The sequence below is a fragment of the Semicossyphus pulcher genome, unplaced genomic scaffold (genome assembly GCF_022749685.1).
Source record: "Semicossyphus pulcher isolate SPU_LCO1_2020_fin unplaced genomic scaffold, fSemPul1.0.p SCAF_13, whole genome shotgun sequence".
Lineage (NCBI taxonomy): Eukaryota > Metazoa > Chordata > Actinopteri > Labriformes > Labridae > Semicossyphus > Semicossyphus pulcher.
This window is the reverse complement of record NW_027211637.1, coordinates 26,167,779-26,220,420: the sequence shown is the minus strand read 5'-3', so window position 1 is coordinate 26,220,420 and position 52,642 is coordinate 26,167,779. Positions and strand designations below refer to the sequence as shown.

Sequence of the window (52,642 nt, the reverse complement as noted above, 5' to 3'; positions counted from 1 at the left end):
TTAAGAATAACTACTACATATAGAAATAATAAATCTTTTCGCTGATGGTCTGGTTTGCTTTTGTAGGTCATATAGACTGTTTTATAACCAGCGGAAAAACTCCTCAGAGGGGCTTTAAATACTAGCCTAAGTACAGAGTGCTTCACACTTTTCCTCCACACGATGGCGCCATTTTCCCCAAGGAGGAGAAAACAGACCGCCACGCCTGTAGGCGGACCAGCACAGTCGTAGCCTGTATCGTCAGACCAGACATAGGATACAGACAACAACAGTGACAGATCAAGACCGCATTTCTGTTTGCAACCAGCTATGGGTGTAGTCTGAAAAGTGGATACAGTAGCGCACCGCAATATACCTCGAAGTTTTATCCTCATGAAGGAGCTCCGTCCTGGCTGAGTTTGGGAGATGGGAGTACTCAACATTGCAGACCAGGTACGCTGAAAGAAAGCGCTCCGTGTTCGTGCTGTGGCGCAGTCTATTTGCTGGGAGAGACTTGCTCTTGTGCGCAACATACTACGTCTTATTATCAGAACGACTCGTTTTTATTTTTGGTTTATTGTTGGTGCATATTTATTTTAGCGGATACCGGAGTGATAATGAGACAGTTGCTTGTGTTTAGCGGTGCTCGGCTTCGCACATTAACACTTACGTTGTTGCTGCTCTTATGTAGGCCCTGCTCTGGGTCGGGGCCAGCTCTGGAGCAGAATTAGCTAGCAAGAGCCGTTTGGCTAGCTGACGTATGTGGTGAGACAAGGGCCTGCAGGCCTCAGCCAGGGATCTGTGTATTTGCTGGAAGGCAACCAAAATCGTCCTCTGTTACTCAACGTTTAAATCAACGCACTAAATGCAACATCTAACATCATCATTGTGCATTTAGTAATTTTACTGAAAAGCTAAGTGAAATATTTAAAAATAACTCTTAATCAGTAAAATCATGGTGTGATGCACATATCCGAACCGCCGGATCAACGTTAACGTATTTTTCTGCAGCTCTATCGTTGCGATAACTCAGTTGGTGTTTCTGTTTTGCAGCCTCCTCTGGTCCAGGCCATCTTCAACCGTAATGCTGAAGAAGTTCAACTATTATTGCACAAAAAGGAGGATGTCAATGCACTGGTATGTATGATGCACATTATCTTGCAATGCATAACAGGTTCGTGATTTAGGACATGAGCTCCGTGGCTGGGCGATATGGCCAAAATCCTATATCACGATATACGATTTTTTTACATCTTCATAACGATATATATCACAATATAGCATGTTTACTGGTAATTTAAGACATAATTAGCCCATATGAAATCACCACATGGTGAAACCTATTTTTGGACAATTTTGTGTGAATCAGTGTTGTGACGTTGGTGAAAGATCAGGTTCTTAATTTTAAGTATGCGTGTGTTGACACGGGAGAATATAGTGCAGGCATGTTCGTGAGTCCGACCACTCTCTCACCTCGGATCTTATGGCTCCATTCAAAAAGCTGTAATTCCCAACACTAGTGTGCATTAAATACTTGACAAATAAAAAGTACTGAGTTTCCGTTTTCGCTTGACTGAGCCCTTTTCTGCACGTTAATGATGTTAAAAAAAACAGCGCTTGCCTCTATGGTTTGCTCCAGGTTCACTCCCACGTTCAAGGATTAGAAGGTAAAGCGTTGTCAAAATGACGTAAAGCAGTTCAGCCGCTGGTTTTGTGACATAAAAAAACACATGATAGACATTTTCATATTGTTTTAGCTACATATATTGTCACATTGCCCAGAGCTAAGTTAAACATGAATATTAAACGTCACAGTCTTCATGATTGATGATAAGTTTGTCCCACAGGACCAAGAGCGCCGTACGCCACTTCATGCTGCTGCCTGTGTGGGTGACGTCCATATAATGGACCTCCTCATTGAATCAGGTGAGTTAGTATTACAGATATTTGTGTTTATTCTCCTGATCCAGGCAAAGTTACTGCATATTTTATCCTTTGTCGCCACTTCAACACAGTTCTCCCTCACTGTTTGTTCACTGTGCTGCTGTGCATCATTGTGACCTCTTTTTAAATGGTTGATGTTGTATTTTTCCTCTGGCAGGTGCCACTGTAAATGCTAAAGACCATGTATGGTTGACCCCGTTGCACAGGGCGGCTGCTTCCAGGAATGAAGTAAGCAATGAACTCATTTCCTTTTTCCATTTAAAAAAAGTCTAATTATCTCTGCCAGACCACTTCATCCACTAATTCTGTTCCGTTTTAACCCGCAGTGATAGTAGCCCTCATTTGGATTTATGTACTAACAAAATTATGCTGACTGAAGAAAATGCAGCACGCCACAGATATGATACACGCTTTAAGCTCTTGTGCTTGCTTCTGCTTTTCCCAGAGGGCAGTGGGTCTGCTGCTAAGGCGCGGAGCAGAGGCAAACGCACGAGACAAGTTCTGGCAGACACCACTGCATGTGGCTACTGCCAACCGTGCCACGCGCTGCGCAGAGGCCCTGCTGACCCAGCTGAGCAACCTGAACATGGCAGATCGCACCGGCAGAACTGCCCTGCACCACGCAGCTCAGAGCGGGTTCCAGGAGGTAAGTGCAAATTATTTGCATCCCTATTTTGAGGATTTTCCAAAGTAAAGACAACCTCACTGCAGTGGATCCTCTAAAATATTACTTGTTCGTCTTCCAGATGGTGAAGCTGCTGCTGAACAAAGGGGCCAACCTGAGTGCCATCGATAAGAAAGAGAGACAGCCTATCCATTGTGCTGCTTACTTGGGTAAGCAGGTTTCACTTTCCTGCCAATTCTGCTCAGCACAAATTTTCATTGTCAAATAGCAATTAAAGCTCCTATTGTTTGTGGCAAGTTTAACCCGGATGAGGAGCAATAGCATGGCCAAGACCTTGTGCCAAAGTCGGGTAAAAGTCACTAAAATCACTGAATGAACTTATTTTGTGTCAGTTACTTAATCTATGCGTATTATTGCTTTGAATCTGTCAAATAGAATTCATCCTAGAATTTATACTGAACTCTTTGGTCTTTTTTTGTTCCCCATAGGGCATTCAGAGGTTGTAAAGTTGCTGGTGTCCCGCAGTGCAGACAAGAGCTGCAAGGATAAGCAAGGCTACACACCTCTTCATGCTGCTGCTGCCAGTGGTCACATCGAAATTGTAAAGTACCTACTGCGGATGGGGGCAGAGGTGAGTGATGGATTTTTCTGAACATTGATTTTTAAACTAGCCAAATGAAGCTGCCCTATTATCTGTTTAACGTCACAGTGTGTAACCAACATCTCTTTGTAATCATGCAGCTGAAATCTGACACTTCATGTCCAGCAGCTTTCAGGCCCGGTCTGATCTCGTGTCCTGTTTGTGTTTTCCTGTCAGATTGACGAGCCCAATGGCTTTGGAAACACTCCGCTCCACGTGGCTTGCTACATGGGGCAGGAGGCTGTGGCTACCGAGCTTGTGAACCACGGAGCTAATGTCAACCAGCCCAACAAGTGCGGCTACACCCCTCTGCACCTGGCCGCCGTCTCCACCAACGGTGCCCTCTGTCTGGAGTTGCTGGTCAACAATGGGGCAGATGTCAACCAGCAGGTAGGAGAAGAACTGAAGAGTCTCATTAAATATCTGTTCAGTTTAACTTTTTAATGTACCTTATTTGTTCCCGTTGTTAGTATTCATTTAAATTAGTGATTTTTAAATGTTTGTTATATAATTTCCCTTGAAAGTGCAGATGTGGTTGTGCACTTTATTTTTTTAATACTTTTATTTTTTTGTTTGTTTTATACAAACATAGGACAATTGAGCGGACTAGAACATTACAGTATGATCCATGGAACACATAGTTAAATAAAATAAGCAGAGTACACAGTGTACATAAAGGTATTCAGACACACAGGAGCCTTTATGGTTATAGCAATCCCATTTCTCCCAATATTCATCCCCTTCTCTTTTTGAAGCCGAAGAGTAACAGTCAGTGTTTTTGTGTACTTATGCCATCATCAAAGATAAATGTCTTTAGACATATTTACATTTTAATTAGACTTCAAATTAGAGATTAAATGAAAAGAGGATTTGAGCTGTGGTAGTTCAGCCCCTCCAGGATGTAAAGGGCTTTTTCTGTGGTTGTTGTGGCCTTAAATGCCTGATATCCCACGTTGTTGTATCATAAAGCAATAATTATATATGTCAAAATCATGCAGCTCTAATAATAATAATGGTAATAATAATAACTTTAATTTTTATAGCGCCTTTCATGGGACCCAAGGTCGCTTTACAAAGAGAAACACAGAAACACTCACAAACAGACTAGACCCAGTACATTAAATGACTGGTGTTAAAGGCTGTAGTTTGTGTGAAAAGAGTGTGTGTGTGAGAGAAACAATTACCTGATCGGTCTAAATATGCACATGTTTTAGATCATTCATCTATTGATAGTAGGGATGCATGATATTGGATATTTTGCTGATATTGATATCTGTCGATTTCAATACCGATATATTAGGCACATGTTTTTTTCCACCTAACTGTCTCCCCTGTAGTGGAATTGATATCATGTCTGCTCTTATTGCAGTAGCCAAAAACTGCCAAGTTAATGTTGTAGCATTACATCAAGCTTCTTAAAGGAATCATCGAGCATTTAGGCAGAATTAAAGTGTTGTTTTATCGGCAGACAATATCGGCAGAAAAATAACCTTTCTGCCGATGCTGATATGTCATTTTCAAGCCATAATCTGGAGACACCGATTACGTGCCGGCAATATCGTGCATCCCTAATTTATAGCTCAGAATCACCTTCTTCTTCTGTTGTCACAGAAAAAAAATTGTCAGAGCAAGAGAGGCATTTTGCCTTGTAGTTTAAGTTGATGCAGTTTTAAGTGAGATAAATCACTTCAGATGTTTTTTATTGTGAGTTAATAGCAGAGTTTAAAATACTTTTTTGCTGCTTAAACCTTCAGAAACACTGAGTAGAAAATGCAGACGCCTTAGCCATAATTGGAGGTTGGAAGTGAAGATTTGTCAGACCCGCCTCGTCCACTGAGGTTGTAGCAACTTTCTGACTTTTCAATTTGTCAATATTCTGTTTTCCCTCCTCCACAGAGCAAAGAAGGGAAGAGCCCCCTGCACATGGCAGCCATTCATGGACGCTTCACACGCTCTCAGATCCTCATCCAAAATGGTAAAGACGTCTGACTGATTTGTTCGAAACGATCGTGCAGGTTTTACTCTCCTCCTAACGGTGCTTTTTGATTTCCCTCCTTCTTCCTGTCAGGTGGGGAAATTGATTGTGTGGATAAGTATGGCAATACTCCTCTCCACGTTGCTGCTAAGTACGGCCATGAACTGCTGATCAGCACTCTGATGACCAACGGAGCAGACACGGCCAGGTATCTGAAAGGCCTTAAGTGGTATTAGTGATAAATGTAATTGAGGTTGTAAAACACTGTGAAGCGCCGGCTTTAATTTATACATCTAACGCTGTGAGACTGTCGCGTTTAAATGGGGTCACATTTCTAACACAGCCTGTTTGGTTTCTAACGGTCTGTTCTGTGTCTGTTCTGTGTTTTCAGACGTGGGATCCATGGAATGTTCCCCTTGCACTTAGCTGTGCTGTACGGGTTTTCAGACTGTTGTCGCAAGTTACTCTCCTCAGGTTTGTCTTAGTTTTACACATCTGTGCACTCTATCTCTATCTATGTTCATACACACATGGACATAGCCGTTACAGCCAGCTGTTTCTTCATTTCCCTGCAGGTCAGCTGTATAGTATAGTTTCATCCATGAGTAAGGAGCACGTGCTATCGGCTGGGTTTGACATAAACACCCCTGACAACTTTGGGAGGACCTGTCTACACGCTGCTGCCTCTGGAGGGTAACGTGCACACTCTGCTTTGTCACTGTAACTTTAAAAATGTATCACGTGTCGTGTGCAACTCCAACTTAATTTCTTCCCTGTGATCATCTTCCCTTTACAGAAATGTTGAATGTCTGAACTTGCTCTTAAGTAGTGGTACCGACTTGAATAAGAGGGACATAATGGGAAGGTGAGTTTCCCCTCATTCTTACATGTCTGTGGATTTTAAACTACAGTGCTTCTCTGTGGTATGACCCACTTTCTCTCCTTGCATCCAATCCGTAGGACCCCGTTGCACTATGCGGCTGCTAATGGGAGGTACCAGTGCACTGTGACCCTGGTGAGCGCTGGCGCTGAGGTCAACGAGCCTGACCAGACAGGCTGCACTCCCCTGCACTACTCTGCCGCCTCCCAAGCCTTCAGCAGGTTGGTGGAACTCGTCCGTCTCGTTCTGTGTTTTTTTTCCCTGAAGTAACAGAAGCCTTCAAATTCTGTTCAAGTCTGGCAGAGAGTCAGCTGTTGTTCAAGAGTCGACTGGTGAAACCAGTTGGTGAACAAAAACAACTTTCTGTCTCTGCTTTTCGTTCTCTCTCTCATTCTCTTATTCAGTTGAAGCAGTTTACCGTTTATTTTTAAGCAGCGGTATTTAATATTTGGGTCCATAGTTTAATCAAACTTACTTTTGAGCAGCAGCTATTCTTAGATGTAAATATCTAAACAAGTTGTAGAGGTCCTTTTAAGAGTGTTTTAATCAAAAGTATTTCTTGATCTTTGTCAGAGTTGATCGTCATTTTTCTGGGAACCATCAGAACGATGAGGACGAAGCGAAGGAGTCGTACTTGTGAGTTTTCTCTTCTTTCCTCTTCTGCATCTGACATTTCCAAATGTGACGAATGCTCGCCAAGTTTTTTTATAGAAAACATTTGCAGACTTTAATTAAATTCAGCTTTTTTCCATTTTGTCATCAGCTGCTTGGAGCATCTCTTGGACAACGGTGCTGATCCGTCGATGGTGAACTCAAAGGGTTACAGTGCTGTTCACTATGCAGCTTACCATGGCAACAAACAGAACCTGGAGTTGGTGAGTTAAAGTATTTGTATTCACAGGTTATTTTTAGTCGCAATTTAACATTTCACATGCATAAATCAGTCGTGTTGCAAATGTCACACTATACACGCATACCTGCATGTGCTAAGGTCGACACCTTTATTAGATCTGTGCTAGAGCTGAGAGAAATATGTTTCCAGAAGTAACTAAGTGTTTAGCTCAAATTTGCAGGCTGTGCAGGATAAAAAATGTCCAGGAATAGATTTTCATCGACGCTGATATTTGCAGCATGTTAAGTTTTAATTCTTTCCTCTGTGAATTATTTAAATCCACCTTTTCTTTGTGTTTTTTTTTAGCTCCTGGAGATGTCCTTTAATGCACTTGGAGACATAGAAAGCAGTATTCCAGTCAGTCCACTGCACCTTGCTGTAAGTCTAACATTTGGCCACGTCTCAGCATCAGCTAAAGCTGCTTTCCCACTGGTCAAAAAACCCGCTAACACTCGGCTTTTTTGCTTAGTGGGAAAGGTTACAATCGGCATTCAGACCCGGGTCAAATGACTCTGCAGTAGACCCGCCCCCTTTGCGTCATGATGCTATGTAACTTCTGCGACTCCTTGTCATCTCAGCTACAAATTCTGCCCGTCTCCATCCAAGCAGCGCTCGAACATCGTTCCAAATTTGTCGGCGCTGAGTTTGATAAACAGACTGAATGAGTAACAGATACATTAAAGACCTAACCGCTGTACTAACCCTGTTTCTGGTGCGTTTGTGACGTCAGACGGTGACGCAGCAGAAATGAGACCGACAGGAGTATACTCCACTGGCAATGGGAACAGAGACAATCGGATCTATAAGCGGGTCTTCCCGGGTCTAAAAAACCTGCGTCAGTGCGCTAATTCTGGTGGGAAAGACGTATAAGTTGACTGAAGTTGTGACTGTTCGCCTCTGCTTCTTCAGGCTGATAAAGGCCACTGGCAGGCGCTGCGTGTGCTGACGGAGACTGCAGCCTACGTGGACATGCAGGATGCCGCAGGACGTTCTGTGCTCTACCTGGCTGCCCAGAAAGGCTTCGCCCGCTGTGTGGAGGTGCTCTTGGCACAGGGGGCCTCCTGTCTCCTCAATGACAACCGCCTCATGTGGACACCAATTCATGTTGCAGGTATACTGCTCTCAGCTTTCAGGGCATCACACTTATCTCCCTGAATAGATTTTGTGTTGTAGAGAATAGTAATACTTTTATTTAAAGTTCTCTCTCTCTTGTTTCTGTCTCCTCCAGCTGCCAACGGTCACTCAGACTGCCTGCGCATGATGATTGATTATGGAGAGGAGGGGGATCTCACCAACGTTGCAGACAAATTTGGCCAGTGAGTTGTTTTGTTTAAAAATCAAGTCTGCAGTTTTATCAATAAGCTTTCACAAAGTTATTGTCTGAAGCTATTTTGACCTGTGAGCATGCATTTAAAAAAACGCGTCGTCACTTCTGTCCCCTTCAGGACCCCTCTGATGCTCGCTGTTCAGGGAGGTCACACTGACTGTGTCCACTACCTGTTGGAGAAGGATGCCTTGCCAGATGCCAAGGACAAGAGGAGCAGCACATCTTTGCACAGAGGGGTAGGTCACAAACGCTGCATGTGGCTGCAGACTGAAGCAAAGCATCAGGCACGCCGCAAAAACCCACACAAGACGTTTTAGTGATGTCAGCATACTGTGTAAAAGAATTGGAGGGAGTTGTGGGGGACTAACTCTATTACAAAGAATGCAGGTTTAAGACACTTGGCTTCAGTTTCAGACCTGACATTCACTAGTTGATGGTTGCAAATGTTAATTATTACAGATTAAGTCAACACATCAATACATCTAACTTATGTAATAGACAGCCCAGTGTATTATAAGTTTAGATAATATAGTCCCCTCTCCAAGTAATTTGCCTGCTTCTAAAATGAGATTTGCTGCTCTTTGTCCAGGCGGTGTTGGGCCATGACGACTGTGTGACAGCCCTGCTGGAGCACAAAGCTTCTGCACTGTGTCGGGACATCCAGGGTAGGACACCGCTGCACTATGCTGCATCCAGAGGCCACACGGAGATCCTGGCCAGTCTGGTGCAGGCCGCCATGGCAACAGACCCACAAGATAAACTGCTGGACAACAAACAATACACCCCATTACACTGGGCTGCTTACAAAGGTTTGCACAGTTTGATTGACTGGAAATGGCCGATCCTTAAATCTGCCATTAGTCACTGTAACATCTGTCGTCTGTAACGTTGTGTACCTTTTCAGGGCATGAAGACTGTTTGGAGGTTTTACTTGAATTCAAAACATTTATCCATGAAGAGGGAAACCCTTTCACCCCCCTGCACTGTGCTCTGTGAGTATTAAAGGGGCCATATCTTTTAAATGGATGTTCTCATATTGCTCATGGGTTTCACATGTTGGGGTGTTTATTGTTCACAGTGAAAACTGCATAATTCAGTGTTTTTCCATAATTACATTTTTAAAAAGGTCGCCTCTAAAATGAGCCGTTCAGAACAGCTGCAGGTTTCTACATAGAACCTTGCTTCGGCTGAACTCGACCAATCGTCGCTCACCATCACTCACCTCAGGCTGCCTTCTTGCACTTGTAGTCAAGTCAAGATTTCAACTTACCAATACCATTACTTACCTCCTGGCGATTCTGGCTCGTACATATAAGGCAGAATAACCAATCCTAGAGCAGCCATGTTTTTATGTTTTCAGCTTTGGAGTCACTGCGGCCACTCCCCCACGTGGGATCGCACATGTGGGAGAGGGGCTACACTATCACTCCAAATACTGTCAGCCAATCGTGGCTGAGGTTTAACCTTTGAATGGCAAAGCGGCTTGTTTGTTTCAGGAGGAAGGACAGGCTCCAAAAAATAAATTTAAATATGTTTACAATTTTAACACGAAACTAAATTTACCAACGTGATTCAAAAACACATCAGAATAATAGAATGTTGATTGCATAGCTAAAATATGTCCCCTTTAACATGGCATATGCTCTTGTCTTGTGTCGGACTGTGTCAAAACTCAGCAGTTTATAGGGTCAGATCAAAGAGTAATAGAGTATCTTCTGTCGGTAACCCTTGACCTAATGTGACAAAACTATTTTCTATAGCTGTGAGTGTGGATTTTATCTTATACCTTTTTATATAGAAAAATCAGTTCAGTTTTCATTCATGCTTTAACTCCAGTTCAAGAGCCATCTAATAGCTTTTAAAGCAGTCGTCCAGGAAATATTCAGATTTAAGTATAATGGGGAAACTGTGCCTCAAGTATCCTTGACTTTAACTACAGAAAATTATATTTAGAGAGAGAATTATGAATAATTTATTATTGTCAAAGCATGTATTTGCTTTTGTAGACGAGTTGGAGCTCATTTTAATTTGTTATAGGACCACAGTTAACGATTATTTTTATTGTGGAATAATCAAAAGACATAGAAAATTGCTGTTTGTTTACTTGTGAATGGTGATTAAAATTGTGTTATTGGACCTTGAAAAAGGGTTTTGAAAAGGTTGTCTTTGAAAATAATGTTTACTCTGCCGTCTTTTCCGTAGGATGAATGGCCACAGCGGTGCTGCAGAGAGGCTGCTGGAATCTGCTGGGGTCCACATGATTAACACCAGAGATGCCAAAGGAAGGTGAGGCTGCAGAACAAAAGGCTGAACATGGAAACAACATGCAACTTGGGTCATGAAGAAAAAGCTTCTTCTGTGTTTCTCATCATTGTAGAGCTCTTCTTGTTACCTTCCTTCTTTCCTCATATCAAATAATTGATAAGCTTTGTACTTGGAGCCTGAAGCTGTTACCCAGATCTCAAAGTGTTTGGACCGTCTCTGTCTGTGCCTGTAGGACCCCACTGCATGCTGCTGCGTTTGCCGAGGATGTCGCAGGACTTCAGCTGGTGCTTCGCCACGGGGCAGAGATCAATACAGTGGACACAAGTGGACGCTCTGCTCTGATGGTAGCTGCTGACAAGGGACACAGCGGCACCGTGGGTAAGTCTCTGATCTGACACTGTTGTGTGATTCAGTACAAAGCTGTTTGAATAGATCTGTTGTTCCTCTCCTTTCACAGTAATTGTCAGATGAGGGCGTCTGTTGTTTCAGAAAATAAACGTCTTTGTGTCTTCCAGCCATCCTCCTTCACCGGGCCAAGGCTGACCTGACACTGCTGGATGAGAACAAGAACACTGCCCTGCACCTGGCCTGCAGCAAGGTAAACACGGCAATTATTCACCTCATCATAAACACAAAGCTCCACTGTGTCGTGTGGAGCAATAACACCACCAGGAATGAGAGCACTTAAGCAAGTACAGTTCCTCTTTAATAAACATCCAAATGTAATGAGCTATTTATTCACTCTCTTTTCGCTCTGTCCCTCAGGCTCATGAGATGTGTGCCCTGCTGATTCTGGGAGAGATCCACAGCCCGACACTCATAAACGCCACCAACAGTGCTCTGCAAATGTGAGAATCTATTCACATTTTTAAGTCAACAAAGAGAAGCAAAAAAAAAGAGAGCAAAGAGTTTGTTTCTATAGAGCACTTTGTTGCCGATTGTCTTGAGATATTCTTCACATTATCTTATATAAGGACAACAAACTATTTCACTGATCGTATCGTGTTCAGCCACATCTCACCCTCTCTCTTGTTGTCCTGCAGGCCCCTCCATCTTGCAGCACGTAATGGCCTGGCTACGGTGGTGCAGGCACTGCTGAGTAGAGGAGCCACTGTGCTGGCTGTGGATGAGGAAGGTGAGGCCTTACGATGCTTTGTTTGCCATTTCAGCTCAACTAGTTTGTTAGTATCAAAGTTCTTCTGTTTTAAGTTTGATGTTCTGCACATGGAGCTTTTCAGTGTGATGCTGTTTAGTAGCTGACTCTTAAAGTTGTAATCTCGAAGATTTCAGTTTCGTTCTCTTTAGTGGAACCTATGGCGATAAACGGTAATTGCAGGAGCACACTTCTAGATATCCAGACAGTGTTGCATGTGTGACGTCCACGGTTGGCTCCAGTTGTAACTCTTGATTTTCCTTCGTCTTCATCTGAGCATCGAGTTTGTTTCTTTTTCTTTGGATTCTCACTTCTTGTTGAAGTTGTATCTGTAGTTATCTTTTCTTTGTTTGTTCAGCCATAGTAGATTACTGTTTACTCGCAACACTTGCAGAGACGGGAAAAGCAGCCACTTAGCTCCGCCTACCCTCTCTGGCAGACCAACCACTGCTGGCTGATGGAAAACGCGTCACTAACTGGGCGCTGCTTGTGATTATTTCCGTATAAGTCGCCACAGACACCCAGTCTGTAATACTGCAAATGCAAAGGCTTTCATCAGTGGGCCATAGGCTCAATCACCATTGTGTTACCTCATTCAGCGATAGATAGAGACTAAACAGACATTTATTTAAATTTAAATCTTTGAGATTATCAGGATGTTAAAGCTTTATTTAAGGTAAATAAGATAAATATTAAAAAATCTCCATTGAAGCTGGAAACACTCCACTGACAAATCATCACCTTTGTTCAAGTATGTGAGAAATCAGTGACTTATTTTGAGCCATATTTTTTTATAGCTGCATCCTTGTACACAAAGCAGTGCATGAGTAACCGCACCGCAGGTTGTAAACTTTATAAGCTTCATGGTGTGCTCGGACTTTGTTATTGAACTCTGCCCAGGACACAGACAGCTGATGTTTTCACCTCACAGATCAGTAACAAAGGCATTAAAACTTGCAGGTGAAACGTGAGAATAAAGTCGGCTAATAAAAGAGTTTGACGTTGGGTGGCTGAACGTCCTCACCACTTCCTTGAGGAAACATCTGTTGGTTTTGCTCCACTATGTTCACCAGCTCGTTGCTAACTGTGTCTGCTTGGCATTAAGTGCTGAACAGGACGTTTATGAGGATGAGAATAGTGAGAAAAACTACGCTACAGAATCTGCAGAATCAGGGGTTAATACTCTCTGGGTGTGTGTATGAGTGTCATCTTATTTAAAGATCTGTTATTTACGGTCAATATAAAAGTATTCCTTGGAGCAGCTTTAAAAGCATGTTATGTAAATGAGATGTTGAAGCTGTGTGTGTGCACTAAAAGGACGTTTATTTGTCGACCAGGCCACACCCCAGCTCTGGCCTGCGCTCCCAACAAGGATGTGGCTGACTGCCTGGCTCTGATCCTCTCTACCATGAAGCCTTTCCCCCAGCGGGACCCTTCCTCCTGCTCCTGCTCCTCCCCCACCGTCTCCCCCTCCCCGGGTCTCAACTTGCTGAAGCACTGCGGCATCACCGCCACCTGCGCCCCCCTGCCGAGCAACGGCCTCCACAACGGCTACGTCAAAGACCGTCACGGCGCACCGGTTGGCCTGGACGGGTGTCTGTCTGAGTGAGGTCACGTGCCCCCCTCAGTCAGCTGCTATCACCATCATCACCACCAGAGGGGGGGAGGGACTCCCTTTAACATGGCCCAGAGGACCAGGAGAGCACCCACCCACATGTCTGTTCTGTGTATGTATGTGTTTGTGTGTCTGTGTGTGCGTGAGTGTTTGGTCTTCTCTTGAGGTGCAGTCAAACCTAATATGCAATTAGATCCCATTCCTCCATCTCCTGGTAGTGCTTAATACTTAGAGGCGGCTTGCTCTACAAGGTCACTCGGATGAAGCGTGGCATCCAAAACAAACACTAGCAATCTGGCCATCTCGAAATCATTTAACCCTTTAAAACCATGATGACATACTTATATAACCGACATCTAAGAGCATGAAATCTCTGTATCCTCGACTGTCTTTCTCGTCATATCATTCAGTATAAAGTCATATCATGTTTAATCAGTCGTGGTGACCTTGTAGAGGAACATACAGCCTTCCCAAAAGAGTGATCAAAGAGTTTTTGTTTGTTTTTTGATTACTTTTTTCTTTCTTTTCTTTTTTTTGTTTTTAATTGTGCGTTAGCTTAGATTTTTATGAAGGAACCACACAAGGGAAAAATCTAAATTTTTGTTGCTTAAGAGTGCAATGCTTGTGTACTACAGTACAATCCGAAAATTTGGAAAAGGGTCACAAAGAATTCCATAGAGTACTTTAAACGTACGGCCTAGAATTGTTTGGCATTTTAAGATAATTTGGTAATGCTGCTGAATACATTGGCACGTCTCCTTTCAAAGGAGGTCCGTGCTCGGGTCAGCGTTTGTAACATCGATTTGTTCTTAATGCTGACTTCATGTTTTAAAGATGCTAAATAAGTGTTTGTTAAGCTAGAATGTTTCTAAGCATATAACTTATGACCAAAGTTGATCAACACTATTATGGCTATAAATTATTTATTTGAGATGAACTGTACTGTATAGAGAAAGACAATAGATCTTGATATACCTCGTCAACTCGTTTAGCAGCTGCTTCATCTTCACCCAGGGTCCGTAGGCCTAACGTTCTCTTTTTGTAGGACTGGAGAACTACTGTAGGATAGTGACTGACTGAGGCCTTGTTTATTTCTAGATGAAGGCTTTACTAGTAATATCTGCCAACAACACCTCATCAAAGCATCATATATCTGAGCACATAAATGAACAAGCCATTTCAATTTATTTCCCATCTCTTTTAACAGTGTTTTTTGGAAACAACAGATTTCAGAATTAGAACGGCCTAACGATCGAAAAGAGAGAGCGATCAGTTTTGGTTTTTTAGGCACTCATGACGTTTTGGTTTTTGGTTTTTTTCTGAAGTTGAACCGGTCATCAGCATTGTGTTTCTAACAAGCTCTCACTAAAGGAGAATTCTCTCTGAGCTGGTGAACTAGTCTTAAACATCTTGATAGCTCATATCTCAACTTCTCGGTGATCAATTTGAACAGATATAGAGTATTTGTCTGCTGTTTTTATTGGGCAGTTTTCAAGCAATATTTTCTTTTTGGCCTTTTTTTTGTTTAATGTTATTGAATAGACAATCACTGTCACAAGGGCTTTTGTTTCCCTGGAATGTGTTTGAGTTTTTTTTTTTGTTTTTCTTTTTATAATTTCATGAAAAATTTACCTAAAGACTAAACGAATGGCTCTGTGTGTGCCGGGCATTTTACTGTCAGTGTCAACACAAATGCACTGGATTGCCTTTATGGCATCTCATGAAATGCCTTTTGACCCATGCCTTCCGTAACACATCATTTCAGTTGGATTGCGTAATGGCAGAGTACGACGAGCCCTGAGACTGACCGAGTCTTTTCCACCCATTTGATCGCAACGGCATTGAAACACAGTTGCACCGCAGTGGAAAACAAATCGCCCGGCATATATTCGTATGTCCTGGCGTTATCAATAAGTAGGGAGTCGACATCCCTGTAGAGAAGCGAGTAGGGCTAAGAGGAAAAAAAGGAGAGGGATCTTTGCTTAGGCCAATACCTGTTGTTTAGAGTTCAGGAATAGCAGAAATCCAAATATGTGCTTTTTTTTTGGTGTTCATTTTGTCGTCTCCTCATCCCATTTCTGGTACTAAGCATACTAAAGATGATTGTATCGGACCACTAGAGCTGTTTGTGACTTTTAGATGTTATATCTATGCTATTTTTTATTTTTTTTTTAGACCATCTGCTGGTGGTTAAATTACACTGAGTCAGATTGTTTTCAATGGTGTGAGAACTTCATATCCACTGGTAATGAAGTGGCACAATTGCACACATTAGTTGACTGGAGAGATGAGGACCTAGACGAGGCTTATGTTGTTAAATCCCCCTGCAGAAAAGTCTCTACTTGATTTACTAAAGCTGACATCGAGTCCATTTCAGAGTTGGTGTCGTAGATTCAGAGTTGGCATTTCAATTGACCTCAATAACTTGAAATGGAACTAATTGGTGAGCCCACAGCCTCTTTGTTCTCTTGATCGATTTCTAATTTGCAGGAGAGCACTTGCATTAGTTTCGAATATTAGCGATAGGTACATAATAATTTGTAATCTCAGGATCTGTGGCTGAAGCAGCGGGCAGAATTTATTAATCCAATCAGATCTCAGCACGACGATTATGTCGACATTTATTTTGGTGGGATGTTCCATAATTTAATTCCTTTTTAACCCTAATCCCACAGCACTTAATTAGATAGTCAAGCACGCACTTTAGTACATTCAGGTTCTAAGTGTGCAAAATAGAGCAGATGTTAATGTATGTACTTATGTTTACATGCATGTGTGTTGCTGCTGAATACAGGAAGGAAAGGGTTGCAAAAGACAAGCAAAGGCTGCAACAAAATTGTACTCTAACAATGCATTATTTAAAAAAAAAAAAAAAAAAAGTGTCTCGAAGTACTTCGGGACAGTGTCCACTGCCCACTGACTTTCTTTGTGTTAACTCTTTCTGGGCAAACAGCCCCCAAAAAAGTGACAAGGTTACATTACCCAGCCTACTGTTAATAACAGACTCTGGCCTAAGTCACTTAAAGTCAGTACACCTCAGGCAGGCTCCTCAAAATACTCTACATACTCTCTCTACCATCTGTAGGTGCTGTCTGCTCGGGCAGGGATGTTTTTTTTCTCTCTCTTGTAATGTCCTTAACCGACCAGTTAATGGAGCCAATGCCCCGGCAACTGTACAAGTTGCAACTGAATCCTTTTGTTGTATCACAGTATTCTTATACATGCTCTTCTTTTTTTATTTCGTGTGTGTACCAGTGATAACTGAGTGATTGTGCATGGAGCTAGATCACAATTTTGATATAGTATAACGGTTGAACAAGTGGAGCATATACATTATATATCTAGTGTCAGAAACGGAAAAGCAATGAAAGGTCCAATTGTAGCAATAGAGAGTGTGTGTAACAGTGTGCAGCACAAATATTGCACTGCCATCCATTTAGGCCAATTCACGAAATCATAGCATAAATGCCAATGGAAGATTTTCAATGCGGGTTAGATGTTATAATCTTTGGTCACAAATATGGCCTGTTTGCCAAAACGTGTGGAGAGAGAGAGAGAGAGAGAGAGAGAGGGGGGAATCCTCTTTAGTAAAGCAGCAATGGATTTATGCATATGTTCAAGCAGTTTACAGTCTGACCATCAAATCTGAGCCATGAATTTTTCTGACTGAAATGAATGTAGGGTCAGTTTAGAGCAGGACAATTTGCTTTCTCCCGACTTTAAACTGTTGCTCTTCATTTGTCTTGCGTAGATATGATTATACAGGTAGCATGTAATAACCTAATTCTCTACATATTATAACAGTATGTGTAGTAGTCTTCCTGCATTTGAGGGTCTGGATAGGGTTTTTTCTTTCTCTTTTTGTCGGAGTAAAGGCCTGCTGTTGTGTAATATCACTCTTCTTTCTCTATACATGAATATTTGTGTGGAGTGTAGCCTATAAGGTAAACGGAGGACAAGAGTTCAGATGAATTTAACATTCATGTTCATCCATTCCATTGAGATTGCCTTACAGTACAGTAAAACAAGAGGGACAAAAAGGTCTACAGTAGATATGATCACACATACTCGCAAATAGCCTATATTTGACAGAAATGCACCTAAGCTACACCCATTTAGTGCCATAGAAACCTTTATTTGCCTTTAGACATAAATCATACGTACTTGGTCAGTAACTTATTCAGAAGTAGGCAGGATTATTACAATTTTGTGTTCGGCGCTGCATGTCTTTTCACCAATTCTATTAGTCAAAGAAACACTATATAAATATTTGCATGGGATATTAGTACTTAAATGCAAGTATTCTGTTAAAATTAGGTGTTGGTAGAAGTCTATTGTAAAATTGGACATTTTTGCAGAATAGAGTTAGTCCCTTTGGTATTGGCAAAGCAATCCCTAGGTTGTGTGTGTGTTAAACAAGGTGGTTTATAATGTGTGTTACCAGAAAAAAACAAACATTTTTGATGTCCAAAAAAAAAGAAGCATGGTGTATCCAGTATAGAATTGATTTGCCTCAATGGATGTCTCGGTTCTTACTTGAAGTAAATGGCAAATTTCAATTCAACTCTCTGATCCACTGTTGAGCCTTTTGCCTTAAAAGCTGAAAAAAAAAAAAAGGAAATGATACCTGGCAGTACCTGATAAGTTGCATCACCTGTAGAGTTATGCTACTTGGTTGGATTGCTTGAATAACAAAACAAAAAAAAAAGCTAATTTTGGTCTCACGGACATCTTTGGGTGTCGAGAAGCACACAAATCAATTGAGGTAGCACATAGCTCAAGGTTGCCATGGTGCAGAGATTGTTGTGAGAGGTTAGGATATCGCCATATTTGCCACTGTGAATGAATGAATTCAGAATTCACTCGTAAACAATCAACGTTGGCTTCTTTGTCATCCAGAGCCAAATGACACTAGGGAGAGAAGTGGTGTACCTCAAAAAAAAAGTGATGGATAGAAAATTCATATGAAAAATGCTTGTACAGCTATGCTAACAAAGAGTTAAAATCTTGTGATCCATCTTGTCGTGGGTAGTGTAATTCTGCTTAAACCAGCCTAAATCAGAGTTGTATCTATGCGGAAGTGTTAGATTAGTGTCGGCAGATGTCTCATGTTTCCTACCTTGCAAAGGGGGCAGCACCTTGTACTTTTTATTGGACCTGCAGTTTTTACCTCATCAGTGATATTTTGTGTGACGACGCTGACATTTATCCTCTGTGATTTCTTCTCGTTTCTCCTGATGCCAGTCGAGTAGATTTCTCTCTTCTAGTGTGTGTGAGTGACTTTTCAATATATGCATGTGGAACCTGAACATGCACAAGTCCCTTATTTTTTAGAACAGAAACGCATAGTTTACCCTGTTGCAACATGTTTCTCTACATTACAACCAACAGATGAGTCTGTTATCTGGTGCAGGTCACATAGGGTGAAGCGTACAGTCTAATTTAAGGTGGGGAACGAAGGTAGCTATAAAACTTTACCTCTTGTAAGTCAAAACAATTTCACTGTATGACTAATGCTAGTTTGACCGCCTTCCCTGCCTGAACACTTGGTTATTAACTTCCCCCCCACCATAGGACCTGTGTAATATCGAGCACAGTGGTGGCATGGTGCCTTTTATTTGTTACTACCGAAAGGTACGGTCTTCCATTTGTATTTCCCAGAAGCCTTATAATGGGAAAAAGAAATTACACTGAACGTACAGTAGATCGGCTCATATTCCCTCTGAGCAGGATTATTTCAACCCTATGAGATCTGAGTCATAAGAATAAAAAGCCTAAATACACTCCTCCTGTATTAGTCTGGATTTCATGACGCATCTCAGTGACTGAGTGCTCCCTTTGGGTGGCAGATTAAATTGCACATTGCCGATGCGATTTAGGGCACATCAAACATTGAATGGATGGGGATCAAAAGTATGAAAGCACAAATCCAAAGAAGGCACCTCGGGGCTCGGATGGCTCCCTCAACACCACAGAGTGAAGGAGCCGGTAGACCAAATTTAGGCAAAGATAAGACTCATCTTTCGCGCTTAAACACATGAGGTTTGATTGTCAGTAACACATTAACTGTAGAAAGACCATCGTCTGGAATTTCAGAGCTTCTTCTGACTGTTCCTCGTTTTCATCAACAGCTATTAACTTCACAATAACTAACCAAGTTGTGAAAATGCGGTACCTGCATTCAAGATCAAGATTTTAGGCGAAACTGTTTGTTGTGACTGTGTTGCGAACTGATTGTAGAGATTGTTTTTGTGTTTATTTTTAGGCTAGACCAACTTACAAGTAGGGTTGCAGTAGTAGCTGTGTGCAGTGTTAATAACAGTGTGATCATACTATAGAAGTGACGTAACATTTTTGTTGTCTTACCGCGACATTAAGGCATGAATCATCTTCTCTCAAGCTGACCTCGTTTTGAAATAGACAAAAGATAAAAAGTGCAATAACCTTTTGTTTATCATTGCTTCCTCAGTTGATAAAAAAATATTATTTAATATGCCCTCTTTTTTTTGTTAACACCAAAAGTCACTCATCTGTAGCAAATGAAGGATTTCAAGTGGTCCTGTTTGTGTTCAGAGAGGTGGCGTTTGATAGTGGAGTGTTTGATATTCCATTCTTAAAACTGTGATCAATGTCCAAGTTGAAAAGCTGCCTGCTCAGAGAAAGGACTGTGCACAAGTTGACTGATAGATTTGAGTAGGTGCGTTATTTTTTCCTTCTTCTTATGGATGGACTTTGATGGTATTGTAGTTTGGACTTCTGGTTTCTAGCCGGTCGACATGTTCATTTGCATGTGTAGATGTGTATATGCATCCTCTTCCTCCTTGAATGAAATGTTTTCTCAAAAATATTTAGACCTGCTGTCAGTGATGTATGCGGATAAAAGGAAATATGAAAATGCCTTATATTTGTTTTTCAATGTTAAGCATTAAGGGTTCTTACGTGTCCCTCCCTTTTCAGCGTGTAGCCTAAAGCTTGTACAGTTAAGAAACTCATGAGATTTATATCTACTGTATAGCCTATGTGTTTTCAGAATTTGTTACTCGGAGGTCCTTGTGATTGTGGTTTTAGAGAAACATTCCCCTTGAAAGTGCCGTTTGTTTTCACCAGCAAGAGGATGTGTCTTTAGGGGGGGGGAATTGTATTTACACGAAGGAAAACAAACACTTTTTCCAGTGTTTACCGTTAAACCTGTTGAACTGAATGACACAAAGAATTCGTGCAGGTGAAATAAGGCAGCAATCTTCTGGTGGAGCACCTTATCTACTCGCTCCTTCTGTGAGCCCACGGTGGAAGTAGTCTCACCCCCCGAGCTTGATTACTCTACAGCAGAGCCATATCAGAGAATTTGCCCGTTAGGAGCCCCCCTTTGAATGTGCTATTAGGAATAGCCTACTGTAGGAAAGGATGTATTCTGCATGTTCTGTGACATTTTAGTAGTCCCTTCCATGTTTATGTTTCTAGTCCGCTGCACTGTAGATGTTGCCACCTCATTGCAACTCACAAGCTATTAACAATCCTCTCACAACTGGACTTAAAGCAGGCATTGATCTGCTGCTGAGGCAGCCTTAATACATTTAAAAAAAAAGAGATAATGGGTTGCCTGTTTTTACTTTGAGTGGCTTATCTGGGGAAATACAAAGGAGCCCTTTATCACGAGGGGAGGGACTCTGAATCAGGGCATGTGATGAGTTACAATCAAATAGTTTCACAGTGCACCTTCACAAAAAAAAAAAACGTAATAAAAAAAAGAAAAAGTTGGCTCGTCCACCCGACATTCCAAAGTTGATTTCATTTTCCCCCCCAGTCCTGTCCCACTGATTGAGGAAATCTTTTTGCTTTGCTGGTGAATGAAGTGGGCATGTGTGTCAATGACAGGGTTCCCTATTTAGCCTGATTACCTCATTTACAAATCTGCAAATATATACTACTATTCTACTGTGTGTAAAGGAGTCAATGCCATCACCAGCAGCGTGGTCTCGAGACCTGTGATGACAACAGGACCAATTAAGTTACTCTGTTGAATGAAATTAGCAAATTTTTAGAATATGACCAGTTGGATATATATATATATAGGGTGAAGACAGGATTAACTTTTTTTTTTTAAGGCAGAATGGGCCTCTTAAATTTCTTCAGTTCGTTTATCACCACGGCTGCTACATCAGTCTGCGTCCGGAGCGACCGGGGAAAGCGGCTCGATCTTAATTTGGTGTTTTTGTTTCTCAAAGTAAAGGTCAAATCTGACACACCGCTCCCGAAAACGTCGACTGGAATAGCAGCTGCTGGCACTAGCATGGTTCAAGGAGTCGAGCCGCACGCCTGGTGTCTCTCACCATTATTTCAGTGAACGATCACGTTAGCATCACTTGCTGTTTTTCAGTAGCATTTCTCCTACCTCCTTGTTTTGCAGCCTTGAGTATTGTTTGTCTCTCCACCTGTTCTGACTATTAAAGAAAAAAAAAAGTCTATTCACAGTACGGGAATACAGATTTATCATAAGCAATGGTAGTTATACATTTAAAAAAAAAAGTGTGCTTGGTTGTGCTGTATGTGTATATGTCTATTTGACGTTGAAAAAAATATTTATGAGAAGCATTTATACGACAAAATACCACTGGAATGTGAAGCCAGACAATGTTATGATGCAGATTCTGATGATAGTCTATCCCCCTTTAACATTCAGTGGCGAATGGTCAGAGGATCCATCTTTTTAGGAATAAATAACCATGCATTCGCTTCTTTTTTTTTTTTAACACCATCTATTTCTTTTGTTGTGCGTATATATTTCCCTGTCTAGCCCTATAGTATACATCATTTCAACGTTTACAGCTTCATTTTGGGTCAGCCATTGATTGCCCTGCATTTGTAATGATACCACAGGTTGTCACAAGAAAGATAAGTGAGGTGGATTTGTAATTCTGTATGAGGGTGAGTTTGAGCCCCTCGAACCGTATGCCTTCAAATCCATCTGTCCACTCCGAACCAAATTCTGCTACATAGGCGTCTGTCTCCACACTGCCCTAACATTTCACATTCAGTTTGATTACAAGGGGTACAGGACAAGGTGAAAGGTTTGAGGTTTTCTGACCAGGCGCCCCCCCTCCCCACACCCACCCACCAACCCATTGCCTAATCCAGGACAGGACCAGCCCCACTTCCCCCCGTCTCACCTAAACCTCAAGCCATTCATTTTTTCTGTTTTTGTTTTTTCGACAATGCAATCCTGAAAGCACTTTGCCTTGTTATTCCTTTGTGTGAACATGTGAATGATAATTTGTTACAAAAATGTTAAATATGTAAAAGATCATTCACTGTTTTGGAAAAACCTGCATCTGTCTTTCTGACGTTAAAAGAAAAAAAAAACAATTTAGTGACATTAAACCTGAATCTATTTTATAAAATGTTTGCTGCAGCCAATTGGTCTTGTCATTCAGTATTGTGGCTTAGGGTTGTTTGTGTTCAATAAAGTGCTATTGCTAAATATCTTCTGTCTCTGGAGTTATTTCTTGACTTTGAATCAATGTTCCAGGTCACGCTTATAAGCTCTTCTTTTGTCCTGATTTATTGTTTTATTTGAAAATGTCCGAAGAGGTTCTCGTTCCATCTCTGACACATTTATCTCAACTCAATTAAGAAAGTGATAGAGGTGATTGAGCAAAGAGAAGAGATTAATTGGATTTACCAAGTGGTTCTTGCAGCACTGTTGAACTTCAATTAGTTTAGCTGCAGGGTATACAGTATAGCCTGAACCTGTAGTCCTCACCTTTGTTTCCATTGTATCCTTCAAACTTGATCAGACAACCAGATATTAAAGAGTGTTAGACAGGATAATAAAATACTGAACCATATTGATTTGTACAATCAATAATGATGTGACACACTACAGAAAATAACAGAAAACTAAATCTAAAAGATTTACACAAGTAAGAGATGTATAGTAACCAGTTGCATGTTAACAATGCCAACAGTACCATTGCCTGGGGCTGGATTCTTAGTTTTAACACAACCACATTGTTTGCTAAGAGGACTCATGCACTCTGATGATGACATTAGTTTCTGATGTTGTTGGAACATGCAGTCACACTTGTAGTGAGAGGTGACTCATGTTTTCAATGTGTTTTCTTCCTTCTGTTAAGCCATATCCTCTCACAATCTGCATGCAGAACACTTTCTCTCTACATGTTGGCTGATGTATTGAAAAATTCTGAAATGTTAGTATTCCATTGCTGATGCATGTCAATAAGTCAAAGTGTAACACAGGTTTACAATTTAGGTATTAAATTATAAACATTTTTTTTAAAATTATGTCATAAACCCATCAAACTAATATCTGAATGGATGGTTATATCGAGCTTTTACTAAGCAATCAAAAGCTCCTGTTGTACGTCATGACGTCAACACCCTCCTGCGTACCGACGACACAGAGGTGTAGGATGTAGCACAAGACGTGGCTAGCGAGCTAGTAGATACAGTAGGACGTTCGAAAATACATAAATATCGTTATTGGGATCTGTTGTACTACACGTTGAAGTGAGTATATCGGTAAGTTAAAATGTTTTCTTCTAATATGGTTGATTGTAAACATCCATTTAGCGCTGTAGTTAGCCCAGACTGAGGTCTGTCTGATTAGCTCCAAAGCTAATATCCAGAGGAAACCAACGGTACAGTGGGCGATAGCATGGCTATCCAGTTAGCAAGTGTTAGCCACATTTAATTAATGACGGACAAACTGTACTAATGTCTGAGCTCAAGCAACGGACTGTTTATTCAAGGTGACATCATTTAGGCTCGTTACAGACCAAAAGGCATTACAATTAAGAGTAATGTAAACCGCTAAATGGCATCATACACGTAGCTAACGTTAGCATGAAAGGTTAGCTTGTTGCAGGGCATGCTGAGTGCGATGGGAGGAAAGGATCTGTAACTGTTAAATCGCCTCCACACCGGTTCGTGCTGCTTTTACTGAAATTAGGTCAGACAGCAGTCGGCTGGGACAACAGGATGCTCTCCTCAAATGTTGGAGCTCTGCTGCATTTTTACATGTCGAGGATAACGTTAGACTACCACTTACATTACGGATTAAGGACATCGCTTTTTGGCTCTCGGATGTGTATAAATATGGCTGTATGCTTAAATGACTTGAGTCATTGTGCCTTTGCAGCTGTTATTGATTTTATTGATTACAAGAAAATTCTGTTTATCACATTGTAATATTTCACTCTTCTATTAAGTTTTAATTGAATCATTTTTGTTATAAGAATAGTATCTGATTGTAATTTTGAAAATCACTGATCTCTCGGCTCAATGTCTGTAATTGCGATCGATCCAATCATCAGCCACCCAATAATCTTTCAAAAAATAAATTATCAATGTGAGTAATTTCATATTTTTGTTTGCAGGGAGTCTCTGAGTCTTTTTTGGCAGACAGATTATTTCTGCCAGATGTGACGCATCAGCTTTTCATCAAGAGCTGGATGGAAGTAATCAAGGCCTTTTGTGAGTGAGGTAGGTTCAAATTATTTTTATGTATAGGTGTGATATATCTACAGTCAGATCTTGATTCAGTCTGAAATCCTAATTTGCTCTGTGTCTTTTTCAGGAGGCTGTGGGTCCCAGTAATGTACCATGGGGTACGACGTTACGAGGTTCCAAGGGGAGGTGGATGAAGACCTGCTGTGCCCTATATGTAGTGGAGTGCTCGAAGAACCAGTGCAGGCAAGAACCTGTCTGAAAGATTAATATCCACCTTTGATTGCATCAGCATTTTTCAAATGTTTAATTCCTCTGGCCTTGTGTTCTCATTTTCATTTCAGGCTCCACACTGTGAGCATGCCTTCTGCAATGCCTGTATAACACAGTGGTTTGCCCAGCAGCAAATTTGTCCTGTTGACCGCACGGTTGTGACGCTAGCTCACCTCCGGCCTGTGCCCCGCATCATGCGCAACATGCTGTCAAAGCTTCAGATCAACTGTGACAATGCGGGCTTTGGCTGTACAGCAACACTACGGCTGGACCAGCTGCAGTCACATCTTAAAGACTGTGAGCACAACCCCAAAAGGCCCGTCAACTGTGAGGAGGGATGTGGGTGAGTGGATATCATTTGGCAGAATATGTACACTGCATTATAACAGTTGGTTGAATTGATTATGAATATCTTGTCACCCTTTTAGAACCAGTAATTAAGTCTGTAGCTTCACAAGTCTCAAGTCGCATCTAGTCCAAACATTCAACCAAAACATTTATAATAATCACTATTAAATTGTACGCACGTTATAATATCATAAATATATCAAACCAGAAAATGTGTGACCTGTCCGCTGAATGGTGTGATGGTAAAAATTATTTCTTTTTTCTTTTAATTCCACCTCACTGTTGTAGGCTTGAGATGCCCAAAGATGAGCTACCAAACCATAACTGCATCAAACACTTGCGGAGCGTCGTCCAGCTGCAACAGACAAAGATCTCAGAGCTGGAGAAAACGGTGGCCGAGCATAAACACCAGTTGGGAGAACAAGTAAGAATAATTGCCTGCTTACTGATATATTAGCCACAAACATCCTGGAGAATATTGTTTAGACATTTCTGTGGAACAGGTTTCAAAATAACCAAGAGCACATTTCTTTATGTTGACTTAATTTCTTCCTAAGTAGCTGCTCTGTTTGAGGAACTAAATGTTTTTTTGAATTACTAAAACATTTTTGTATGAACTATGGCTGTTGTTTTTAAAGGGTGTTTGCCTGACAGGGTCTTTTTTTATTATTTGAGTGTGATATGTATTTGTAGAAAAAGGACTGTATGGATGCATGTCTCTGGACATGTTCTGTTTGTGTTTGGTACTGTGTACGTCATTGTTTCATATTTCTAAGAGTGACTTTGATTTAGTTTAGTGTTAAAGAATTAGATTTTTTGTGTAATCTGACTGTACTGCAGTTTTTATTAAATTGCATGTTTTTAATCTCCTTTTTTAAAGTCCTTGGTGTGTGTGACATAGAACCATAGATGCGTGTTGTCATGATACAGTTCTATAAAGAAGGCTAAGAAAAATATTTATTGTCACTTAACCCTGTTAGGCACTGCAGTAACTATATATCTTCCTAATAGCTAGATTGGAATCTGACAAAGCTAAAATGTTTCAAGATCAATATTTGTCCCAAAAAAATCCAATAAAAGTGATTCAAGAGCTGAGACTGCTGACTCATGCAGCTTTTCATGGCAGCCAACAGACCGTTAATTTGCTAGTTATAAATTCATGTCCAGTTTTAGGAGCTTTTGTGAAATCAGTCATTAAAAAGATGCTTTTAATTTCCAGAAACGGGACATTCAGCTGCTAAAAGCCTACATGAGAGCCATCCGAAGTGCTAACCCAAACCTGCAAAACCTGGAGGAGAGCATCGAGTACAATGAGATCTTAGAGTGAGTGAAAAATCATCTCTTCTCTTGCATGGCGTTCTATTATTTATCATGTCAGGAAGCTGCAGCTCAGTCCTTAACTTTCTTGTGGTTTTCACTTGATATTATCTCCAGGTGGGTGAACTCCATGCAGCCTGCTCGGGTGACACGCTGGGGCGGCATGATCTCCACTCCTGATGCTGTGCTTCAGGCAGTCATCAAACGCTCCCTCATCGACAGCGGCTGTCCCCTCTCCATTGTGAACGACCTGATTGAGAACGCCCACGAGCGGAACTGGCCGCAGGGACTGGCCACGCTCGAGACGCGGCAGATGAACAGGCGCTACTATGAGAACTACGTTGCCAAGCGTATCCCTGGCAAGCAGGCAGTGGTGGTGATGGCCTGTGAGAATCAGCATATGGGGGAGGACATGATCCTGGAGCCCGGCCTGGTCATGATCTTTGCGCACGGAGTGGAGGAGATCTTATAACTATACAGCGAGCAGAGCTGAACCAGAGACAAGTTGGGACGTTGCTTTGGGGGTGTGCTGTGAGGAGATGTTTTTTTTCCTCATTGAAGTGAAACAAATCCGGCTTATTTAAATTAATATCTTCTATGAGGCTCACTCCTTAGCTTGATACCTATGCCTTAAAGTAAGGACAATTATATTATGAACCTGTTAAATAGAAACCTAATCTGACTGATCTAAGATAAAAGGTAAGATGTGATGTTTACAAGGTTTATATTTGGTGCATTATATGATCTGATTGTTCTGCTCCGTGTCCTAATATAGTAATAAGCTTGAGCCCCCGTTTAATGTCCTCAGTTGTATAAATGCCTGTAAATACAAATACTATATTGAATTATAAATGTCATTCTCTTACTCCTCTCACTGTAATTAGATTGTGATTTTTGTTCAACTCTGTTCTGTTTCGTCAGCCTGTGTTTCTGTCAGCAGGGACGTCAACTCGGAAGATTTTTTCGCGTGCTTGCTTTAGCGTTTAGTTTCCTGTGAATATTTCACAAGACATTGTGCTTCTCAGTTTAGATTGTCTAAACCTTCTGTGCCATTTGTTTTATTTATTGTGTTGCCTTTTACATAAACATGCTTGAAGATGTTACCATTTGATGTATGGAAATCTGCCTTTTCGGTGAATTTGAAGTTCATTGCAGGAAGAAAATTGATTTTGTGTTTGTTGCCTCAGTTGTAAATATAAAGTCTGTATGTTGGGTCCAGTTGAAGTGTTAAATCTGAAGTTTAACATTTGGGATTTAACTATGTATAATGAGTTTTATTTGACAAATTGTAATGGCTCAGTTGATATACAAGCTGATCCTTTTGTCTTTTTCTGATTGAAATATAGACATTGATATTCTCATTCTTCACAGTTAGCAAACATACGTTCACTGACATATCACTAAAAAAAAAAACATAGCTTGGAGATTGTAAAAAATATTTGTGAAATCACTCTAATTGCTTTTGAAAGGTATAATGTGTCACCATTAGTCACTTATTGCTGTATTAAGACGAACAAGACTGCAGACGTCCGGCATCAAAGCCCACACAAGTGCAGTAAACAGATAAGTATGGATTGTGCCCTTTATTGTTTTCCCTGTTAATGTTTTTGTTTTGTGTCTGTTATGTACCGTGTTGTACAGACAAGAAAGTAATAAAAATGTCGAACTTCATTCCAAAAGAATGTGTTTTCGCATTTGGATAATTATATATTTAGCATCTTAATGAGGAAAAAAAATGCAGTTCCTTTTTTAACCACACCATGTCACCAGCGATCCGCAGGGAGGTGCAGCTGTTGAAAGCACATCAGCTGAATACATTACGTAAAAATGTCAGGGTAGAGAAAAGGACTGCTGCTTTTAAGAAATCAGGGCGGCGAGGAGGAGATGTGGGATATGAAATGCCGTTGAACCAGATTAAGAAAAGGGAAGAGGAAAGTTAAACCACAAAACTCAGGGAGGAAGGTCTGACTGCTCTGTCCTGACTCACTCTCCTTTTCTCTGTCTAACCCAGACACCCACACGCTTTCCGTGTCTGCTATCCTCCACAGCCTGCCCTGTCCTCATTGTGAAGCCTAATCCCTCACCATTGTGGTCACTGGAATGTGAAATCATGTGCTTTACCAAATACTGGCTCTATAATTGTCTACACATTATTATGTGATGTGGTTTGTCGCTTAAAGGCATACAGCAGCCTCCACACTAAAATATCTGATACAAATACCTCGGTATAAGCTTTAAAACACTGTAATGCTGTTGTTTAAACAGAACACATAAGTACTAGAGGCCTGTATGCAGTGCTGGATTTGGTATTCAAATGTTATAGTAAAACCAGCAATACTTCACTTTATAAAATAACCAAAAACAAGGAAAGTAAAAGTTGTGCATTTAAATTGAAAAAACAAAATAATATAAGAGTGGTCTCTGTGGGTGATACGCATTGTGTATTATATGGTAAGATGATTTATGCTGATGTAATGTACTTCGTAATAGGTAACTGTCATCCTACTCCTGTCAACGGTGACTTCCCATTCCATCCTATATCTTGTTATACAATCTTAATTTGTTAAATTGACTAGCTGCTATAAAGTATGATAGAAATGTAATGAAGTTTAAGTTACAAAGTTGAATGAATCGGAAATAATTGAAGTACAAGTACCTTGAATTTGTACTTCAGTAGAATATTTCAGTAGCTGTACATGTAACTTTTTTCTCAACTTTATTGAACATTATGTAAAAACACAAACATAGCTGTAACGTAACCCTTCTTACTGTATGCGCTTTAGTAAGTAAAATCCTCATTTCTGATTGGCTGCAGGTGATGTTCCCATCAACCACTCATTTTAATGCCCTTTTATATCAATGCGTGATGCACGTGCAACTGAAGGTAACCATAGCAACAGTACTTGTAAAAATTAACGGTTGGCTGTTGTTGGAAAACAGCCTAACCAACTTTAATATGTGGTTAGTTACGCTGTGATTCCCAACCTTACTACATAAAAATACAAAAATATAGATATGTCAAATGTCTCCGGCTATGAGAACAATATGTAGGAGCGAGTAATCTGTGCTCCGCGAAGTTGGGACTGTTCTATTCAGTAGCTAGCTAGCTAGCTAGAGTTCTACAGTAAGTAAGCTAACAATTTTTCTTTGCGTGGCTTCTTATTTAATTTAACTGTCAGATAGAGGTTAGAAAATATATAAGTTTATTTGTTGTAATGTTTAGTTTTGTTTACTTATATATTTCACTCTATGTTTATATTTTTATTAGCCTGCGGCTTATAAGGTAGTCACAAATCGTATAGCCTAGCATACAGGGCATACTATTACATCATAATGTTACACAAAAAGATTTTGGCGCCCCCTGTGGACAAAGCCGTACCTCTTCTCATTGCTGATTTTGTCCTGTACATGCTTAAGTGTTGGTTTTTAACAAAAAAATCTTGTCCTGCTTTCTTTAACAGTCATATGTATCACTCATTTTACATTTTTGCCCTGGAAAACTTTAAACAAAGGCGGAGTGCAGTGCTTCGTCTGACACCTACCCGCCACCAGCAGTTTCAGGCATTATAAATAACTATATAGAAATAATCCATCTAGTCGCTGATTATCTGGTTTGCTTTTGTAGGTTATTTAGATAATTAATTTCAGTCCGTTTCAGGACCAGCAAAAAACTCCTCACAGGAGCTTTAAATACACTTCCTTAAGAGCAATTTTACTGGAGCCATTACAAGTATAAGTCTGTTTAAATGTTAAAAATGCTAAGTTAGTGAAATTGCATTGATTGCCTTTAAAAGAGCAGAATGATGATTTTACTGTTACAGCTTCCAGCTGCATAATTCTGATGAGCATTACTGTGCAACTTTGCAGATGGATGCACGCCGCTGCAACGCGTGTGTATTGGCTAGCAGAGAGGGCGCAGAGCAGCTGAGGCGGCGCTTGACAGGAGGGATCCTCACCCAGTCTCTGCTCTGCACTACTTCACCGCTTCTACTCCGCCGACCTGCTGTCTCCGGTTAAAGTTAACGGCCACTTTGCTTGGCATCTGAAAGCAGGATTTTGACTGGTGGCAGGGGTGCTCCACGACGATTGCCATAAGACTTTTCAACGGAGTGACGACAGGAAAGGTAAAAGACTCGTAAAAACAAACCGTAAGAGATCCGGACTCGGCGGATTGATTGAAGTTTAAGTGCAGCTCTGATCGACATTCAGCTGCAGATAAATTACAGTCAAATTCACGGAAATCTATTTAGCCTGTTGTTTTTCGCTGCTCTAAAAAAAAAATATCCTAAGGAGGTTCGTTCGGTAATTGACGGATTTCAGCTCTGTGCATGGGTTTTTGAGATATTGATAGTCGTGTGTTCAGGACACAGTAATTCACTCAGCCGAACAGCCAGTAGGGAAGACCGACTGCATTTTAATGCTTCTTTTTAAACCTCATAAACAAGCATAATTTCAGTTCCCCTTTCTATCGTGACATGATTGTTAATGTCAGGCTACTTAAATTACCAGCAGGGGAACCCTTGCTTCAGAGGATTGAGCAATTCATCTGTCAGAGTAGAGACTGGTGAGCATTCAGGGGTGTTTGAAATATTTGGGGTGTCATGTCTCGAGATGAAACTTTGATGTAAAGGTCTCCACAATGAAAGTGAAGCTTGCTAACATTGTGTTTCAACTTGATGCGTCACTAGTACATTGAGCAAACAGGTTTATAGTGTTATTACCCCCCTGATCTTATCTTGAGTTACCACCACCTGAGATTCTGTTTGTTGCAGGATATGGTGCAAACATTGACAGTGAAACCTTATTCAAAAGGGTTTTCACGTTGTTTTGTTTTTTGAAATAACAAAATCCTCCACATTGTGAAGTAGATGATTGTGGCCTGTGGGCGTTGGTGGGCACTGTCACTGCTGTGTGATCATTTTTTATTCAAAGCTCCCCTTTCACTGTCATTTACAAATGCTGAGTGTGGACGTAAAGCCCCCAGGCTAACTGGAAAAACAAAACATACAGGAAAGTCTTGATACCTAATAAGGTGTTTGTTCTTTTCCCTTTGTGTTTTTTCCTGAACTTGCAGTTTAAGAGTCACTTCATTTACTTCATTTCCGTGAGTTCATCACGAGCAGGTTACTTCAAAGCTTGGGAGTCTCAGTGGTGCTCAGCTGTTTCTAGCTGCAGGAGAGTTTTCAGGCGCTGACAATCAATACTGTAGCCAGGTCAATTGGCCCATTGTTAACGTTTACATCAGAGGCTAGAGGCTGTAAATGAACTGGAATTTAGCCCATTTTGTGATCTGTGGTTTAGTTTATAAATGTTAACTGTTGCTAAATGGCACAACGAGCATGATCAGAGAAACAGACTCTTTTACTCGTCTAAATGCAGCGGCTGTGTCTTCCATTTCACCTTCCTTTCCTTGGTTATAGCATTGCCCCAAGTTCACTTGGCTTTCAGAAGTCAATACTTAATTATCATGTCATAGGTGGGATAAGAATTTGCCTCAGTGCAGCTTAGGTGTAGTGCTGTGACTAAGAACATCACTTGTTTCATTTTCAGTTGTAGATAGATCTGTGAGAGAACCAGATGAGACTACATGCGAACTCTTAAACCATAAAAGCAATGTGGTTGTTGTATGACAGCATGCGCCCTCACAGGTCTGGGCAGGTTTCAGGGTGTTTTATTTTTTTTTTATATCTGAACGCAGCATGGTGTTCCACAAGGCTGCCTCCACAGAAAAAAGCTATTATATAAGTCACATTCAAGTCTGAACTCTGAGTGATGGGCAGTCCTCGCTTTGAAGCAAGCGAGCGAGAAAAGCCTCGCCCACATTTTCCAAGAAATCTGTGATTCATGCTGTCGTGAATGTCTTTTGTTAGTGTTTTTTTCCCTTCGTGTTTTTGTCTGTTTTACAATACATGTTTGTGTGTTAAAGTCCTCTGGTGTTTCTAACAAGTAGAGCCCTTTTGTAACCGAGCAACACCAGCCTGCTGTCGTATTCAATTTCTTAATCTTACACCAGCCAGATTTGTATTTTGTCAGAAAAATTTACATATCCATGACTGCACGTAACATGATTGAAACCCAATGTGAGGCGACCGAGCATCAGCTAGATTATTGAGTACTCTGTTATAACTACAGTCACCAGGGTTGATTCCAATGAAGGCATCTACGGCATGCAGACCAAGACGCCTTTGTTTACATTTTCCCTGGAAAAGTTTCACAGTGAGTCGTATGTTACCCGTTTAAAATAAAGCAGGACATTTTTCTTTAAACATCAGTGTTGGGAATTACGGCTCTTTGAAGGGAGTCGGATCTTATGGCTCCGTTCGGCTCTCGGAAAGGAACGGAGCCATAAGATCCGGGGTGAGAGAGTGGTCGGACTCGTACACGATTAAAACTTTTAAAGGAAACAGCAGAAAAATGTAGGAACAATTAATCAACGTCACTGGTTTGCCGATGATTCATGACACAACTCTGTATGACGACAGAGATGTCAAAAAAGCTTGGCGGAGGGTTTTAATGTTGCTCACCGTCAGCGGCACTATGTTGTAGCACCATGATTCTGCTGCACGTGACCTGGTATGGTGGAGTTGCAGTTGAAAAAAGCTGCCTGTGGTAATCCGGCACAAAGGGCAGCCGCTTTTGGGGCGGTGGGGCAGTGAAATTTAGGCACAACTATAAAAAGACAGGCTCTCACCTACGACTCGGTTCCCGTCGTTCGCACCAAAGAGCCGTTCAGAAGAATCGGATCGTTCGCGAATGTCACAACACTAACCGGGCAGGATCGGCTAAAATATCAAAAGCAGATAATTGACTGAAAAATGAAAGAATGTAGGTTCTGTAGCATCATCAACAAAATTACTATTACTGAGCAACCGACTCTCCAAGATGTTGGCTAACAGATTCATGCTTCTCATTTAAGATGTAAGAACAGCATCATCACCATAACAAAGTTTACAAACTTTCATTGTCTTCATTTACAGTTATTAGTCTTACAGAGCAATGACTATATACTGTATATAGATGGACGAGGTATCTCCATCTGCTCTCATTGTGCGGAATTGATGCGAAAATAGCCAACCGTGACAGGCGCTGCCATCTTGTGATGGTGACGTCATTTGGAGCTAGAGCTGCACAGTAGAGATCGGTGGGTGGAGCCGCTGTAGCCACTTCCGCTAACCAAAACACACACTTCACTCACCAAAAAAACCCCAGCACAGATCCCGCATGCAGGCATATTTAACAGCAGAACAGCTTCTTGTGTTGGTCTGAAGCAGACGTTCACAGATATGAAACTTCAGTGACTGTAGTGATCGTTTTAATTACGTCTCCTCTCACCGTTCCTCCTCCACTCTGCTACTCGGGAACAGGTCGGCTGCAGGAGCCGTATTTGTCTACAGAGCTGTCAATCATCATTTTTACAGCATCAACTAACTAATTAAAATAAACTTGTCAGAAAAATGAACACTTAAGCATAAGAACTAACTATAATGACAGAAACCATGTTTGAGAAAATGTCCCATCTGTTAACATGGAGGAGGCCGGCTTTATGACCTATACTGCAGCCAGACAGGCAGGGGACGATAGAGAGGCTTTGGCTTCACTTTTAGGGAGCTGTCATGTCGTCCATCTTTTTATACTGTACAGAGCTACAAATAGATGCATTACCTCATTCATAATCATCCTTTAAACAGCTTGGTTTTAGAAGAGAAACATAGTAACCAAGAGAAGTTGTGTCTTTATTTAGCTTCCCAAACAGATGTTAGCTAATAAGATCTGTTTTGGTCCACAGGGGCCACAAAATGCCAGTTCCTCATAGTTGCTTAAAAAAAACATACTTTGGCTATTTGCCAGCATCACATTACGTGCCCGCACACAGACCAGCAATATGTACTTTACCGAACTAAAGTGGAGATTGAAGCAGTGGTTCCATGCTGCAGCTGTAGGGATACAATCGTGTGAGGAATGTTTTTTTGTCTGATAATTTTCCTTTTTAAAACAAATATTACCGATGGTTTATAAACTCTGGCTCGGCTCGCAAGTGACCCGTTGAGTAAACAATCCATTTATAGTAAGGGAGTATTCCCCTGTTCATCCAATGAGTCATGGTAGCATCTGCATGTAGAATGCAGTTTGGAGCGTGACCTCTGGTTTTGAAGGCCAAACGAGGCTGATGGTGTGGGAGGAGTTGGAGCTGCAGGGGGAAGACTCACAGCCACTGCCTGGGCTCCCCCCTTCCCTTGGCTGGCTGCTTCCCTCTCTGCCTGTTCCTCCTCCTACCTGTTAGTCACCCGTGGCAGCGCTCTGACGGAGAGAGCAGCTGATGGAGGGAAACTCTTTCCATAGCAACCAAGCATGTCCGTCCTCCCCCTTCTGTTGACCTGACGCTGTCTGCGCACACTTCAGTGAAGAGAATTGTTGTGGTTTCAGAAAGAACACAAGGACCAACATTAGATTTTGACTTCACCGTCTGTTCAGAGAACCTACGCAGTGTTTTCCAACCACAGAGTGACGGAGTCAAAGGCTTGCACCCCGCAAGTGTTGCAAAACAGCAGATTTCCTTGACACAAGGCGTGGGCGTTATGACAGCTTGCACAAACACTAGCCTGCACGGAAAAAAGGTCATCCCCGAGTGTACCTTGAAATGAGTCTTGTAAAGAGAGTGCTGGATGGTTGTTGACAGTGTGACAAGTAGACAGTGCAGGTTTCATAGTTAAAAGCAGGGACTGTGTGAAGCAAAGTGCCTACTGAACTGTCCTCTCTAACTCTCTAATTATTTCACTGTGTGAATTTTTATAAAGAAGTTGCTCTGGTTGTTTTTTTCAGCTGAGTGGACAGAAGTAAAGGCGGGTGTCAGGCTCTGAACAGACGGTTTTTCAGAGGTTTACGGGGGAGTCGATGTTGCTTTCACAAGCTGGTGCTACGTGAAGAACCACTTTAACATTCAACAAATTGTTTTTTACTACTATTTGAAGAAGCACTAGTGGCCCACGAGTCTGCAGCGTATGTGCATTTTAACTCAGTGGATGTTCTACACTGTTTATTCTGTGCTGATTATATGTAGTGACATTTTGCTCAAACAGAGTTCTACCTCTAACTGTCAGTAAGAAGTGCGAACCACAGTGAATGACGCTGAATGATTGCTATATGACACCTGTTTGCTCACATTTAAACATTTCTCCTGTCTACACTGCACAGCCTCTGCCACGCAACTGTTTCTGTAAAGCAACATAAACAGTTCCCTCATGAAGCATCCACCATTAATAACTTTAGCCCAGCAGTGTAACCTTATTGAGAGCCAACGCAGGAGCGAACAGTCACATGGTCTGAAATAAGCCTCACATATTCCTCCTGAAATATTTATACTTGGTCCAATAAGCTCATTTAGATGGCGCCATTGTTTTTCAAACTCATGTTTGTGAGCGGAGACAAGCAGCTCGGTATTAATTAAACCCTTCATCCCTTCTCCTACTAAGCGAAGGGGATGCTCCTTGTTCTTACTGCTCCTGATTCCCACTCAGCATCATGCATGCAAATCATTATCTAATCAGGAAGTGAGGAATCAGATTACTCAGATAGGCTTGAGATGTTGTTGAGCCAGGCAATAATGATGATGATACTCAGTTGGTAAGGAGAGAAAATAGACGCCGATGCTGCTCACGACATCAAGCGTCAAGGAAAGGAAACTCAACACCCAGGAGAAATCTGAAATAAGAGGTGTGTATTAAGGCTATTTTCAGCTGCATATTTTTAGAATAATTAGGTCAGGTGATCAGGAGCAGATGGCTTTTTTCATGATTCCTTCATGTGTCACTTTGCTGTTGATACAGACCTGGCCCACCTGAGCAGCTACATAAACAGAGCTGCTCGGCAAAGCGGCTGACCTTTTGAGGGAATTAAGGGAGGACAGAGCGAACCTTTCAAAGCCAAAAGACAGCAAGTGCATCCAGATCACGTGAAGAGTGGGTGTTATTTCAGATTAATTTACTGCTTTTCTCAGTACAGTCTTTGTCCTGTCGGTGCTCTGATTTTTTGTTTGGTGCAGGCAGCTGTCACCGATACCTGCACCGGCTGCACTTTAATGTGCAACAACACCTGCAGACACGAGTGTGAACAACACATTTACAGTGAGGTCCCTTTCATCAGCCAGGACTGAAAACAACCACGCAGTCTTTTATTCGCTCTACTTTTGTATCTGTGCAGGTGATGATAGAAAGGCCTTGATATCAGGCATGATATGAGATTTACACGACCGACTCTTAAACACCAGGATCGGTTTTATTTTACGCTTTTTCATCTTGTAAGTTCCTCAGTAACTTCCACACTTTCAAGTTGGGAATTACCAGAATTGCGACTTGGTTTTCGTCTAACAAGCTTCTCTTAAAAAGTGTTTTTTATTTTATTTTAGCTCTTGAGAAACATATCATTACTACTGACCTCTTTCCAAAGCATAAAGTTCCTCATTCTGGATCTGCCTCTATTACGTTCTATCCTTCCTATGGGACTATGGAAAGAGTTTTTTGTTGTTTTCAAAGCTCCATTAACGTTGCACAGTAATGCAGGTAAAGTGCAGATTGATTTAGACAGTCTACATTGCACTATCCCATAATGGTAATGTAATTTAGAGAAACCCTAATGCAGTTTGCTGTGATGGATAAGCGACACAAATCAGATACATTTCAAGATGAATGCCGTTAAAGAATCTGGACCTCTCCAGAATGGACTGCAGAAATACTCCGCAGTGATATAAACGATGAATGGGTTCATTCATGCAGAATCACTGTGTTGGTCCTTTGAAACAAAACTTTGTAACTTCTGCTTTAAAAGTAATTATGACGACATAATGGAAAACAATAAAAGCATAGGTGTTATATGTAGGGCTGTGTATATGTGAATCACAATACAGGGGTAGTGACTCAACACATGCTGTAAGCAAGGCGTTGAAATGTTTTTTAGATCAATCTTTAAGAAAATTGTCAATGTATGAAGAACACACCACCATGTTGATAAAACCTGAGTAAAATCACAACAATGGGATCACAGGCCCTGTAACTTCAAACTTCTTTGCACTACTTTTTTTCAATCCTTTAGCAGGTTTGCAGGTTAACTATTAAATCAGTGTCAGGTTCATTGAGAAGTGTAAAGTTTCACATAAAATAATATTGTGATTCTCGAGAGTAGCTGTGCTCTCATTGTGCAGAATTGATGCCAAAGCAGCCCCAGTGATAGGCGTTGCCATCTTGCGATGGTGACGTCATTTGGAGCCAGAGCTGCGCTGTAGAGATCAGCGGGGGGAGCCGCCGTAGCAACGTCTGCTAACCAAAACACACTCGTAAATTGACAAAAAAAACCAGCAAGGATACTGCATGAAGGCGTATTTAACAGCAAACAGCTTCTTGTGTTGGTCTGAGGTTGTCTCCTCTCACCGATCCTCCTCCACTCTGCTGATCAGGAACAGATCGGCTGCAGGAGCCGGATTGGTCAACAGAGCTGTCAATCATCCTTTTTACAGCATCAAATAACAAATTAAAAATGAACTTGTCAGAAAATTGAGCACTTGGACGTAAATCAGCATGATAAGAACTAACTATAATGACAGAAACCATGTTTGAGAAACATTTATTTGGCGTGTATTTTGATTTTATAGTTTGACTCATGTCCCATCTGTTAACATGGAGGAGGCGGGCTTTATGACCTTTACTGCAGCCAGTCAGCAGGGGACGATAGAGAGGGTTTGGCTTCACTTTTAGGTGTCATGGTGTCCATCTTTTTATACAGTCTATGCTAAGAACTCAACATTTTGTCTCCGAATGTAAGAATATGTTTTTATCTTGTAACAAATGTACTTTGCTTTAACACAAATATAAAGAAAGCACTAGTGAATCAGTGAAGCGTGTTTCTTGGTGCTCATTTTGATCGACCTGCCTGCAAAGATCACTTTTCTCTTGAACATAATTGCTCTGAATATTGATTATTAACTGCTTTAGTTGTTCTGTAACTCCTGTATTGATCCCTTCCTATAGTTCTTGTTGCAACATTTTATCGGCATGCATTTGCAAAACAAACATTTAACAGGAAGTCAGGATGGTAACTTTTCCTCCCTCCATTAACCAGTTCCACATCTGTCTTCAATGATTAATTCACACAGCATTTGTCTGTTAGTTTTCCCGTCATTAAGGAATCTCCTTCCATTATGTGTCAACAGTGCGTTTGCCTTTGATGTAAGTATTCTTTCTGAGCCCACTGAGTGTACATCCGGACTTCCGAGCAGAATGCCAGGCCATTTTTTGGTTGCGAGTTTAACCTCCTTTTCTGTGTCAGACTCGGTGTCATGCTCACTTTCATTCTTGTATGACATTTAAGTCACTTCCTTCTGTTTAAAGGGGAGCTCCCTTGAGAGGCCAGATTGGTTTGTTCAACCTCTATTTTTTATCTCGGAATTTAACACTTCACAGCACTCTTTTGTGTTCGACTGAAGCAGACACTCCCCGTCCCGATGGTATGTTAAAAATCAAATATGGGCCAGTGAGTTTATGGAAAGACAATCCCTAGAGGTGAAGTGTCATGGGTACCTTTAGCCTGACATCATTTTTTACAAGACTTCTGGCCCAGTTTGAGCGGCTAGCCACATGATACCGATGCAAAATATGTTAGATAAATACCGTATTCACACGAGTATATGACCCTGTCGGGCAGGGTGGCTGCATTTCAGAGCACCATAAAGGGAAAACATTTTATCCACACACATGTGAAGGAAAGATTGCTGAGGCCCATAGTTATTATATATAATTCCCCACAACCTTAAAATGTGTTTTAATCATTCATTGTGTTCCGCACAGTTCTTGATATTCTCTTGCACTTACTGACAATCTTCAGCTTCACTCCAACGCAGGATGTTGAGTGTAATTCTCCCTGTCAACAAACATGGATTTTTTTACAGCGCGAGTTGGAAGATGCTATCTTTTGCTCGCAGCCGTGCTTTTATGTTTTACAAAGAAGCAGGCTACTGTGCACCCACCTTCTCTTTTCTCTCTGTCTACATCTCACTGTTTCTCCCGCCTGTGCACAGGCAGGCAGTTAGTGCAGAGGCAGGCACCATGTCCACCCCCACAAACCCAGAGGTGAAGGAACTGAGCCCTGTCGACTTTATCCAGCTACAGCAGTACATTGAATGTGAGTACAGACAGGGAGGCGGGCGGGCAGGCAGCTTTCTCAGCGTTTTACACCCCTCCTGTACTTCCACTTCCACCCACACATACACACTCATGATGATGAATCTCATATCTAGAGGAGGTAGCAGTCTGCCACATTCTTTTTTTTTTTCCAGTTAAGCATGCACATCCTTTTTAATCATATTCATACACATATGATATTTCCATACATTTGTTCTGAGAATTGGCAGTTATATGTGAATGTTGCGAGAGCTACCATGAAATACAGACGCGCCCCGTGTGACCTGTGTGTCTTTGCTTCCAGACTGCAGCTTGAAGGTGAAAGACGTGCTGAGGGAATTCGATGCAGATGGCAGTCTGGCCCGGCACAGACACGGAGAGGTGAGGGGACGTCGTGTCCTGCTGTTCACCATCAGCTCCACTCCTCAAAAAAAAAAACCCTCTTACAGCAATGTCAGCTGAGAGGCACATAACCGAGCAGAATTAAAGCTCTCAGCGGAGCGTATTAGAGAGGAATGAGTGTGTGATTTATGTATAATGGGCAGTTATTAATTGTCCTACGCTGATTAATTAGATTCAAACCCATCGATCATGTTGACTAAGCCGTCCTAGAGAAATATCTTCAGTGCATTCAAGCAACGTTTGAAATGTAAATTACCTCCTTGGTTTTGCCCACGCAGCAAGGCCTTACAGAACAGTGTGCCGGCTGCCCTCATGCAGTGTAAGCTCAATTGTGATTGAAAAGACATCTTTCCAATACTGTACATCAGCGGATGACACCGCCAGCTCATTTGTGCCAGAAGCCAATGCAGTAATTTCTGATGGGTGAATTGGCTGCATAAAGTTCAATAAGATAATTGGAAGGAAATTGTTTTTTTTTTAATTGGAGTAAAGACAAATACCCCCATAAAACACCATTCATTAGCTATTAAAATACACAGCAATAAAGATAATTGTGAATGTAAGAGTGCAGAATAATGATGCCGTTTTCTTGGTCTCACTCTCGTTCGCCCTTTTTTTTCTTCTTCTTTTGTGATCATGGCTGTCTTGCGGTGACATTATTTATTACTGGGGCAGCTCTGCAGGGTATCCGCCAGAGAAATGGAATAATGTCAACAAGAAATGGGTTTGTGGTTCACCATTATCAAGGGACTTTTGCTTGTTAGCCCCGCAGCGTATTGTCATGTGAGAGAGACGGATACAGGCCACACAGATGGACTGAAATCTTGAATCAGGAGCTCATTTTTTTTTTTGTTTTATTACTCTCACGGGAAAAGAGATATTTTTACTCCCCAGTTTACTAACGAAGGATTAAACATTTCTGAGAAACCTCATGGGATTTTGAAAGCTTTCCAACCCCCCACTGGATACACTTACATGCCTTTCACGCTCAAAGAAAGCGTGTTCTTCTAAGAAAAGAACACGTCAGACGTGTAATATTCACACAGTGACAACAATGTGATTGTCATCTTTCCTTATTTTCAAAAGAGGTGCATTTGAAAAAAAGCAGAAGTGAACATGCACAGCACACACACTGCAGTAAAAACATTTCGGTAGGGATGCACAATATTATCGGCATGTTAAGGTAAATGGTAAAATGGCCTAAATGCTCGATGATTCCCTAAAAGAGCTTGCTTAATGCTATGACATTAACTCAGCACGAGTGTGCCCGCGCACTGCCTGCGCAAAGTTTTCAACAATATACAAATAAAGACTAAAAAGTCACAGAAACTGGAGCCAATGAATAGAAGTTTCACAGCTCTTAACTAGCTCACAGTTCGCTCACATTCTCCTCATTTTACCGACTTAACAACATCCAACATGCGGCCACAGACAACGCTGAAAGAGAGTAACATAAACATCAGTGCAAAACTAACTTACATATTCATGGACGCACACACGATAAAAAGAGTCCATCAGCGATCAATCACTGATGTTGCTGTAGTAGGTGCAGTAAACAAGTCCGGGCATGTCTCCCTCACTGCCGTGTTTTGGGGTCAATGCTGCATTCATGTGCGCTTAGAAACGTGAGTGATCAGACAAGTGTGCACTTGTAACACCTCTTTCGTCAGGCGTGAAGAAGGGTGCAGAATGTCTGCTTTATGGCGGTTTTTGGCCACTACAATAAGAGTAGGCATGATATTAGTTCCACTACAGGGGAGACTTGATGTTCTCTGCAATTAGGTGGAAAAAAACGTGTCTATTAAATCAGTATTGAAATTGGCAATCGGCAAAAATGGTTGGAAAATATCATGCATCATGCATCCCTAATTTCAAAACACTGTAAACAAAATATGACTCTCCCATTCATTCTCTTCCAGTGCATCAATGAAGAAGGCTTTCGTCTGTTTCTGAAGACATATTTAGAAGTGGAGGACTTCCCTGTGGATCTCTGCCAGCGACTCTTCCGCTCCTTCCAAAACTCTGAACCCGCCCAGGAAGACAGTGCCAGTGAGATTACACACTATGTATTTACACAACTCACTGCTTCCACGCTACTTTGCAGCAGGCCCCTTATCAATTTACGCCACGGCCTATTTGGCATGCGTGCATTTATCACCACATGCCTGCGAGATACTGCTTGTGCCGATATGGTAACCAGAGTATTCACAGCCAGCCCTCTCTCTCTCTCTCTCCCTTGTAGAGGAGGTCTTTCTGAAGGATGTTTCATGTTACTTCTCTCTGCTGGAGGATGGCCAGCCCAGGGACAAGCTGGAGTGTAAGTCGTTTGTTTCTGTTATGCCCAAAATAATTTAAGTGAGGACTTCCAGCAATTCAACTTTCATTTCCCCCTCTCTCTTTAGTTGCCTTCAAGCTCTATGACAGAGACGGCAATGGAGTTCTCGACAGCTCTGTAAGTTGCTGAGAAGATCTAAAAGAGTGACTGTCAAGATCAAATGAAATATTGTGGCTTAGCTGTTGTGCCTACTGATTTAATTCAAGGCTGAATACTATTCTTATCACCATTAAATGTTACTGTATGGTGTCAACCACTCTGCTAAAATGTGTTTTCGTTCTAATTCTTAAACAGGAAGTGGACCGGATTATTGCTCAGATGATGCATGCTGCAGACTACCTTGGATGGGACGTGTCCGAGCTGAGGCCGGTAAGTCCCAGAAAACTCTGCGTTGATGCACAAATGTCCTGCAAACACATAAAAGCCTGCACATATTGCACTTTCAACCATGACAGTATTGAAAATGTTGCACAAGATGTCTTTAACATCATTACACAATGTATATGGCACTACTTGTTACTTATTTGCTAGGGTTGATAAGCTTGTCTACACCTATTCAACGATCCCCACACTGCACTCGTTCCAGAAAGCAAATAGCCTTTTATAAGTAAAAGAAATATGTGTGTGCTGATTGGATAATAACGATCACATATCATTTCATCAGGTTCTGAAGGACATGATGACAGCGATCGATGCTGACAGCAGCGGCACGGTGTCTCTAGAGGAGTGGGTGGAGGGAGGCATGAACAACGTCCCCCTGCTGGTCTTGCTGGGTCTGAAGGTACTTCAGAGGCAGAATTTTTCTCTTCTCATCAAGTGTTGGCTCCAGAAGCCTATCCCGGATGTATTTCATTTTTACAGCAGGTGTCTCACAAAGTGGTATAAAACCGACTTTTATTGCTCTTGTGAAATCGTGGCCTTGCATGCCTCTCCTCTGTCCTCCGCCTCCTCCCCGTCTGTAAAGGCCTTTTCGCCGACTCAGTGTTACACAGGGTGTGGTAATGTCATCTCCTCTCATGCAAGCTCTGCACCATCAGAGTGCTTTAGTGTTTTCCATTTACTCTGCACAATCTGTGCCCACATTTCACAGAGTGCTCGCATAAAAAGGCAATCTCAAGACTGATGCTCTACATCTGAATACAGGAATGAATTAGTTTAGCACTTGGTGTATATGTTAAACCAAGGACGGATCGGTTTTATGTAGTGGGTGTTGTTAAATGAATGTTAAAGCCACTTACTGTCAGGCTGCATGTCTGACTGTTGGTCTAAAACCACGAACTGGACGCTGTCGCTGGGTTTGGCCTCTCCAACAATGCCAGGGACTTCCCCCCAGGCTATTTCTAGCCGCCAATGATCATTTGAAGCCTGGGGTGCATGAATTCAGCCCCCTCACGGTTGCTGTGTGCCGCTTCCTGCTAGGCCTCATGCAGTAAGTGATAGGGTGATGCATCATGTCGGGGGGGGGAAAATGGTTTATAATCTGGACAAGAGCGCTGACCGCTCTTTCAAAACAGATTGAAAGCAAACATAAAATCTGGTGTTGAGAATTTGAGATTCTCAGTGTTGATTTGAATAGCCATGGTTCCAAACTGTATGCCACAAAATGAGCCACTGTGTACTGCATAATTAGCAATCTCATTAAGGCAAGGTTAGTCATGGGTGGGTGTAAAAAATAACTGTGAAATGCAGAACCCATTGGTGTGTTAATGAGGGGGTTTGTGTAGTTTGATACAAAAAAGACTAAAAATTTAAGCGTCTTTTGTTCGTAAAGTTCGCACTGTAACGACGGCCATCGTGTTCTTCCCTTTCTCTTAATGACCAGGTGACCCAGAAGGACGGGCAGCACCTCTGGAGGATGAAGCATTTCAACAAGCCTGTTTACTGCAACGTGTGCCAGAGCATGCTGCTGGGTCTGAGGAAGCAGGGCCTCTGCTGCACCTGTGAGTACCTCAAGTCACCAGAAGAGGGTGACATTCATCGCTGACATCCACCACTGAACTGTGGTGGCGATATTGAAAATTGAAGGATACTTTTTTAGATGAATCATTGATCGTCATGTGTCCGGTTGTACAGGTTGTAAATACACAGTCCACGGACGCTGCGCTAACAGGAACCCGGCCCCCTGCACCAAGACGTATGTGAAGTCAAAGAAAGAAACAGGGGTATGTCAGTGTCTCCATGACAACATTGACAGTGACACCCACAGTCTGAATTAGACGTTGGGCTGTGTCTGAGTGCTCTTATGTGAACGTTGAAACATTCATCACACATTTCAGGTTCCAGTGCACGACTGGGTGAGTGGGAACTGTGACTCGAGGTGTGATAAGTGCCAGAAGAAGATCAAGAGCTACCAAGGCTTAACGGGCAAACACTGTGTGTGGTGCCACACGATGGTGAGGAAGTGTCTTCGTGTGTGTTTTAAGGAATATAGAGTTAAATCGTTGTTCGGAGACAATGTTGAGTTTGGTTGTCAGATGTTCTGGTTGAAATGCTTTCTGGCTCAAAGTCTGTGGAGGTTTTTCTCTCCTCTTCTTTCTTCTAACTTTCCTGTCTCTGCTTCAAATGAATCATATGTGCAAAAAAGAAGATAAATTTGGATCCTGACAGGTTATCACAGTCGTCTTTTATGTAATGTGTCACTGTTTTTGTTTTACAGCGTCATGATGAATGTGCCGAACAAGAGGCAACAGAGTGTACCTGTGGGCTGCACAGAGACCATATCCTGCCTCCATGGGCGATATATCCAGTCATAAAGGTACATAATTATCCTCCAGCTCAGGTACAGTACAAACAGTGCCTGTCACACCAACACAGAACAGAACAGCACATCAGCCGCAGGATGTTTTTTGTTTTTGGTAAACCCTGCTCACCTGTGACAGCGACACATTTGTCTTTGTCCTGGAAAGGCCAGAAAAGCTGTTAGATTTTCTCTTGTTTATTCGCTCTGCCTTTGTGTTGATCCCTAAAGGAGAGACCAAACAGTGTAAAAAATGGCTGCTCAAGCTCAACGGATGACAGCGAGCTCAACACTACTCCTGATGGACAAGTGCTTCAGGTATTATAATCCCCAACTGAGGCTTTTATCATTGCAAAACACCTACAATCTGACATTCTCCCCGTCTTATATATGTATAACATTTGTCTGTCGTGCAATAGATCAGCCCTGTGCCAAGCACCCATCCTCTTCTAGTGTTCGTCAACCCTAAGAGTGGAGGCAAGCAGGGAGAGAGGTGAGTCCAAAAAACAAAGCCTTCATGAAGAATAACTGTCTTAAGACGTGCACATGTTGAGCCTGGTTTTATGTGTTTCAGAGTCCTGCATAAGTTTCAGTATTTACTGAATCCACGGCAGGTTTACAACCTTTCAAACGGCGGACCTGGACCAGGGTGAGTAACAATAGATCATTGTCAATAGGGATGCACAATATTATCGGCACGTTATCGGGAGATAATGGCTTGAAAATGCAGATATTTTCCAACACTTTGATTTTGCCTAAATGCTCGATGATTCCCGAAAAAAGCTTAACGCAATGCCACGACATTAACTTGGCGTGAGTGTGCGCGTGCACTGCCTGCACCACGCCTCTTCTGTCGAGCGTGAAAAAGGGTGCAAGATGTCTGCTGCATGGCAGTTTTTCAAAGTTTCCGAAACAGACAGCAAGGTTGATTTCCATTTATGTATTTGTTCTGTGCAATAGGTAAAATTTGCCCTAGTTGTTGCTGGATTGTCTCAGGGAGAGCATCATCCAAGCCTGTCTAAGTTTCATCAATATTAAGTTTTGTTGTTAAATACGAATAAATATGGTATTTTGTACACAACCTAAGTTTAAGTAGCACTGTATTATGTTATTTCTGCATCTGCCAGTAGGCCACTACAATAAGAGTAGGCATGATATCAATTCCACTACAGGGGAGACTTGATGTTCTCTGCAATTAGGTGGAAAAAAACGTTCCTAATATATCGGAATCGAAATCGGCAAAAAAATCCAATATCGTGCATCCCTAATTGTCAGCATGATATGGATATTGGCATCAAAAGATCTAAATATTGCATCATTTCAAGCCACATTTTTCTCATTTTCACTTTTTTTTTTTTTCAGACTGAGTTTCTTCAGAAGTCTGCAAGATTACAGGATCTTGGTGTGCGGGGGAGACGGCACGGTTGGCTGGATTCTCGACGCAATAGGTGAGACAGTACGATTCATAACTGTAAAAGGCACACGTCAGCTTCCACACACGCTTCTGTGCAACTGTGACGCATTTTTTCTTTTTCTTGGAATAAGACAAAGCCAATCTGCTGGTCCGGCCACCTGTCGCTGTGCTTCCTCTCGGCACAGGAAATGACCTTGCGCGATGTCTGCGATGGGGAGGAGGTGAGAAGTTAATGAGGGTTGAAGTTTCCTTATTCTGAATATAATGCACATGTGTGTTTTTTGCGAATTTGCTTCAGCAAAAGAGAAGTGCTCTAAATATTGTAATCTCTATTAGTGATCATTAAGGCAATGAATCATGTCAGTCTGTGTGTGTGTGTTGCCTTTTTGAAGGATATGATGGTGAGGATCTGAGTCGTATTCTTAAAGACATCGAGGGGAGCTCTCAGGTGCTGATGGACCGCTGGAGTGTGCAGGTCATCACAGACGAGAATGAGGAGAAGGGCGACCCGGTGCCATATGAAATCATCAACAACTACTTCTCTATTGGAGTTGTGAGTTCCTCTCAAATATAAAACACAACAAACTCTTTCTATTTTGGTTTGTGTTTGGATCATTTCTGTGGTTTGTTGTGTTGACAGGATGCCTCCATTGCTCACCGCTTTCACACAATGAGGGAGAAACATCCCCAGAAATTCAACAGCAGGTACGCATCATATTCTCTCGGGCACTTCCTTGGTAACAGAAAACAAACAGAAATACGTCACATTAAAACATACAACACCGTTTTAAAATCATAACAAGGTGGCCAACCTGGGGAACTCTGTTTTTATTTGTTGTCCTTCATTTTTTTTTTCAATTTTTCGTGCTTGCAGCTTCAGATCTTTGAAAGCTGAAAAAAAAAACTGAATGCAGGTGGCGACAGCAGATGTCTGTGGCAGCAAGTGTTGCGGCCTGACTCCTCCTCCTCCTAAAGAGCTGTGTGTGCTGAAAGCAGAAAATGTTCTGTGAAAATGAAATGTCACTTAAACCTGAAAAAAAAACACTCTTTTTCTTGCTGCAGAATGAAGAACAAGCTGTGGTATTTCGAATTCGCCACTTCAGAAACCATCTCTGCTTCCTGCAAGAAACTGAACGAAAGTTTGACAATTGAGGTGAGAGCGCAGCATCAGCGTAACCACAACTGCAAGTTTGCATTTTGCATTTTCTTTTCTTTCCTTCTTTCTTTTCTTTGAATGCAACCTTTTTATGTGAAGTGATTAAACTGAACTGTTCCCACGACGAGACGCGTCGTCTTCATCTCCTGCTGCTGTGTCTTCTCCAGTGCTGTGGTACTCCGCTGGATCTCAGTGGCCTGTCTATGGAGGGGGTGGCTGTTCTAAACATTCCCAGCATGCACGGTGGCTCCAACCTTTGGGGTGAGACCAAAAAAGGGGACACTAAAGGACAGAGTCAGGACGAGCCTGAGGTGATCATCGACCCAGAAATCCTGAAAGTGACCTCCCAAGGTAATCTGTCGTTGACCTTCTCAGGACTGGTGGAGGTAGAGATAATCAGAAGTCTGACGGGGTCTCTTATATGAAACCAAAACTCTCCTCGGGCCGATGGTTTTGGTTTTACAGTCCACAAACTCCACTCTTTATCAACCCTGTCTCCAGCTGCAGCTGGCAGCTATTTTTAGAAGCTCTGATAAACCTGCTATCCAATAAAACCGCTACCTGTCCACGGCGGGGCAGACAAACCAATGACTGTATAAACGACGCGTCTCCATCTGCTCTCATTGTACGAAAGTGATGCCTAAATAGCCCCCATGATAAGCGCTGCCATCTTGCGATGGTGACGTCATTTGGAGCCAGAGGCTGCACAGTAGAGATCGGTAGGTGGAGCTGCCGTAGCCACTACCGCTAACCAAAACACACACTTAACTTACCGAAAAAACAGCAAAGATCCCGCACGCCGGCTTACGCAGGCGTTCACAGATATGGAAACTTTAATGACCGTAGTGAATATTTTAGTTACGTCTCCTCTCGCTGTTCCTCCTCTACTCGGCCAATCAGGAACAGATCGGCTGCAGGATCCGTATTTGTCAGAAAAAATGAACACTTGGACATAAATCAGCATGATAAGAACTAACTCTAAAGACAGAATCCATGTTTGAGAAAAATGTATTTGACATGTATTTTGATTTTATAGTTTGACTCATGTCCCATCTGTTAACAAGGAGGAGGCGGTCTTAATGACCTTTATTTATTACTGCAGCCAGTCAGCAGGGGGCGCTTGAAATGTTTTGGCTTCATTTTTAGGGAGCTGTCATGTCGTCATCTTTATGTACAGTCTATGAGACAAAAACAGAGCGAAAAGGAAGGTGAACATTTTTGAGATGGACACTAACAGGACCCAGAATAAATGCCACTGCTGCTCCGTCATCTATCAATCAAATTTTATTTGTATAGCGCCAAATCATAACCAGAGTTATCTCAAGACACTTCACAAAAAGAGCAGGTCTAGACCGACTCTTTGTTATGTTATTTAAAGAGAGGCCCAACTTGAATCACCATGAGTAGCACTTAGCAATATTCGGCACATTGGCAAGGAAAAACGTCCTTTTAACAGGCAGAAACCTCGAGCAGAACCAGACTCATGTTGAACAGCCGTCTGCCTCGACTGGATGGGCCGAACATGGGATAGAAGGAGATGCAGGATAGGACAGGCAAAGAGAGCAACCACAACATATGTTCTTGTTACAACAACAACATATGTCCTTGTTACATGAACAACAACAGGTAACACATACTTATGGTTACAATGCCAATAATAGTGGTACACTCTGTGTCTGCTTATAAATGGGTAAATAAGCAGCCTGGACAACTTATCATGCTTGGTCTGCTGCTCCCAAGCGGTCAGACATTTAATTATTGCAGCTTTAAAAGCATCATATTTCAGATTTGATTCTGTGATCTCATGTTGCTTTAGAACTTAACTGTATTAATACAAAATCTGACCACTTGAGGGCAGCAGAAACAAGCTTTGAAAAGCCACACACAACAACCACACTGACCTCTAATTTTAAAGTAAACAGTTTCCTACTTAAACATCCCGCAGAAAAAACACATTGCTGAGAAGACAGATTCTCCCTCCATGTTTGTATCCAGTACTTTGTGGTTTTAATATTGTTCTGTTACTTAAACTGACTCCCACTCAAACTTACTGCAAATACTCTGTCTCAGACCGAATGATGTCCCCGCCTGCATTTTCTGCATCTGCATGCTTTCTTGTCAGACCTCAGTGATCGTCGATTAGAGGTGGTCGGCCTTGAAGGAGCCATGGAGATGGGGCAGATCTATACTGGCCTCAAGAGCGCCGTGAGGCTGGCGAAAACTTCACAGATCACCGTCAGGTGAGAAACAAGACGTGTTCAGACTTGTCAGGCTTTGAGCTTTTATTCTCTGCAATGGCTCGAGGTTGACTTTGATCACCAGCTGAGGATAATAGTTAGCTGCTGCTTAACATAACAATCATTATTGGCTTTCCCTTTGTTAGTTTAATTACACATAGATTTTGTCATTGATATTATTTCCTGATGCACGTTGTTGATCCCTCTTTTCTTCACCTCTAGGACGAAGAAAGCCTTACCGATGCAGATAGATGGAGAGCCGTGGATGCAGCCTCCCTGCACGGTAAATACCAACCAAGCATGGTTTCTGCTGTAAGGCAGACTTTGGCTGCAACTAACCTTTTTTTTTTATTATTAATAAATCTACAGATGATTTTAATTGATTCATTATTTTGTCTAAAGGCCAAACATTGTGAAAAATGCTCATTAAAACTTCCCATATCCCAAAGTGACGTCCTCAAGTTGCTTGTTTGGTCCAACAAACATCAACAAATCCCAAAACTCTTCTTTACTTTTATTAATATCATAAAGGGCTAGAGACTGATATTAAAGGCTTAATATGCGACTTTTACGTCCAGTAGATGTCGCACTTGAGCACCAGCATGAAACCAAAACAAACGCTCTGTTTGGCCACACCTCCCCAACGTACAACCCGTTACTTTTTCTGCCCGGCCCACCGTTACGCTGCTGTACCGAGACATTTCTAGATGCTACTATGGAGCAGCAACATAATTATAACAGAGCAAACAATGGAAAGTGGTTGGTAGGCCTGTACAGGCTCATCTAAGCAGAATGCATGTTACAGCTCGAGCTGCAACAGACCGCAACCAGCATTCTACTGCTGCGGGCTAACGTTAGCACAGTTTAGTTTACTATGCATGTTGCTACAGCCCCCCGCTAGCATGGTTAATGACTGTGGTATGATAACACTACAGAACACTAAGCAAGCAAGCGTAACATAAACAGTGAGTTAGCTATCGTCACTAATGTTACTCTAGTATACAAACATGAACTCGCATGAAGCGGGAACGCAGAGCCGTCCGGCCCATGTAAACAAAGAGCTGAGAACGACACACACAGGGAGTCTGACTTCTCTCTCTTGTTTGGAGGTTATTTTTCCAGCATATATTTACATAAGACATACTTGATTTCTGATGTATTAACGTGTAAAATGTTGCATATTAAGCCTTTAAAGCAAATGTTGCTTTAAAATTTGAGAAAATGTTTTGATTTGATTTTAATTCACTTGACTTTCTGCATTTTTATATTTCCTTTTCAGATTCACATCACACACAAGAACCAAGCCAGTATGTTGATGGCTCCTCAGGCCAAATCATCTGGATTTTTCAAGTAGAAACCCACCGCTCAGAAGCAACCACATGCACTCTGATTCACTGTACATAGAGGACTGACACATTTCTGCATGTCTGTATCATGTAATGGAAGCATAGCTGTGTATGAATAGATTTGTCTGCATTGTGGCAAAACGACCAAATTAACTCTGTGTTCTTATCAATACTCGACACTCCTCGCTGCCTTCGTCTCATTGCTTCAGTTAGTAGAAATGTTGCTCTGTAGGAACTTAAAGTGGGTTAAAATTAAAGTACTTTTAATATCATGCTTAAAGAAACTTATTCAGCTTCATGTGCCTTTACAGTTTGTTCTCTATAGTTATGGCTTAAGTAGAGGACATACAGAGCATCGTGTAGGCATGCACTTTGGACATAAACCGTGTAGTATTGCTGTTTTGTTGTGGCTGTAAAGGACGATGTATGTTCCTGACATGTTGGAACCAAAAGTGAAGGATCAATAAGATTAGATTTCAGAGTGTGGCAAACGTAATTTTACCTTTAACAAACATTTCAGAAGATACTTGAAAGTGTTTAAGGGAACAGAAATAGGACAATCATTGCCAAAAGGAGCTGCAGTTGATTCACTGCAGCAGCCGAACTACCCTGCTGTTCCTGTGTGTGTGTGTGTGTGTGTGTGTGTGTGTGTGTGTGCGTGCGTGCGTGCTTGAGGCCAGAAAAAGCTGTACTTGTTTGGCGCTGAAAGCTGAGATATGTTCACTTCTAACTTATAAATTGCTGTGCGTCAGATCTGAGGTCTTTGGTTCAGATTAAAATGTATGTAGTTCTTATTTAAATACTTTGACAGTCGTATCATTTCAATGTATCTGAAATATGTTCATGTAATATGCCTGAAATAAGACATTGAAATTTTAATAAATCATCTTGACTTCATTGTTTGGGTATTTTTTATCATTTGCCTGTGCATCTACTACTTCATTAAGTATGTGGTGGGTCATTTTTTTCTACCACAAGGGGGCGTCATCCACTTTAGTCTGTGGCTGGAACGTGACCTGGCCTGATGACTCAAAAAAGTTGTTTACTTCGCCTCTTTTAGACTTAAGTTTGTATTGAACAGTGTAACCTGTTTGTTGTCAAAGAGAGGATCCCTGCTCAGGATATATATATACGTTTTACGAGTGATATT

General features: G+C 41.7%; 3 protein-coding genes across 4 annotated transcripts; all 3 read left to right on the top strand.

The window, feature by feature from the left end:
* The first annotated feature begins 261 nt into the window (after nucleotides 1-261).
* On the top strand, nucleotides 262-22,769 carry ankrd52a (ankyrin repeat domain 52a). The gene is made up of 28 exons (XM_069660698.1): nucleotides 262-432; nucleotides 1,033-1,116; nucleotides 1,827-1,905; nucleotides 2,081-2,151; nucleotides 2,369-2,569; nucleotides 2,670-2,757; nucleotides 3,037-3,179; nucleotides 3,366-3,578; nucleotides 5,085-5,163; nucleotides 5,257-5,371; nucleotides 5,555-5,637; nucleotides 5,739-5,856; nucleotides 5,960-6,028; nucleotides 6,124-6,264; nucleotides 6,617-6,679; nucleotides 6,807-6,918; nucleotides 7,242-7,313; nucleotides 7,845-8,046; nucleotides 8,164-8,251; nucleotides 8,381-8,498; nucleotides 8,852-9,071; nucleotides 9,167-9,254; nucleotides 10,465-10,548; nucleotides 10,760-10,905; nucleotides 11,043-11,125; nucleotides 11,293-11,375; nucleotides 11,571-11,662; nucleotides 13,018-22,769. The coding sequence occupies exons 1-28, from the start codon at nucleotides 406-408 to the stop codon at nucleotides 13,287-13,289; spliced, it is 3,234 nt and encodes a 1,077-aa protein (XP_069516799.1). The 5' UTR covers nucleotides 262-405; the 3' UTR covers nucleotides 13,290-22,769.
* A 960-nt stretch (nucleotides 22,770-23,729) lies between these two features.
* rnf41 (ring finger protein 41) lies at nucleotides 23,730-28,370 on the top strand. 2 transcript variants are annotated; one of them, XM_069660305.1, is made up of 7 exons: nucleotides 23,730-23,822; nucleotides 24,692-24,797; nucleotides 24,892-25,007; nucleotides 25,106-25,377; nucleotides 25,671-25,806; nucleotides 26,602-26,705; nucleotides 26,817-28,370. In XM_069660305.1, the coding sequence occupies exons 3-7, from the start codon at nucleotides 24,918-24,920 to the stop codon at nucleotides 27,169-27,171; spliced, it is 957 nt and encodes a 318-aa protein (XP_069516406.1). In that variant the 5' UTR covers nucleotides 23,730-23,822; nucleotides 24,692-24,797; nucleotides 24,892-24,917; the 3' UTR covers nucleotides 27,172-28,370. The 2 variants fall into 2 exon arrangements, with proteins under 2 accessions (XP_069516406.1, XP_069516405.1); XM_069660304.1 differs by having other exon boundaries at nucleotides 23,730-23,834.
* Nucleotides 28,371-30,690: 2,320 nt separating this feature from the next.
* Nucleotides 30,691-52,389, top strand: dgkaa (diacylglycerol kinase, alpha a). The gene is made up of 24 exons (XM_069659951.1): nucleotides 30,691-30,823; nucleotides 39,763-39,866; nucleotides 40,170-40,246; nucleotides 42,187-42,316; nucleotides 42,510-42,584; nucleotides 42,670-42,719; nucleotides 42,897-42,971; nucleotides 43,267-43,383; nucleotides 44,425-44,542; nucleotides 44,676-44,764; nucleotides 44,879-44,995; nucleotides 45,259-45,357; nucleotides 45,571-45,657; nucleotides 45,759-45,832; nucleotides 45,914-45,988; nucleotides 46,702-46,787; nucleotides 46,885-46,974; nucleotides 47,146-47,306; nucleotides 47,394-47,458; nucleotides 47,816-47,906; nucleotides 48,077-48,260; nucleotides 50,032-50,149; nucleotides 50,369-50,429; nucleotides 51,426-52,389. Exons 2-24 carry the CDS (start codon nucleotides 39,791-39,793, stop codon nucleotides 51,498-51,500), a joined length of 2,190 nt encoding a protein of 729 aa, XP_069516052.1. The 5' UTR covers nucleotides 30,691-30,823; nucleotides 39,763-39,790; the 3' UTR covers nucleotides 51,501-52,389.
* The last annotated feature ends 253 nt before the right edge of the window (nucleotides 52,390-52,642 follow it).

Bases quoted from the DNA above. Each gene is read 5' to 3' on its own strand.
- rnf41 (XM_069660305.1), top strand. From the start codon at position 24,918: ATGGGGTACGACGTTACGAGGTTCCAAGGGGAGGTGGATGAAGACCTG. The intron at 25,378-25,670 runs GTGAGTGGATAT...TCACTGTTGTAG, and splicing joins AACTGTGAGGAGGGATGTGG to GCTTGAGATGCCCAAAGATG. The intron at 25,807-26,601 runs GTAAGAATAATT...TTTAATTTCCAG, and splicing joins AACACCAGTTGGGAGAACAA to AAACGGGACATTCAGCTGCT.
- ankrd52a (XM_069660698.1), top strand. From the start codon at position 406: ATGGGAGTACTCAACATTGCAGACCAG. The intron at 7,314-7,844 runs GTAAGTCTAACA...CTGCTTCTTCAG, and splicing joins TCAGTCCACTGCACCTTGCT to GCTGATAAAGGCCACTGGCA. The intron at 11,126-11,292 runs GTAAACACGGCA...TCTGTCCCTCAG, and splicing joins TGCACCTGGCCTGCAGCAAG to GCTCATGAGATGTGTGCCCT.
- dgkaa (XM_069659951.1), top strand. From the start codon at position 39,791: ATGTCCACCCCCACAAACCCAGAGGTGAAGGAACTGAGCCCTGTCGAC. The intron at 42,972-43,266 runs GTAAGTCCCAGA...TCATTTCATCAG, and splicing joins ACGTGTCCGAGCTGAGGCCG to GTTCTGAAGGACATGATGAC. The intron at 46,975-47,145 runs GTGAGAAGTTAA...GCCTTTTTGAAG, and splicing joins ATGTCTGCGATGGGGAGGAG to GATATGATGGTGAGGATCTG.